The sequence below is a fragment of the Enoplosus armatus genome, chromosome 4 (assembly GCF_043641665.1).
Source record: "Enoplosus armatus isolate fEnoArm2 chromosome 4, fEnoArm2.hap1, whole genome shotgun sequence".
Taxonomy (NCBI): domain Eukaryota; kingdom Metazoa; phylum Chordata; class Actinopteri; order Centrarchiformes; family Enoplosidae; genus Enoplosus; species Enoplosus armatus.
This window is the reverse complement of record NC_092183.1, coordinates 17,381,836-17,450,254: the sequence shown is the minus strand read 5'-3', so window position 1 is coordinate 17,450,254 and position 68,419 is coordinate 17,381,836. Positions and strand designations below refer to the sequence as shown.

At 41.2% G+C, this 68,419-nt stretch overlaps 7 protein-coding genes across 12 annotated transcripts in view; 5 read left to right on the top strand and 2 right to left on the bottom strand.

Moving 5' to 3' along the window:
- arrdc3a (arrestin domain containing 3a) overlaps positions 1-6,793 on the bottom strand; it is a 7,731-nt gene extending 938 nt beyond the window's left edge. Inside the window, exons 1-8 of one of the 2 annotated variants that reach the window (XM_070904182.1) lie at positions 6,385-6,793; positions 4,310-4,391; positions 4,055-4,202; positions 3,669-3,771; positions 3,224-3,480; positions 2,444-2,600; positions 2,206-2,348; positions 1-2,083 (exon numbers count right to left, since the gene is read on the bottom strand). The exon at positions 1-2,083 is cut by the window's left edge and continues 938 nt beyond it. In XM_070904182.1, the coding sequence (XP_070760283.1) occupies positions 2,015-2,083; positions 2,206-2,348; positions 2,444-2,600; positions 3,224-3,480; positions 3,669-3,771; positions 4,055-4,202; positions 4,310-4,391; positions 6,385-6,664 (1,239 nt within the window). In that variant the 5' untranslated portion in view covers positions 6,665-6,793 and the 3' untranslated portion in view covers positions 1-2,014. The remainder of the gene's footprint in view (positions 2,084-2,205; positions 2,349-2,443; positions 2,601-3,223; positions 3,481-3,668; positions 3,772-4,054; positions 4,203-4,309; positions 4,392-6,384) is intronic. The other variant, XM_070904183.1, reaches the window with a different exon arrangement.
- Positions 6,794-8,459: 1,666 nt separating this feature from the next.
- Positions 8,460-13,189, top strand: arsk (arylsulfatase family, member K). The gene is made up of 8 exons (XM_070904647.1): positions 8,460-8,667; positions 8,876-9,005; positions 9,134-9,293; positions 9,602-9,884; positions 9,997-10,168; positions 10,960-11,184; positions 11,397-11,612; positions 11,732-13,189. The coding sequence occupies exons 1-8, from the start codon at positions 8,560-8,562 to the stop codon at positions 12,004-12,006; spliced, it is 1,569 nt and encodes a 522-aa protein (XP_070760748.1). The 5' UTR covers positions 8,460-8,559; the 3' UTR covers positions 12,007-13,189.
- Positions 13,190-16,642: 3,453 nt separating this feature from the next.
- Positions 16,643-36,426, top strand: LOC139283965 (AP2-associated protein kinase 1-like). Its single transcript, XM_070904079.1, has 21 exons — positions 16,643-16,802; positions 20,510-20,628; positions 21,255-21,363; positions 21,857-21,999; positions 22,159-22,280; positions 22,362-22,443; positions 22,599-22,731; positions 22,862-22,965; positions 23,406-23,485; positions 23,570-23,733; positions 24,537-24,721; positions 25,600-25,818; positions 26,400-26,587; positions 26,892-27,085; positions 27,178-27,246; positions 27,537-27,626; positions 29,311-29,415; positions 29,657-29,758; positions 30,306-30,479; positions 30,848-30,937; positions 35,579-36,426. Exons 1-21 carry the CDS (start codon positions 16,643-16,645, stop codon positions 36,424-36,426), a joined length of 3,480 nt encoding a protein of 1,159 aa, XP_070760180.1.
- Positions 36,427-38,939: 2,513 nt separating this feature from the next.
- Positions 38,940-41,902, top strand: med22 (mediator complex subunit 22). Its single transcript, XM_070904563.1, has 4 exons — positions 38,940-39,013; positions 39,245-39,401; positions 39,588-39,668; positions 40,496-41,902. The coding sequence occupies exons 2-4, from the start codon at positions 39,279-39,281 to the stop codon at positions 40,712-40,714; spliced, it is 423 nt and encodes a 140-aa protein (XP_070760664.1). The 5' UTR covers positions 38,940-39,013; positions 39,245-39,278; the 3' UTR covers positions 40,715-41,902.
- A 1,176-nt stretch (positions 41,903-43,078) lies between these two features.
- Positions 43,079-45,905, bottom strand: c4h9orf78 (chromosome 4 C9orf78 homolog). Its single transcript, XM_070904480.1, has 9 exons — positions 45,760-45,905; positions 45,504-45,563; positions 45,334-45,385; positions 45,156-45,226; positions 44,953-45,030; positions 44,271-44,468; positions 44,018-44,154; positions 43,817-43,921; positions 43,079-43,600 (listed from the first exon to the last, which is right to left on the bottom strand). The coding sequence occupies exons 1-9, from the start codon at positions 45,834-45,836 to the stop codon at positions 43,503-43,505; spliced, it is 876 nt and encodes a 291-aa protein (XP_070760581.1). The 5' UTR covers positions 45,837-45,905; the 3' UTR covers positions 43,079-43,502.
- A 90-nt stretch (positions 45,906-45,995) lies between these two features.
- nfu1 (NFU1 iron-sulfur cluster scaffold homolog (S. cerevisiae)) lies at positions 45,996-49,535 on the top strand. Of its 3 annotated transcripts, XM_070904456.1 has the most exons (8): positions 45,996-46,059; positions 46,731-46,831; positions 46,934-47,069; positions 47,671-47,737; positions 47,824-47,941; positions 48,043-48,106; positions 48,209-48,383; positions 49,130-49,535. In XM_070904456.1, exons 1-8 carry the CDS (start codon positions 46,001-46,003, stop codon positions 49,166-49,168), a joined length of 759 nt encoding a protein of 252 aa, XP_070760557.1. In that variant the 5' UTR covers positions 45,996-46,000; the 3' UTR covers positions 49,169-49,535. The 3 variants fall into 3 exon arrangements, 2 of the variants coding, with proteins under 2 accessions (XP_070760557.1, XP_070760556.1); XM_070904455.1 differs by having other exon boundaries at positions 46,731-47,069; XR_011597337.1 differs by lacking the exon at positions 48,043-48,106 and having other exon boundaries at positions 46,731-47,069.
- Positions 49,536-50,562: 1,027 nt separating this feature from the next.
- LOC139283631 (glutamine--fructose-6-phosphate aminotransferase [isomerizing] 1) lies at positions 50,563-65,129 on the top strand. 3 transcript variants are annotated; one of them, XM_070903639.1, is made up of 19 exons: positions 50,563-50,598; positions 52,600-52,707; positions 53,250-53,357; positions 53,498-53,623; positions 53,755-53,813; positions 53,912-54,046; positions 54,135-54,196; positions 54,280-54,359; positions 54,445-54,553; positions 54,710-54,873; positions 57,102-57,197; positions 57,504-57,601; positions 57,819-57,939; positions 58,304-58,461; positions 60,288-60,402; positions 60,831-60,958; positions 61,327-61,494; positions 61,993-62,154; positions 63,216-65,129. In XM_070903639.1, exons 1-19 carry the CDS (start codon positions 50,592-50,594, stop codon positions 63,258-63,260), a joined length of 2,049 nt encoding a protein of 682 aa, XP_070759740.1. In that variant the 5' UTR covers positions 50,563-50,591; the 3' UTR covers positions 63,261-65,129. The 3 variants fall into 3 exon arrangements, with proteins under 3 accessions (XP_070759740.1, XP_070759739.1, XP_070759741.1); XM_070903638.1 differs by having other exon boundaries at positions 54,280-54,374; positions 54,421-54,553; XM_070903640.1 differs by having other exon boundaries at positions 54,280-54,393; positions 54,470-54,553.
- The last annotated feature ends 3,290 nt before the right edge of the window (positions 65,130-68,419 follow it).

Sequence of the window (68,419 nt, the reverse complement as noted above, 5' to 3'; positions counted from 1 at the left end):
GGATTTCGATAAGAGCGTGCACACACACACACACACACACACACACACACAAACTGGTGTCAGCTACGTTTAAAATGTAAACTTTAAAGAAAGTCACTAATCTTAAAAAAAAATTAAATAATGCATTAACGTCCTACACAACACTGCTTTACTGAAAAATCCTCTAGTATAACACGGTTAGTACCAAATGGTTTTTCCTCCAGACCTTCACCATTGAATGCTTTTTTTTTTCTTATCAAAAAAAGTGCTGCTTTCCTTTTTTCCTGACTATGTCAAGCCTCTGTTGCAGCTGGTCTTTTGTGTTGAATGAGTTAGAAAACCAATGTATTACTCATGTCAACCTACTACTACTTGTTCTGAACAGTCTCAACAGAGGTTTAGCAACGTCCCCAGCTTTTCATTTGTGCTGGGTTTGCTCCTTTTAACGCAGAAGCAGTGTCTTTCCTTCTTTTTTTTTTATAGCTAGCATTCTGGCTTCACTGGTCTGGTAAAATCTAACTGTTGGTTGGATGAACTGGGGAAGTGCAGCAGGACAAAAAGGGAATGTGATTCATCTCAGAAAGCTGCCTTGCTTCTCTGCAGGTCTATCTCTCGTTTTGGTAGTTAAAAAAAACCGCTTCATTATTTTTAACAGTGCAATTTAAAAGAAAACCTATAACATTTTTTCTCTTTTTTTCCCAACCGTTTGGCAAGTGAGAAGACCACCTGAGACAGTGCTTTTTGGGCAGTTACGCAAGCCTAGTTTGCCCTGAGATTAGGAGTAGAGGGGCTGCAGGCAATTAGGGTGAGGCGAGTCCCTCCACAATGTACCACCCTCTCTGTTTCACACGTACACACACACACACGCACAGACTCACACAGACTCACACTTTTCTCTTCAGCTACAATTTGAGTGGCAAAAGCAGGTCTGCAACCCTCCTAGTCCAAATCCAGAGCAACCTCAACACAAAAAAGGCTAAAAGCGATTCTATGATTGGAGCTAAATACAAAAACAGAATAACAGAACTAGACTAAAAGAGGAGGGAAGCCACACTTGGATCCAAGCTGAGGAGGCAACGTCTTAAAGAGCTTCCAAGATGGAGATAGTGTGCTGCAGTTATTGTAAATGTCCAGTCTAGTTGTTATAAGTCACTGAGGAAATGTCATTAGGAGGAAAAAGAAAATTCTTAAAACAGCTTAAACAAATTCAGTGCATTGTTCTTGTCCTTTTCAGTCTTTTTTTTTCTCCAAAAATCAAATGTTGCTCAAAGTTATGCAGATGAAAGTCTTAAAAGTTAAGCCTGCAGTCTCATATTCTTAGTCTGGCGCACTACAAGGCTGAAACCAAACTATTAGTGATTTTTTTTTTCAATTCTCATTAAACAGAGCCACACAACTCAAGTAAAGAATAAAATGTGCAAAACAAAATCCCAAATGAGGCAGGAGGACCTAGTCTTTGCTCTGTTGTTGACTGCTGAATACTTTCATTCATACAGACTACGGTGGTTAGACAATGTCGTTGTTATTTTTCTCTCTTCGTCCCGTTTTCTTTAAGTGATTCTGCTGAAGTCTGGACATGATTAGTCCTGCCCTTTGTGTGAGGAGCCATGTCCTTATGTGCCATGAGTACAGAAGAATCAAGGATTAAAGAGGAGCGTGGCAGGAAGAGCCTTGCTGATTTTTCCTCGTCATTGTCAATAGTATCACCAGGGCTCTCGCTACAAGTGGGGATTTTCATACAGACTGAATATGTGTTCATCTGTACATATCCCACCCTCAGCAGGCCGACACAGGAAGGAAGTGATACCCCAAACTAGTGACTCCTGTTTCTCTCGCTGAGGGAAGGCAGGAACAGATTTGTCCAACCCAACTCAACTGTGGGTTTTTGTCCAAGTCTTTGTTGGTTGGTTGGATACTTTGTTTTTCTCTTGACGTCAACAGCGTTGTGTGAACGTTGTTGTTGGAGAAAAATAAACAAAGCTGAGCCTTGCAAAGGGGTTTTTTGAGCTCCCAGAGGGAATTTCAGGAATACCCTTCAGCGTGATGGACAGGCGTTGAGCCTGCGCTCTTCTGTACGGCTGGCATGATGTGGGTTAGGATCGATCTGGAGTGGAGAAGAAAACAGAAAAATAGGGTTTATTTATTGAAACACAGAGCTGATTTAATTCAGTCCGTAAAATAAAAATAAATGGACAAATGCTTTGCTCTATGTTATTTGGTGCTTACCTCAGAGTACAGAGGGGGAGGCTGGAAGCGGAACTCGTGAATGTAGGCGAAGAGAGGCCCGTCCAGCTCCTCACGGGCTGCTGGGACGTCCAGACTGCTCTGCCTCTGCTCTTCTGTCACAATTTCTGCATAGCTTGGAGGAGCTGCAGAGGAAGAGCAAGCCACATGTTAGCATTCTAGGGAATTATACTCAGAATAGAGTTATAAATCTGAATCATGACCATGAGACCCAAACTACCTTCAGGCCTCTCAGGCAGACCCATGCCCAGCCAGCTCATGCTGCACTGGCTGCTGACACTGGAGGTACGGGAGCCGAAGGGGTGGAGAGGGATGGTTCCGATGACCAGGGGCAGGTTCAGGGACAGGTTTATCGCCCCAGGTATGTCCACGTATACCTGTGCACAGACATGAGGACATCACAGCAGGTGAGAATAGGCAAGTCATTCTGAGGTATAATAAATGCGCTGCATTGAAATAAATAAAAGGGATTTGGAGCTGAGCATTCAGCGTGAAATGAAACACCTATGTAATCCCCTACAAGATAAAACCATGCTAGTCTGGGCTAAATGGGCTGTGCAACCGCTCAACAATATGTGGGTCAATGTCTTTTGAGGTTGGTTACTTGGGCAAGGTAGAGCCCTCGCCTGACGCCTGTCTGTTCGCAAGGTAAAGAGGTTATAAGCACCCTCAAGGCAGGTGTTACCAAAGATATTCTGGGCTAATGCTCTTAGCAGCATGTGGAGAGAACACCTGGTGCAATCCAAGATCCAGATTTGGCACTGTGAGCTGAGTCAGCGAGGTCCTTTACCAGAAGAGTTATTGGCTTACGAGGAAATATTGATTCTGTGCTGAGTAATGGTGATAATAAGGACAAGAGGAGACTAAAATGAAGGCAGGAACACCTATGTAACTATGCCAATGATCTCTGGCTAGAGTGGCAAACAAAAAGAATGGGCAGTTATGCTAAATGTTTCGAAATGGGTGCAAGAGTGGCTCTGATACAGTAAGACTGTCTCACCATGAGGGAATATTCCACTCTGATAATGCTGCAGTCTAGGATGGAGGGTGAGACGGGTGGGATCTTCAGCATTTTGCCACTCCAGGTCTCCGTTTTGCCCGAGGACAGAGACTCTCCCCGCAGGTTAGCCACCAGCTGCTTGACCTCCTTCATCTTCCCTTTGGCATAGAAGGTCTGGGTCTGGTAGATGGCCGCCTTTGGCACCACCATGCGGGATGAGCAGTTCTCAATCTCGGCAAAGATCTGGATCGACTCTCCTACAGAGTTAGAGAGGGTAGAGGAGAGGTTAACTGATGTTTCTCTACATTTCTGTAAAAGCTAATCATCTTTTTATCCTGTGTGTAATGACTAATCAATGTGAGTATGATACTTCCATTAACTTATCTGGTTAATAAATGACTAACAAAATTATCAGTAGCATTATTAATCATTAACTTATTCTCACCTGGGGTGTATCCCTTCCTTTCAATTTTGGCACTTAAGGAAATAGGACCTGAGGTGCAGAACCAACAGCAAAGTGTCTTGTCTTTTGTGCCGGCCTGTGGTGACTGAAGAAGAAAGAAAATAGATGCATTAGCACATATATAGTGAATGTTTCTTCATATTCCCCACCACAAAAAATGGGGAAAAAAAGAGTTAATAATAACATACGGGCTACTCTGTTCCTGTCCGGCAACAAGAGATTAAAATGTCACCTTCTTTCCAAAGTTGCCCCATAATTAGGAAAATGATGTTTAGACTGAGTCTCATCAAAGTCTCATTCCCTTTGTGCAATGTCTTAGCCATTTAAAAGACATATTCAAAACTTAGGGCTGCTTCAAAAGAACTTACCAGCAATAATGGAGTGTTGATGTCAATGTGCTCAAAGACTGTAAATTCCTTCTTGGTCTTCATGGGCAGGAGCCATGGCCTGTGGAGTTCTGCCTTTACCCAATAGCGCACACTGCCATGCTTCCCTTCAAAAGAGGTAGCCAGAGGTCTACAGGAAGGAAGGAGGGAGGAAAAAGAAAAGGGTTGTATTAACTGTCAAAAGCTCAAATTGGCTACAGCTAATCTCTGACTCAAGTGTAGTATAAAGACACTTACGTCTGTGGAAGCTCGAGGCTGAATGCATACTCATGTCTTCCTGAATGAATAGTGGTGAGTCCTTCCTCAGAGTTGTCATCGTCTGAAAAACAAGGAGGATAATATTCCAAACACATGTATACCATACCTGGGTAAAATGTTCTACGAAGGCATCTGAAAGTCATACCAAAAACACAGGGTGGGGGAGACAAAAGAGAATAAAAGGGATTTTACTATCATATCTGTCTGTAAAAAAAAAAAATGTATTGAGAGATAAGCAGCAGACCAGTATTTAGAGGACACCAAAGAAGTTGATTGTTTCAGGGGCCAGAAACTGAGCGTGCAAGCTTGTGCTATGAACAAAGGACACCAGAGATCCCATTGTGGCATGTATGATGGTAATACAGCGGCTATGGTGGGGAAAACTGGGCTATGTGGGGCAACAATAAAATCCTAATCGGAAGATAAATCTGTCTCACTAACAAGGACTGGTTTGTTTTCTATTCATCTCTGTAATAAAATAAAATAAAAGATGGAGGAGAGGACACTGTCGCATCGTCAAACTACTCGTAAGATGTTGTAAATGATTTTTTTTTTTTTTTTAATGATGTTTGCATTTAAAACATCAAGAAGAGTTGGGTCGACAGGCCGGGTGTGCTTCTGCCAGCTCAGCACTCCCTCCCCCTAGCAGCAGCAGCAGCCGTGTGGTAAACAAGTGCGGAGCTGTCAGTCAAACGGCAGACTCCAGCAGGAGGAGACCGGCCTAAACCGGTGTGAGCAGCCTCCCACAGCCGCTCTGCTCTCATTACGCATTCACTGTGCGACACCGCAGTCACTACTACAACCCTGTTCCGACCACCAACCACCGCAGTTTTCCACCGTTTTATCCACTTCAGCATCACAGGAAATACCTCACAGCGACCTTAAATCTAGTTTTGGTCGAAGTATCATTCTTGGTGAACGACGGAGGATTATACATCCCTTTAATTTAAACCTAAACCCTGCTAATAGTGAACAATTTGCCTTAAAATGACTATACGCCTATGAGAATGACAGCTCGCCAAACCCAGTTTAGAGTGGATCAGAAACGACTGTCCATTCAATGATAAGAGTAGAAGATCTTACAAATGGACCAAAAACACCAAGCTAAACCCAAACCGTTAAAAATGCAGTCTTATGCAAATACAGACGCTCACAATGGGTGCTTTTTACTGTAAAAAAAAAACAGCAACAATTCTGTGGATGAAGTGACACCATTTGTGTTGGGACATAGGCCTATGTCTCAAGCACAAAGCTGCTTACAATAAAGCCCAATTTAACGTCATATTATATTCCAGAAAAACACGTATGTGCAGATTAGGGATATACTCGGTGAAACAAAGTATCGGCTTTGCAGCTCTGTCGCAGCTTTTAATTCATTTTAAAACAAACCACAGGTACTTCCATCTACTCTCTGTTTTGCAGGTGTTTTCTTCATGAAAAAGTTGCAGAATTTTCTGTCACTCTCTGCAAGAGCGTGACGTCATTGGCCACACATGAGCACCTCAGCCAATGACACACGGTCGAGGGCGCTCTGCTCCGCCCCCTCCCGGTCCAGTTTTCTGAACAGGATTGAACCGCTTTGAACAATGGGTGGAAACTTGAGAAAAGCTACAAAGAAACACCCAATATGATGCATTTCTGCATTGAAAATATCTAACAAAGCTGCACATACATCACAGCATGTTATTACTCTATCGCCATGAGTCTAAAAAATGGGTATAGTCCTCATTTTATACTTGAAATACTATGAAAGCACAGTTGCCTGAGCTGCTGTCATCTATCCTGACACCTTGACACAAACAAGTAATGATGGAGCTGTATGTGGCCAATGTCAAGAACCATATTTCTACCAACACCACAACAGAAAGAGGCCATGATATGAAAAGTTATCAGTTTCTCTGGGTATATTGTGTTATTATCACTGTTTCTGACATTCAAGATAACAGCATCATCCAGTGAACCTGATCCTCAACCAGCACAAAGAGCATCTCCCAGTCAGTTTCTCTAAAACTTTCGCTAAAAAAAATAAAAAAAATAAAATCACACTCTCTTACCTCTCTCGTGCCCAATTAAAATATCTTTGTGATTTAGATATTCCACTTCTTCGGTGTAGTTTTGCGTGTAGGCAGTGTTGGATCCAGCATTTCTCGATTCAGTCCAACGAACTTTTGCAAATCCTTTTGCGTGGATTTTGAGAGATTTCACACGGATTTCTCCCGTGACTTCGATGATCACCCTCCCTGAGACACAGTCCCCGCTGGAGAAAACGGGAACATTACTGTCATTGAGACAGTCGTAGCTTACTGTGAAGCTCTTTACCTTTCCTAGCACCATGGTGGAAAGAGATAGGCTACAGAGACCTTGAAATAAAAAAGAGTCTATGAAAAAATAATCTCATAAGAAAATTGGATGCAGTTTTTAGACACTGATCAGTATCTGCCCTGCAAAAAGCAGTAGGCACGATCAGTGGCTTCTTTGCGAGCAGTTCATTGAGATGTGCGATGGCTGAATAACAGCAAAGGATGCTGTTATCATCCGCCTCTCTGCTAGATGGTCTCCAGTCAAAGACAAGGAAACCCCCGTAGCTCAGCTCACTTTAAGCGACAGGCTGTGTGAAAAACAACCTTCAGCGCATGTGCAGGGCTTCGCTGCCCCCTCCTTCCGTCTTCTGGAACAAGGCAGAGAGGGAAGTGGCACTACTAAGCCAGATGACAAGTTTGGTCAAACAGCTGAAAGACTGCACAAAGAAATGTTCACCACAGTAGTTTTAAAGGTGAACCTTAACAGGTAATCTGTTATATATTACATGTATTTAAAATACATGAATACATCTACCCCAAAAAGTCTCATCCCAACTTGTTTCCAGACTTTTTTAATTTAGAGATGGATATAAGGAATATGTTTGCTGACTAACTAGAAACAAATGAAAACACTCGTTATAATATTCATATCAACAGTACATCAACTCAGAATATCTGAGCCTACAGTTCCCAGCCTTATGTCTAGGCATACAGCTTAAGTGTCTGCACATTTATCTGTGATATAATAGATACACATATGTCCAGGCTCACTACAACCTCTCCATCCATGTGCAATCAACAGAAAATAATAGCTGAATCTTTCATCATGCCTGCAGCACGGACCATGTAGAATTGCTGGATACTATGTTTGCCTACGATTCAAAGGGGAAAAGGGTGAGCAGACTTCTAGAAAAAGCATCCTAGATATCCATCCATCACATATGTTGTTTCTGTGTTTAGATTAAAAAGATCCGTGCACATATGGGGGGGGGGGGGGGGGGGGGGTCACGGTTTACAGAAAAACAACTCTGAGGCTCAAAACGCTACCTGGTGGCCACATAAGCTTCTACAATGATCTGCAGTATCACCTGTTGAACAGCACTCATGTACAGTACATTGCCTTCAACAAACAATTCATGACTGCAAAACAACCCTTTCAATTCTATTTCATTGGGATTATTTACAAGGTGCCACATCAATTCAGCAATACAATTTGCCCACAATGAGAGTTACAGGAAGAGGGAGAATAATATCTGGGTCTGTGGCGGTCCAAGCTTGCAAGATCCGTGGCAAACATCGGCGCTATTGGATGACATCGGATTAAAATTGGATGGCGTTTAATTAAAAACCCAATAATTAAAACAGTTTAAAACCAAATAACGATTAATCATATTTCATGCTACCTCGTCTAATTTTAAAAAGTACATCAATTCACTGTTCACATCACACCAGTCATACGAGGTACTATTTGGTTTCATCAATTATTAGCCTAACTAAATATTTGGTTTCTCACAGTTGAGATCGTGACGGTGCCAACATAGATGTTTTGTTAAAAGATGAATGCTGCCCTCTAGAGTTAATACTTTGTCATTACATGTTAAAATCGGATGTAACCCCCTACTAACCATTATTAATTTGTGTCGTGATTGGTGTCAGTGATAATGTGTGTTAAATAGTTATATTTAAAAGAAAACGATATTCAATTCGGACAGCTGACTCCTTCAATTTTAATTGTATAAGAAAACTCTTATTTTGAAAGCTTAACCGGGATGTTAATATCAAGTCCCTCAGACGCGGAAGTAACCATCACTTGCAGTCACAGAGGAGCACTTGTTGAATGTCTTCTCTGATGAATCTCATCCGGTCCGCACAAATTTCTTCTTTTACGACAGCAAATCATCACATTTGTGAAGGAGGTGAAACGCTGTCATGAATATAGAAGTGTTGGCTTTGATTTTCCTCTTTCAACTTTATGGTCAAAGTTTGTGTCAAAATGGAACCAGACCCGACATTGTGATGGTGATGAGTGATGCATTTGTAAGTATGAATTAAGTTACAGTACAGAGCTTTTCTACTGTATACAACAGTATATTTTGGTTGTTTGTTTGTAGGCTAAAGCACAACGAGATGACATGATTAAACACCATACAGAGATGCTTTATTTTTCACATTTTCACGTCTTTGTTTGACTTTGTTAGTATCTCAGTGGCTTTGGGTTTCAATGCCAGTTTTCCTCTTGCTGCAGGATGGGCGATTGACCTTTGATCCTGGCAGGAAAGTTGTGCAGCTGCCATATATAAACTACCTCAGGGAGCTTGGTACCACATTCCTCAATGCTTACACCAACTCACCCATCTGCTGCCCCTCCAGAGCAGGTAAGTTACCCACTAAAAGGCTCTGGGAATTTCCCTTTAAATTGCAACTAGAGAGATATTGCAGTGTTCAAGATGGTAATAAAGGTGCAATGATAAATGTATTTCAATGGTTTAATCTTTTTTCTCAGCAATGTGGAGTGGCCAGTTTGTTCACCTCACTCAGTCATGGAACAACTACAAGTGCCTCGATGCTAATGCAACGACATGGATGGATTTGCTGGAGGCGAACGGATATCTTACCAAGATGATTGGCAAGCTGGACTACACCTCAGGGAGTCACTCTGTCAGGTAGGCAGACACTGTCAGGATTGTGGACAAGAGTGTCTGTAAAGTTGAGCCTGTATCTCAGATAAGAAAACACTAACTTTCTTATTCCTATTCACCAAAACTAAGAGCTATAACACATGCACACCCATATACACAGAAGAATTGTTAATGCATGAGTAAGAAGCAACAACATACTCTGTATGTGGGCAGCTATCTTCAAGGACAATGTGAATCATCTCTTATGGATGCTTGTCCACACGTGTTTCTTTCCACTTCCCATTTTTTGTGTCTCTGCCTGCATCTTGTTGGTATTTCTGCCACTTCTGCAGTAATCGAGTTGAGGCCTGGACACGAGATGCTCAGCTGCTCCTGAGCCAAGAGGGCCGGCCTGTTACACAACTTGTTGGGAACATGTCAACAGTAAGGATCATGAGAACAGACTGGAAAAACACAGACACGGCTACACAGTGGATCAACCAGAGAGCGGCATCCTCACACCAGCCCTTCGCTCTTTATCTTGGCCTCAATTTACCGCACCCCTATAAAACTGAATCCCTGGGCCCCACTGGAGGAGGATCCACCTTCCTTACCTCACCATACTGGCTGAAAAAGGCAAGCTTTTGCTTTCCGTGTTTATTGAGTGTTTTCTCTCTATTACTGCAGAATCACATCGTATGTTTTTTTTATAGAGATCATGATAAAAGTTCTTACTTTACACACACAGGTGTCTTCTGAGCTCATCACTGTTCCTAAATGGCTGCCCACTGCTGCCATGCACCCTGTTGACGTCTACTCTACCTTCACCAAAAACTGCAGTGGTGTTTTCACTGAGGAGGAAGTCAAAAGCATAAGGGCCTTCTATTATGCCATGTGTGCTGAAGCAGATGCTATGCTGGGTAAGTTGATAGCAGTAATTCTCCAGTGGGCAATCTCTCTAAGCAGGAAGTGGTGGGTTTGACAGCTAACTTTGAGCTTAACCTTTGTCTTTGGGACTCACAAAGATGGTTCAAGTTTAAACCAAACTCTGTTGCCAAGATGACTGATGAATCAGACGAAACCTGAGGAGCAGTTTCTTTGTACAGGATCACAGATCCCAAACATGTACTTTAGAAAAGAAACAGCATCACAGTAGTGGGAACTGGCTATAAAACAAGGCGTAGCATACCAGGCAACAACAAGTAAATAGATTTGAGGCTTATCAGTAATACTATTATATCAAATTTACAGTGCAAATTGCACTGAATTTCTTTAGCAGTATTACTGTTGATTCAGTGCTGCCTGTTAGAACATTTGGCTACTTTGACTTGAATTACTCTCAGTGAAACTTCCCTGAATATATAAAGTGACAGTGATCAGCCTTTTATTTAAAAAAGCAAGAAAATCCATAAACTCCTCTGCATCAGCAAGAGATACATTTCTGTTAAATGCTCTGTATTGGTTTAATATTTTAACATGTTAAGCAACTTTGAGTGGGAAAGTGAATGATGAAAAAAATATTACAAGGCATATTAAAGCCTATACAATCTTTTCCCTTTAGAGCACATATAGTGAGATCCTGTTTACCACCACTTTATCCTGCTGCTAGTGTTTGAATAATGTCTTTCAACTGCTGGATTTTTACCCAATTTAGTTGAATTAGTCAAAATCCAGCAGCAGCTCAATGCTTACCATCTGTCTCCCACACCAGGCCAGGTGATTTCAGCTCTGAGAGAGAATGGCCTGCTTAACAACACTGTTGTGATCTTTACGGCCGACCATGGAGAGCTGGCCATGGAGCACCGGCAGTTCTACAAGATGTCAATGTTTGAAGGCAGTTCCCATGTTCCCCTGCTGGTCATGGGTCCTGGGCTGATGTCTGGCCTGCAGGTCAACCAGCTTGTGTCTTTGGTGGATCTCTATCCCACTTTGCTGGGTAAGGAAGTAGACAGAAAACATAGGATTCAAACGTCTAAGATCAAAGATTATAAATCATCAAAATGTCTGTTGAAAGGTAGAATAAATGCGCTATAGTAATCATGATGTGGAGGGATTTGAACTGTCTGCATACTGTCTGTAAAGGAAACAGAATAAAAGGACTAGTTTAGATTTTAGTATTTTAACTGGATGTAACACCCTATTTTGCAGACATTGCTGGTATTTCAGCAGTTGGTGTTCTCAGTGGCCACTCGCTCCTTCCTCTGCTGTCCACGGCCAGCACTTTTTCCAAGAAGCAACATCCAGACTGGGTTCTGAGTGAATATCATGGTTGTAATGCCAACGCCTCTACATACATGCTGAGAAGTGGCCGGTGGAAATATATTGCCTATGCAGATGGCCTGAGTGTCCCCCCACAGCTTTTTGGTGAGTTCCTAGCTTCAGAAACCAAACTTCAACCACTCGATCCTCATATGCTTTCAAGAAGTAAAAAACAATCATAAAAGTCTTGCTCCCTTTGATTTTCTGTGCTCTGTGTTTTGCAGACGTAACACTGGACAAGGAAGAACTTCATAATGTTGTTCTCAAATTCCCAGACGTGCGGGCACATCTGGACAAGATACTGCGTAGCATTGTAGACTATCCAAACGTCTCTACAAGTGTCCATCTCTACAATAAAAAAGCATTTGGTGCCTGGCGCCAGAGTTTGGGGGAAAACTATAGCCAGGCCATTGCTAACCTTCGGTGGCATGTGGATTGGCAAAAAGATGCGTTAGCCAATGAAAGAGCTATTGACAAGTGGCTCTATGGCTCTGTGTGATATTTGTTCTTGTTATAATAATGGTTAAGTTTTTGGTTAACTTCATGTCTGTTTTTTAATGAGCTGGACTCTTACTACCACATCTTTGACAATGAGAGAGCCACTGATGGGAGCCTCTATGGCTCTTAATGATGTGTATACTGTAACACTTATAATGATGGATTATCTCAGAGTATCCTGTCTAATGCCCTAGACTCACACACTCATATGTAACATCTCTGACACATCACCACACAGACTTTCAGTGGGGCTCAAATGTAATATGACCATAACATGACGGATGTTAAATTCCTTCCATGATTCATTTCTCCATTCATTTGCTATCAGATAAATACATATTGTGTTCCCTTTTGTATTGTTTTGTTATTTTCGCTTGTATCTGCACACACTCAAGTGGACCAAACTGCAAGTAATTTTATTTTGAAAGTTCTTCTCTTTCACTTCCATGTCACCCAAAAGCAGCAGAGCAAGTTGTCAGAAAATGGTCCAACTCATGGATGTGTTATAAGAGAAGGCATGAGTTATACTTTCTGTTTCACTCTTCTTTCTAATGCGCCTATTTTATTTTTTGTCATTAATGATACAGTAATTGCAATACTGAGAAAGAAAGACAATTGTATCTTTATCGGAATTTTATTGTATGACAATAATTGTGAGGCAAAACTATGATCCACATTCCTATGGTTCCACATTCATTCTGTACTCTCTGTCTTGATGAGGCCCTGCAGGAGTGCTGTCAGCTGTTGCATCTGTGTGGCTTCTCGCCTAGAGGAGTTGCTGATGCTCTTTCTCGACATACAGAGTCACACTGTTCAACACACAGATGTAAATGTTACAAAAAGCAAAGCTGTGAGATTCGACAGATAGAGCTATAAATGGGTAGAAGGAATACTGTGTATCAATTAAAGAACAAACTGTAAATCCCTGACAAATGTGAGATGTTTTGTATATAACGCATGTATATACAAATACAATCACTGAACTTCTTACAGTGTCTCTCAGCCCAACAAGCTCAGAGGTCACTTCAAAAAGGACCTGCCAACAGTAGGACATAGCCTGTTTAAGTGTGTGCCAGAGGGTGAGAGGACCCCCAGGCCCAGAGGAGGGAGTCCCCCTCACAACAGGGCACACAGCTTTGTTGAGTTATTTGTGTATTTATTCTTATTCATTCATTTTTATTTATTTTATTATTACTATCTTTTACCATCATTTTTTTGCTTTTACTCCTGCCCCTCCCTCTTGAGGATGTGAGGGCAGCACTTGCCAAACTGAAAGGTCTCTCCAAATATGAAATGATGGGCAAGTCTGGGGGAGGAACAAATAGATGAGAAAGAAAAGCCACCGTCATGTAACTGTCATGTATGTGTATGGTGTATATGTGTGATGTCAGATTACAAATTGGTAGGGATCACGATGTATGCGTAATAGCAGATATGTGTGTGTGTGCATGTTTATTGTGGATGGAATGTGGTGGTGCTTACCTGACATAGTGCTTTTGATCCCTTTTCCTTTTTTTGTGTTCTTAGTTTTGCAGGTGAAGATTTTGGCGAGGAACCAGCAGATATTGCAACAGAAGTTCAAGATGAAATACGCTCAGGACAGAATCAAAATAACTCGACGAAGGGGCTGCAATCCACTTGGAAGGCTATTTTGATTGGGATTTCGGTGGTGATTGTTGGTGGTGTGACCGGTGTTCTGACAGCAGACTTACAGCGTATGGCAGCGTTTTCCTCTTCCACCCTTGTGGAAGATGAGAGCAGACAAGTGAACTTACTTCTGAACAGATTGTTAAAGAGCCTCACCCTGGTGTCTGCAGAAAACCAACAGTCGCACCTGCTGTTAAACAAACAACAGCAAACCTTCATGCAGCTGGAAGCAAAAAAATCAACACCAGCGTGACCAGTTGTCCTTCCTCTGGAGATTCTGTTCACGCTTCCTGCCTAGCTGGACCAAGCACGCTTCACGCTGCTTCTTCTTGTCCCAAGAAGCGAAGAAGTGGGAAGATGCTCGAAGGGAGTGTCTTGACATGGGGCTGACCTGGCTGTTGTTCTGAATGCCGAAGACCAGCATGACTTTTCAGTTTGTAGAGCAGCAGCCTCAACAAAACTTCCATTCAGCGTGGATTGGGTTGAATGACATGGTGAAGGAATGTTTGTACTGTTTACACCAGCAGCTTCTTCTCTGCTGCAGCTGCTGATTTAACATCTTTCTTTTGTTCCATCTTCACACAGTTTATCATGAATTTGTCATGTGACTTTTGTTTTTACTCTGTAACGGATGCACTTGAAATGTAGCCAAGTAAAATACATAAATAAAGATAAAAATTATTTATGTACAAGTAAAATGACTGATTCTTAAAACAACTAAAATGTAATGGTACTACTTTGTTACAACAAGAGTAAACGTAACTTGTTACTTCGTAATAGACTTGTATGACCATTTGAACACTGCACTCCCGAGCTCATGTTGCTGAACACGCTTTCAATTTGTTTTCATGTGATGTTAGCAACTTTTAGGCCTCTACCAGGGGCCCGGAGCATAACCCTGGTTTAAATCGCCAGGTTAGACTAATCTAATCAAGCCTGTCTGTTGCATGAATATTAAGACTGACTTAATTTGAAGTAGGAAAGTTAAATAAACGTTGTGTGCAACCCCACTGAAATGTGCAACTGTAAGTTTTTCCATTCTTTTGCTGACCTGCTTCAACACTGACTCTGTTGGTCTCCCAGTATGTTTTTAATAAAAATGTAGCAAACAAATTCAGAATATCACTTTAACAGACTATGTGGATGTGCAGTGAGCAAGTTCTGCAAAAAAAAACAGAAATATAAAATAGAAACATTTACTATATAAAATAGGGGAAAATATGCAAAGTATACCTGTTTTAAATTTTTTGTTGCATCAATAGTCAAAATTTTTAAAAATAGTTATGTTTAATTTATAAGATGAAACATTACACAATTTCTGAGAACGCTTTAAAATTGGTCTATTGACAGTGTGAGAGCTTCTCCTGCAGGGGTCCCTGTTTCATCGCTAAATAAATGTGGCTTCAGCAGGCCCTGTTTTTCTTTCACTTCCCACCAACTTTACAAAGTTTGACTCAATAAACCTTTCATGTTATAATGTGATACTGATCCGTGGCAGCAATACTTAACAAAGGAAATGAAGAGAAAGAAAACAAAAAGCAACAGTAATAACAGTAAGATAGAAGAACAGAAGGAACCTCATAATTCAGTACTTTAACTACAAGATGACAGAAACTGAATTTTAATAATGTCAGTGAATCTCAGGACAGAAAACAAGAAAGCACAAAGAAAAAGAAAAGACAACAACAGACATTTTGCCTTGCAACTACCCACAATGGGTTGTTATCAACTCTCAAGTCATATTTGACTCTGATGAGATGCTATAAAACCAATAGGCTGATTATGAGCATCTACACACTGTAATCATCACTTTCCACAACAGACAATCAGCTGGAATCCCATTGCAGTTTTTCTCATTCTTATCAGTAGGGCTATTATGAGGACCTGCAAGTCCAAGCCTTTTTAGTGATAATAATATAACATAAAATGATATAATCTCCTATATCATTTGATATCATTTAATTGATCATTTAATCTCCTATATCATTTGATATAGGAGATTAGAATTTGCACCTCACTAGGCTACACAATGCATAAACCTTAACACTCTTAGCCAACAAAATGATTGCACTGCTAAAATATGCTTATAATTACTGTGTCTATAATTACAGTTAATCCGTGCAGCACTGAGCTGTTCAAGTTGTTACTTTTGAAGAGTGGGGAACATAGTTTATGGTGGGGACTTGTTTGGTTTTTGTATTGGGGACCAGAGCCAAGGGACTGGAGTAGACTGACAGGAAGTCGTTGTTCATTTGACCAATCGCATCAAGAGAAGTCCAGCAGGACGGAGTCCGCAGAGAGGAGCTGGAGAGGACTCTTCCCACTAGCATCTACTCTGTTTGTAGCTACGTTAGCTCTGGCAGTAAGTTATTTGACCAGCCTTCTTACAGCTGGCTGGACGCACGAAAGCAGTGGAGGTCTGTCATTTTTACTACGATATAGACGAGTAAAGCAGCAGGTGAACTAATTAACATTTCGGGTGGAAGATATCGGTGGAGATGTGTAATAAGCTGCATTGGACACTAAGGACATACCTGGCTGCCAGTCTATCAACTGACAGCTGTCACCGTACCTAGCTGCTTAGCTAGCTGGCTAGGTGAGCTAACGGCTAACAAGTGTGTTTTTTTGGGCTCACAGCCTGGCTAATTTAGCCAGCCAGTGCTGCTCTCGGTTCACAGTGGAAAGCGGCGACTTCCGCATGAACGTTGTGTCTTATTCTTTTCATAACAATATTTGACCCCGCCTGCTGTTCAAAGTATGACTTAGAAAAGGAGCGTCGGACAGCGGTGTTTGGAATATTGGAATATTTTGAGGTCCAGCTAGTTAGCTAGCATTTAGCTTGAAGATAGCTGGCTGCATTCATTCAATTATTGAAAAACTGCTAAAGCGACACCTCAACGAACGGAGACTGGTTACATCCAATCATAATTGTTGATACGATACTAACACATTTTGGACTTGGCCGTGCTTTGGATAACCTCGGGGGGGAAATGAAGAAATTTTTTGATTCTCGTCGGGAGTTGGTGAGCTCTGGGCCTGGCTCTGGAGTCGGTGGAGGAGGCGCTGGTTCCGGCGGCGGTGGCAGCTTCATCGGACGGGTCTTTACCATTGGACGATATCAAGTGACCGTCGAGGAAATTGTCGCCGAAGGTGAATTATGTGGCTTTCTGTTGTTTTAATTACACACATGTCACACAAACACTTTTCACTAGATCCACAATCTGAAGTGAACCACATTGTTGTGAGGATGGCCAGTTAAGGATCGTTAGTTGAATGAGTGGGCCTGTTTTTGTTGGGCTATGGCCCAGCTAGAGCACCAACGTAATGATACACCACCACCTTTAGTATTGATGGGAAAGGCAGTGGTCATGCTTATTGGCACAAAGATAACAGTGTCAGTTGTGACCACCACAGGCAGCTCTTTAGATGTTCCTTTACTGGCCAGGTAGCCTTGCTCTAATCAGCCTTTTCCTCTGTGGCCTGAGCTTGCTTGCTTCTGTGAAATGATCACTAGAGTGAGGAACAAAATAAGATTTCAATGCTGAAATTTCAAATGTGGGAGAGGGTGTGGTAAACAGTTGTTCAGATTGACTTCTCTTTACATTACAGCACTTTTTACCTCAAGGCAGGGAGGAACATTGTATAACTGGATTTTGTACTGTGTTGTTAAGGACCAATGCCATGCTGAGTCATGTATCTTGATATTTACAGAGGGAGTGACAAATCCCAAATGTAGATTTTAGATGATTGGATGAACAATTTTCTTGTTGGTTAGAAGGGAGTAAAGGTTATTAGGATGTACAGCCACATAAAACATGACCTCTTGACAAGGTGGGTCTTAAATACCAAATTCCATAACACACTGGGGACCGGCACTTTTCCATGTTAAAACAATCTTGCATGTTGATTAGCTTTAGTAGGTGAACTGGTCTTGACTTTAAAGGTAGTCTTTACCAGAACATGGTTAAACAGGTTTCGCGATAGAGTTTTACAGGTTTCCCATGGTCATTTGTCTTTGCAATGAGAGTCTGCCATGCTCTGTTAGCTAAGAGCGCCTGTTACTAAATAATAGATGAAAGAAGACTGATTAATTCATCAGTACTATAGATGGGCCCCATCTGTTTGGCCACACCGTGGCTTTATGAATGGGTTAGACATCTAACCTAAGCCCTACCCTGCACTGAGATGTTAGTGGAAACTTTTTGTGAAATTTGTTCATTTCTGTCCTCTGAGTGAGGACTTATTGTAGTTTTGTTATTAGTTCTGGAAAAACTTTGGACTTGATGCACTCACTTGAGAGAGGCAACATTGAGATTTGTGATTCTTGGGCCCCATTACCAGGATTTTGTATAGATGGTAAAAATGAATAATTTCCTCAGTATTATAAATCTTTAGCGAAATATTAGTTGGAATGTTTTTCTGCAGATCATATTTTTTCTTGCTCCGGCAGTGGACCTGCTGCTTGCAATGAGACTCCCCCCAGTGTCACTAGACCTAGCTGGCTTAGCTGGCTGCTTCATTTGGAAATTGTGTTTTTTTTTACCCTCTGTCTGCTGCTGTCATTGTTGAAGTCTGTTGCCTTTAGCTGAAATAAACACACTTTTCACAATATACAGACAAAAGCAGTCAGAGGGACATATACTGGCTTCTTTAGCGTCAGGGCCAGAGGTACATGCTTGGAATCATGTCATTATTGTAGTTTTTATTTGATGCTATTTTAGTTATTACTTCAAGCAGATGTCTGTGATTTGTTCTCAATTAGTTGTGTGAGGATTTTCTGAGACACAGCTCTCTGTCTTTACTATCAACACGATATGTTTTCTTCTGTCTATATAGAGTTACTGCTGGTAACATTAGCCCTGTTCTGGAGATGTATGTGTAACGTGTTGCATTGTAACAGAGACTGTGTACCCAGTTTCTGCTGTTAGACTACACAACAAGGAGCTTCAGTGAGTCATTCCCTCATTTGTAAACCAAAAGCATCCAGTTTTCTATGCAAAAACTTTCATTAACTAAGTCATAGTTATAGTCCATAATCCATACTACTTTTGTCTCCAGTAGGGGAGAGTGCTTTTTCTTGTTGTCATTGCAGTGTCACGTAACCTTGCAGCAAGCGTGTTTGTAAACAGTATAGTAGTTGTGTAGACATGTGTAGTAGTCCTAAGCCTAGAGGGTAGTTATGCAAGTCCCATTACACTGATGACAAATTGTGACCGAACACTATTACCATTCAGTGTGCTTTTCATAGCACTGCCTAAAGGTGTATTTTTGTGTGCATTTTCTTGAGCGTGTATGTATAAGTTACAGTGGTATAATCCTAACAGTCAGTTACGTCAAGAGGCAGTAGCTATTTGTAGCTGTACTTACAATTATTTGTCTACTGAGATTGTAGACCACTGCTAAATGGTGTTTAAGAAGGCTGCTAATCCCTCTCATTCCTTAGAGGCATCTCAGATTAGACTGTGTAAAACAGCGGGGGTTCAACTGTCTGAACTCTGACACACACACACTTAAGCCCTGTGTTTCATGTGCTCATGAAGTGTCCTTCCCTCTCTTTATTATGATTCAGGATAGGGTCTCAATTAGTTTTATGTTGTTTTCATTGAAACTCACTCAAGCACATCACTTCTCTGTGTCTTAATGACACTAATTGCTCAGCCAAGTGCTCTGCCAGCCAGTACCATTGTTTGTTGGTGCAGCACTGTGTTGCAGATTTTTGCACTTCATGAAATGAAATTTCCGGTATTGAATTTATAGCTGATGATATCAGTGAAATTGTGATGTGTTATCATCCATGGTGACCCAGCGCCACCCTGCCGCATACAGGACAGAGCACTGAAACTGAAACACACATGATTTCATAGTAGTCTGAGGGTTATTGTATTTATTGAACCATTTAGACAAGCCTGTTGAGAAATTATTCAATTTTGCTGATTCTCATGGTCTTTTGTACTCCATTCATTTCTTACAGCACACAGTAATCTTGCCCAAGGCAGTCTTTATCAAACATCACCCAGACAAGTCACGTGGAGCTGTCCTTGGCTTAGTGATGCCAGCTGGATGAGTCAGCCCTGTGCATGGCATTAACACAAGCTGTGAGAGGAGAAAAAAAGAGCTGCAGTAACAAAATTCAGACCTTTACAGTGAAAACTGTTACATGCTGTCAACATACAATCAAGAGAGAACCAAATGCCAGCTGAGGCCTGTTTATATCTAGAAAAAAGACAATAGACTATCGCACAGTTTAGTGCAATTTTCCAATACTGGATTTTTATGGCACAATTTATGGAATTTTGAAAATCGCAAGATTTGTGAGTTTCATGTGTAAATGCTATCTCACAGTGGCTTGACTGAGGTATATTTAGTCTCATCTGTTGAAAGAAATATGTTTTATTCATCTCTGTGGAGGGATACAGCCATCTCGTGGTTTTACCCATGTGTCAGCATCACTGCGACCAAAGTGGGATGATGAATTCTCTCACTTTATGTGTCTTTTGTCAGTGTTGTCTGCTTCTTGTATCCTTCCCCTCAGCACAACTGCTGACTCACACAGTGCTGTTTCAAGCTCCTCTTACCAGTGAGCTAGCCCGCCAACCATGCACTCATCATCACATACAGTATTCCTTTTAAGCACTCCTTTCCTTACCTCATCATCACTGTGATAACATGAAATACACACATGTATACATATATTAGTTTAGAAGAAGACGTTTCCATTATTAAAAGTCCAAAAATTCAGTGGAACAGGATGTTTTGAGATTATCGTTCTGGATTACAGCGTTTTTAGTCTGTGTTGTACTTTTGAAATTTGATTGTGCTCATTCTCTTACTCCTTGTCTATTTCTGCTCATTTGCAGGAGGTTTTGCCATAGTTTTTTTGGTGCGGACTCATCAAGGCCTACGTTGTGCGCTAAAAAGGATGTATGTCAACAACGAACATGATCTGCAGGTCTGCAAACTTGAGATACAGATTATGGTGAGTAAGACAGTCCTGTAACTGACTGCTGAGTGCAGCAAACTACACTGTCTTTTCAACACTACTCGGATATGGTCTTGTTGGAAAATGTAGCTTGTGTAACATAACTTACCACATACAGAGAAATATGGAATTGACATTGAAATACTTGCTTTGATTTTCTGAACATTGTGGTCTTAACTTGACTAATCCTGAATGCTTGAAGTTCTATTTACAAATGTTCAGTGTACAAACACTGAAAATTATCTGAAAATACTCTTTGGCCCAGGAATAGTGATGGTAACAGAAGTAATTAACACATGGGATTCTTTTGAAAATGTTGAATTAGCACTTTGCAATCTAAGCTCCCTTGTCCGTCCATTTTCTAACTAGAGTCCTTACTGTAAGTGAAACTAAACAGTTCCTGTAGCCACACCCTGGGTGGCATGACTATCACTGGATGGTTATCGTCAATACTTTCAGACCTTTGGAAGAGAATCAGCATCACTCTACAGATAAAAATGTGTAGTTACAAACATGGATGTGTTTTGTGATTTACTAAGCCAAATGTTTTAGGACTGTAAAATCTATAAAAGCTTTATTTCCATTGTTTGTCACTGTTGCTTTATCTGTGTTTGTTTACACAGAGGGACCTAGTGGGCAACAAAAACATAGTTGGTTTCCTGGACTCCAGCATAACTGCAGTTGGAGCCGGCGACGTGTGGGAAGTCCTAATCTTAATGGACTTCTGTCGAGGTAAATTGGCCCACCCCCCATCCCTCTCTGTCCCTGCTGAATTCAAAGCTCCATTACCCTCGGCTCCTCATAGCATCCTGTTCAGTTCGAAGGCAAATGTTCAACTGATAGCTGTTCTGGTCAATAGAACTTCTGTTTCACTCAATATATAAGTGAGTGGTGTTATTTATAGGAAGTTCAACTATTAACATTACTGTCTAGTTGTTGAAGCCTCTGTAGAGTAGAGTTTTTTTGTGTAATTTAACTTTAACTTATTTAGTAGTTTACTTTGAAGTATTTGAAGCTATCTTATGCTACATGCAAGATACAAGCACCAATGTTAATGACGTGTTAGAGAAACTAATTAGAGGTTTAAAACAATTCTTCAAGTAGTTAACTTTTCAATATAAAGTCTTTCATAAAAGATAAGTAATGATAGCCATTTAGGGACAGTGTTAACCTGGCATCAGCTGACATTTCATAGACTCTTAGTTGAACTATTTGTTTTACGCAGGTGGGCAGGTGGTTAACCTAATGAACCAGCGGCTACAGACAGGCTTCACTGAGGCCGAGGTGTTACAGATCTTCTGTGACACGTGCGAGGCACTCGCTCGGCTTCATCAGTGCAAGAGTCCAATCATCCATCGAGATCTCAAGGCAAGTCTAATTAATTTCCCAATATGCACGTACTACCCACTGCATAAGGCTAGCTAATTACTGGCCATACTAATAAATTCTCAGTCATTTATTGTGACAGTGTTGTTTACTTCATGTACTATCAGTTCTGACTGGTCTCATCCTGTCTCCCTCACGTAGGTGGAAAATATTCTTCTGCACGACCGGGGACACTACGTACTCTGTGATTTTGGAAGTGCCACTAACCGCTTCCAAAACCCTCAGACAGAAGGGGTGCCAGTTGTGGAGGAGGAAATCAAAAAGTGAGTTTTCTGAGCTCTTTATACCTTCTATCCTTTCTCTCAGTAAAATTCAGAAGCTCATTGGTCTGCTCTTAAAACCAGGTACACTACTCTGTCATACCGCGCTCCAGAGATGGTCAACCTCTATGGTGGAAAGATCATCACAACAAAGGCAGATATTTGGGTGAGAAGGACTGCGTTCATTTGCACTATGCTACATTATGATGACTGTATGATCGTATTAATTCACCTTGATTATAACATGTGTGTAAGTACTGACAAGCTAGACACAGACTCACATTTACCTGAAATGTGTTTATTATTCTCTTGTCTGTACAGGCCATGGGTTGTCTACTGTATAAGCTGTGCTACTTCACGCTTCCCTTTGGGGAGAGCCAAGTGGCTATCTGTGATGGAAGTTTCACTATACCAGACAACTCCCGCTACTCCCAGGACATGCATTGTCTCATCAGTGAGTAACCCTGTTCCTCAGAATATACACATATGCGCATCCTGTGTATGTGCAGTTATTGTAAGTTTGAATGTGAGTTTTCATGTGTGGCCGACACAAACTAAACATCCTTTGTTTGTTGATTTCTCAGGATACATGCTGGAACCTGACCCAGATATGAGACCAGACATCTACCAAATATCCTACTTTGCCTTTAAACTGGCTCGACGAGAGTGTCCAGTCCCAAATGTACATGTAAGTCACCATGGCAATGGGAATGGCAGGAGTTTGGGATGAGAACATGTTGTAGAATTTGTAATAAATATTAACAGTTGGGTCAGCTCTTTCTTTTTAATCATTTTGGCCTTTTTATGTATCTCATGTACAGTGGTTTCAGTTGTCTTGTTGCTGTCTAAGGAAAGTAATCTAGGACGTAATGATATTGGAGAGAAGCTATGCTTTATAGCTTTTGTGAGTTGGCTGCCCTCCATTCATCGTGCCCTTTTCTAATGCATTTACAAAGTAGCTCAGCACTTGGTCTTCTGATTCAGCCAAGTTCCTGACCTCAACCCTTTAAGTATTATTAGTGCGCAATAATGGTGCATTCATGGAAGCTGCAAATCTATACTGGAGTGAATGTTTAAGAAATTTAAACTCAAATAAAAATTGCAAATCCCCTGTTTCCCCTGTTTTAGAATTCACCTATTCCTGCAAAACTTCCTGAGCCTATCAGAGCCAGCGAAGCGGTGGCCAAAAAGAGTCAAACCAAAGCCAGGTGAGTGAAAAGCAAAGCATTTGAGTATTATCATTGTAAGAAACCTCGACATTACTAGTCAGTTTTCTCTTTTCCTTCCATCAGACTCACAGATCCCATTCCTACCATGGAAACCTCAATTGCACCTCGGCAACGGCCCAAGGCTGGCCAGGCTCAACCCCAGCCGATATCAGGCATCCTTCCCATCCAGCCAGCTCTCACCCCACGCAAGAGACCCAATGTGGCTGCTGGAGCACCCCAGGCCATAGGTATAAGAAGCTCTGTGATACCTCTGTGTGTCAAGGTTAAGACCATTCTTACTAGGTAATAGGGGCATGCTTTACTCAAAGTGACATCTTGTATTGATTCAGCATAGTGAACTGCTCAAGAATTTGACTCTAAAGCCTATGAAGGGCTTGTTTTCCCAGTGGATCGATTATCCCATTCTTAAAAGGCTTTTAATTGTCTTTTTATGATGACTTTGACAAGGCCATCCATCTGTGTGGCCTAAAGACAGAATAGATGGTGGTGGGATGTCACATTAATTACAGCAGCGTATGCTCATGTTTTATTATGCAGTTCTAACTCACTCATTCGCTGGGTCTCCAACTAAGCAGTGTTTGTCGTTGAAAATGTACGTGTTTGAATAAAGCAAAAAAACACTATAGAGAAAATACCAAAAATATTTATTTATTTAGCTATGCTAAATGCTTTATGCTAAATGAATGCCTTGATATATTAGAATATTTCCTAGTTTTTGTCTTCTGATGAAAGTGGATATTAGGCCCAAAGCATCAGCTTGCCCAAATAGTACCACTCATTGAAAGAGTCTTTCCATTTTTCTAATTGGAAGGTCCTTTTTGACAGTCCAGGAGGCCTACAATTATGCAAATACTTGCACACAGACACAAATGCACAAACTCTTAATTCACCTTTCATCTTTACAACGTGTAAAGAGTTTGTGTACTTGACAGTTTGATGAAAACAAGAATCTGACCAATTGTTGCATTCCTCAGGTCACCAGAAAAGTTTGATGTGATAAATGATAGGTCTATGTTTTTCTCCCTTCCAGGTGTTGGTATCAGTGTCCCACCTACAGCTGCAGCTGCTGTCCAACCTGCTCAACAGGCTCCTGCTGCACAGGCTGCACTGCAACCAGCTCAGACAGCCAACATGCAGCCACAGGCTACACCACAGCATCAGCAGCTCCTCATGAAGCAGCAGCAAGCCTTCTTAAGCCCACAGAGTAACCAGCAGGTAGGCATCCTGGCAGAACAAGAATGAAAATACATTTTGGCCTAATTGAGTGTGTTTAAATCTCACTCAGGGATGCTGATGGATGATATGTGACAATCCTCTCTACACGTGGTTACACATTTTCAGCTGTGCCATGTCTAATTTTCAAACCAAAAAACAGCATCGAAGCTTTTCGAGCAAATATTTTCAGGATGTTTGGAACTAACGTGAGGAATAAATGTTCCTTTATTCATTGAATATTCATACATTCTTTAGCCGAGTAATGCTTTATTTTCTACCACGTCTCAACCAAGTAGCTGTGATTGACAACAATACAGACACAGTTTGGATTATCAGTTTGTTTAGCTGCTCCTGCTTCAATAAACAATATCACTATCCATGCAGAAGGGTTAGGGTTTCACATTATGCGATACCACACACAAATTGCTGTGATGAGCCATAATCTTCAACAAACAAACACTGCTTGTTTGTTTGACCATGCAATCAGTTTATCTTGTGGTTCGGACTGTAAAATGCAACCACTATGATTTCTTATTCATGCTTTCATTTGAATTTAAGTATGCATAAATCGTCTGTGACACACCTGATCATTCCCTCTGCTAAGTTGTTGTTCAGTGTAGTTAAAATATTACATACTTACAATACTGTTCATCGCTGGTGTATTCTGCAGATGGAATCTGTGCTTTAAGGGACAAAATACTTTTATTATAACCTAAAATGATGTAAAGAAATCTCTTCTCACCCGTGTTCCATTGTGTACTGTCAAAAAGGAAAATAAACCCTGAAAAGTATGCTATAAAAGGCTGCTGCACTTGTCAAAGTGTCATAATGACAAACTGGGCCTTCCTCATGCTTGGCTGTGTGGTATTTCTATGTAGCATCAACTGGTACAGAGCCTCCACCAGCAGCAACAACAGACAGCATCTCAGGCGTCTTCCCTGCTGCAGTCCAAAGCTAAGCCTGTTCCTCCAGGTGTTACCCTGCAACTGCAACACCAGCAGCAGCATGTAGCCCCTGTCCATGAAACAGCAGCTTCTCATCTGACCCCCATCCCTGAGTCTGCAGTCGTTGGTCCTGCAGCTGACCCAGAGGTTGTGGTAACATCGTACTCCTGCTGCCATCTGCTGCTTTTTTGGGCCAGGGAGTTGATTACCAGCTGGTCTCCAACCAATCACATCTGAATTTTAACTTTTCCTCTTCTGGGGCACAGGGAAGGCAGGGATGTTCTCACAGAATATATTAAATGTGACAATGTGAATGTCATGTAGCTAGAAATGCTTAATTTGATGATGTCGCCATTAGAAAGAGATCACTGTATAAATCACCAAATCAGCGTCTTTCAACTCAAAATTATTTTTTTTATACTTTGTTGACCCTACGTTTGCCAAAAAGCTGAGGCTTAGCAGTTTGTCAGTTAACTCTCGATTCTTGAGCTGTATCTGTTGCTGTGGAATCTCTTTACTCCGAACACTTTCTCTCTTTTTTTTGTGGTTGTGGTTTAATCTGGTCTTCTTTTTCAGATTTTCTTCTCCAGTGGATCTTGCTTGCTTGGTTTTTTAATATTTGGGGTTCTGATTTGTTTGTTTTCCTTCATGCACTACACAAAAATTATTTCTGTTGGCAACAAGGACATTTCCTGTCATTTTTACCCCTCTGTATCTTCTTCTTCTCCTTATAGACACCCGGCCGAGGGATTCACAAAGTTGGCTCTTTGACACCCCCCTCGTCGCCAAAGATGGCCCCCAAGAGTGGTCACAGACGCATCCTGAGCGATGTCACTCACAGTGCCGTGTTTGGGGTTCCAGTCAGCAAGTCCACCCTGCTACTCCAGGCAGCTGCAGCTGAGGCCAGCCTCAACAAGTCCAAGTGAGCAGAATTAACTCCCTTCAGTGATCTGAGGATGAACTGTCTTTTCATGGCACTGAATGAGCTGAGAAGGGCAATAGACAGACCATTCATATGACAGAACCCCGAAGGAGGATAAATGGCCCATTTACATCCCAGAGAATCCAGCTTAAGAAGAATCGCTCGATTCAGTCTTTAAATAACTCTGTTCGCTCTCTCTTATTTGCATACATCAGTAGGCCAGTGTCCACAGACTTAACACCCATGATCAAATTTCACTGTGCACTCTTACTGTTGTTAATGTTTACACCTCTGTGTACTGCAGATCAGCCAGCACTACTCCTTCTGGCTCCCCTTGCTCGTCCCAGCAGAGTGTGTATCATCCAGGTGATGCTGACGCCCAAGCCGCCTTTACTGCACCCAACACTCAGCCCAGCTGGAACCCCTTTGGGGATGATAACTTCTCTAAGCTAACAGCAGAGGAACTGCTCAACAAAGACTTTGCAAAGCTAGCTGAGAGTAAGTTCAACCTGTTCACTGCATACTTACACCTGCAGCATTGGAAAATAGTTGTGTGATCTCAAAATGATTGTTACTTTGTTTGTGCACAGCTGCTGCACCAGGAGAGAAGGTCACAGGCTCCAGTGAAAATCTCATTCCAGGGCTCAATGCTTTTCCAGGTAAGGCTTTGCCTCATTTTTCCCTGTATGCCTTCTTATTTCTTTTCATACTTTGTTTCTCAGGAGCCTACTCTTTGAGTGATATATCAGTCACAAAATGGACATTTCTCTCAATATCTACATGCAACAATTCCATATTAACAAAGGTGGAATTCAACCATTTAGCTTTGTGTGTTGTTAGCTTATGTCTTCTCTATCCCCTAGTCGCACCCAATCTCTTCTTCTGTTGTTTATGCTCTTACGTCCCTTCATTTGTTCTCTTCTATTTTTATTCACTGTGCAATGTTAAGCTGAAAGATCCGCAGACATCATGAGTGCAGGTTCAGCGTTGTTGACTGTCCCGGACCCTTTTAATACCCTGTCCCTCTCTGACACCACAGGTAATTTTCTTGTCACAACATGACGCAGAACAAGCCGTGTCTTTGATTCTCTCAGGCCTTGCGCTCTTGAGCAAATATATTCTTAGGGCTTGTGAGTCACTTTTCTTTGCTGAAATAGTTTCCTGGATATCACACTTCCCAGTGGTTAGTTTAGTTTTTTGGTTTGGATTTGTACACGGCCTTATCTTGTTGACATAGCAAGCAGCCTCACAGTGGCTCCTTGTCAGCTTCCGTGAGCAGAGACCGTAGCTACAACTAGATTGCATCTCATTTGCGGATCTGTGCTTTCGCTGTTGCCTGGCAACGCAAAGGACAAATTCTCCTTTGTTAATTGGATTGCCTTACTGCTGGAGGAGCCTACTTACCAGTGTCTCTAAGAACAAGGGAAAGTTAAGCAGGCTGCCTTGTTAAAATGATGACCCAGCCCTTTATGTTGTCCTCAGTTCAGCCTTTAGCCCTTTTGGAAGTACATGGCTTTTAGCTGTGCAACCTCTTTTATGTAGTTGCTGTTTAAGGCCTGAACTGAGAGGATAAAAATGTTGAGGCTATTACGTAATCAGGGTGTGGTTAATCGTCTCTACCCAGCATAAGCTGTCTCTTTGACACGCTCTGTATCACTCACTCAAACAGGATGCACACACAACACAGTCTGACTTTTGCTGATGGAGCACAGAGCTCCATCTGAGCAGCAGCCTCTTTATAGCGTACTGTATAGCATTTTCAGCATTACATATGTTCTCTATTGACTTTACTGGGAAAAGTAGCTTTTTGACATTTAGGATTTGTGGAAAGCTTTTCATCAGTGTTGGCCTCTTTCCTATAGTGAAGGAGGCAAAAGGTCATATCTGCTGTGCCATATTCTGAGCCAACATATTCCTTGTCTAAGACCCCATTTTGCCCCATAGCAGTTTCTTGTAAGTATGAGTTGCAATGAAAAGTCGTTTGTTGTTTCATGCATGGACTGTATTTCAGCTTAATCAAACCAGTAATGTTTTATAATAATAGAGGTGCATCATTTTAAGAAAATAATAAAGTTTTTTGTCTGGTCCTAAAATGAGTTATGAGGGTTGGCATGTGGACAGTGACAGCGCATTGGGACAATCTGTTATGAGCACTGTGAAGAAACTCACTGATTGCCGTGGCTTGTATTGTACAATTAAATGTTTGGTGTTTGTACTTCAAGAGTGTGGATAATCCTCATTGTTTTCTGCAGTGACTATTTGGTACCATAATTCTACTGGTAAAGGATAGTTTTGTCCTTTGAATGCATGGATTTCATTGATTTCATGGATTCACGTAGCTTACTGGTCTTGGAGTGTGTGGTTGTGGTGGGAAGAACTAAATAAACTAACAAATCGTCCAATAACTCTATCATTGCATTATGGTTTTGTTGACGTTGCGAGCAACCTCATTTTCGAGTCAGTGAATGTAAAATTACCTTGAAATGTTCACATGATGGTGTTCATGTAACTTTTAGTTTACTGTATTATAAATATTACTAAACTATAAATATCCTCATTGATTTTGTCCATATTTAATATTTTCCACATTTCTAGATCACATCTCTTTAGTTTTTCTGCTCCTTTTTTTATTTGTATGCAAAATCCTCCCTCATAGCCTTTTTCTCTCTCTTGCCCATCTGTCCATTACTTCTCTCCATCTTCTCTCTCTGGCTCGCTCACAGAGAAGCTGATTGAGGGACTGAAGTCCCCTGAAAATTCTCTGCTGCTCCCCGACCTCTTAACCCTGGCTGACCCCTTCAATAGTTCTGCAGAGAGCACCATCAATGGTACTAGCTCTGTTTTTGTCCCCTGCCTTGCCCTAAAATCCCCCGTCTGCTCTGCATGCGTCTTCCTTGCCTTTCTTCTCCTGTTTCACTCACATCGTCATGAAGTTGGAAAGACCCACTGGGGGAAGGAGTAAAGAGGGCCTTCATCAATGTTGTCCCCACTAAGGCAATCTATTTTCTTTTACGTTGCTAATTATTTCTTTGTATTACTGTTTTTTTTCCACTTGCTGTCTCCATGTAGCAAAGGCAGACGTGTGTGTGGATGCACTGATTCCTGGTTTGGAAGCCCCCCAGGCCCAGCGACATTCTGGCCAGCCAGAGCTCATCCCTGCCAGCATGCCAGGTTAGCATCCTGGACCACAGAGTAGGAAGTCTTAACCTGATTCTTTGCAGCATTTTCAACAAGGAATAATTGTTTCCAATTGTGCTCACGATCCCATTTTCACACAACAAGGTTTTTATTGAGGGATTTTTACTACAGTAGCCACAAATAAAATGTATCATTGACAATCCCCATTGTGCCAGATCACACTGTCCTGGCAACAACACTGCAACAACAAAGTCATTTTGGCCTGTTGCTCTTTCAAAATGGCAGCTAACTTCAGAGACTGTAACAGTTGCAGTAGTGTAGCGCAGTGATGTGTACCATCACTCATGAGGTTTTCTAGGGTGTGACGTAGTCTATGCAATGACAGCATTTAACAGATTTTACATTATCGATGTTAATCTATAATCAAATCTAAAATTTGATGTTGATGATTATATGCTTTCAGAGATAAAACGGTAAACTGTCTTTACTAACAAATAGCTTTTTCCTCTGCTCCTGAACCGAACAATCTTATTTTTGCTGTAACCCCTTGTCCCTCTGGCTTTGCTTCATCCTGTCTCAGACTCTCTCACTGGGGAGGACTCTCTGCTGGGTTGCGATCTGTTATCTCATACTTCTCCTCATGGAAACCAGTCTGTTTCTGGTCTCCCTTCCTCCTCCTCCTCCTCCTGCTCCTCTGCTCCTCCTGGCTCTGGATCCTGTCTGGAGGAGCTTCCGCCTGGTCAGACAGCTTCTGGTAAGACCTCCCCTTTGCAGCACCTCTCAGCTAGCCTTATATCTGCTGGGTGTTTCGGCCCTTGAAAACCATCTCCACTACAAATCCTTCCAAAACGGGAGGGCCCGTTCAAACAGAGAAAACGAGAAAGTGACACATGTGATATGGAAATGGACTTAGACAAGTTCAATGACAGCTTCACAGACCCTTGACTCATTTGTAGAAGAGCCAAAAGCCACCTAAAATGCATGGCTTTTAAATACTGTGACTGCCCTGACGCCATCTATTTTTAATATACTTGCATCCTCCTTTCTTTTTGCCCTTTTCTTTGGCTGAGTTAACTTCTTTCCCCCTCCATCATTCCTCCACTTCCTCTTCCTTCACCGCAGACTCTGCTTTCCTCATGTCGTGTGGGGAGAAGGGCAATGACGACGAGTTTGACCCTATTCCTGTGCTCATCTCCAAAAACTCAAATCAAGGTAAGGTTAACAGAAACCCGAGATGAGCACTCACACCTGCTGAAGCCGAGACTATGAGCCACAAAGATGAATGACCCCTAATTCAGATACCAAAGCTGTTTCCTGTGACTGCTGATGTGAGAAGTCTTGTATGGGATGTGCTTGTCACATTAAGGCTTTTTTATCCCATCAAGCTCTCACATTAGTCTCTCTTTTGTTTCTAATGTTACACTGCCAATGATTCTCCGCCTTGCAGGTGTATGGCTCTTTTGTAGTTTATCTTGAAAGTCTCCTCATGTTAGAAAGGCATTCCCTTACTCTCCCCCTGTAATGATTCAGCTGTATAAAGATTATCTCAGCTCACTCTCTGCCTGTTTCTCTTTCTCTTTCTGCCCTCCCGTTCATGCATCATTTTCCCTTCAACTCCATCAACTCCTCGCTCTTAATTTCACCATACAATCTCTATTAATATTACTTATTCTTTTGCTTGTTTTTTCACAATCTCCCTCGGCTCTTCCATGTCCATTTCTGTCTCTCTCTCTCTATTTCTGGCACGTTTCAGGTGGTCACTCGCGCAGCAACAGTGGCAGTTCAGAGTCCAGCATCCCCAACTTGGCCCGCTCCCTTCTGCTGGTGGATCAGCTCATCGACCTCTAGAGGGGGTGGGAGAGGTCGAAGGGGCAGTGTGCAATCCTAACAAAGGGAGGGAGGGTGGGGGATAGAGATGGGGAAGCAGAGGCACTTAATGTAGCACCTTATGAAGTGAAACAGAGGAGCCAGCATAGATTGGTTCAGTGGAACCTTTCTTTTTATGTGCCTCCTTGGCCTCAGCTCCATCTCTAGTTGCCTGATAAGCTGGTTTCATATATCTCTGCTGGCCGTTGACATTCCCACGCTGGTAAAAATCTTTTCATTAACGCCCAAGCATATCGTTTGCTTCTGTCCCAGCTACGCCATGGTCTTCCTCATGCTTTCCTCATACTTGCATTAATGTCCCTCATAGAGTGCACTGCCATGGTGTTTGACTTTCATCGTACTCACATGTTAAAACTGCTTGATCACAGCTGCATCGTGTTCACTTTGTGTACTCGTTCAGGGTTGAAGCTTTATTTAAACAAGCCACCTTCAGGCATGCTCATTTGTGTCAGGGGTCTGACGAAAGAGTGAGGAGTCAAAATGCTGTAGACCTCCAGGATAATGTGATGCACTTTCCTGTGAACGCTTAACTATTTACCAAACAAAGATGCACCCTGAGGGAACCACTGAGAGCTGTTTGCACTGATTGAACCAGTTTGTAAAGAGAAAAACAAGTCAACTTTGGGCAGTCTTTACATTTCCCAAACTGTCGTGGTTTACTGTACTGTGCATGGAGAATAAGGCTGCCTTTTTCAAGCATTTTGTTTGGATTTGATCTCAGTGCACACATACTGTATAGTGCCATCTTGGGAAGTCAAATCTGTTCAATTCTGTGCTACTATTCCCATATAGACCATTAACTATGTTTTTACAGATGTTTATCTAAGTGGACCTAGAACACATTATTAAGAGCTGCAGCTGTAGCATAAATGTATATTGTCACCTCTTCCTGGGTGTTAATCAGGGCATTATTTCTCCTGAGTCTACACATTAATCTGTCGCTTGTGATGATGTCTTGAAATCCTGAAACTGGTGAAGTCAGTGTTAACATGGCTGACTCGTTCGGCTCCATTACCATGGCAGGATATTTTCACTGTCAGCATTATCTACAACATTTTGGAAGACCATTAATGGTATGTGTGCATTTGTTTTTATGTGAAGGGTCATGAACTCACTGTCTTTGACCCATTGTCAAGATAAGCACAGCAGGAACAAAAGGGAAATTATTTGACCTGTAGCCATGCCAAAGCTAAAGGAAAGACTTTATTATTATGCTACGTTTGCCACGTGTCAGTCTGCTGTCAGGGTCAGTGAAGATGAGCAGATTTTTAGCAGCACACCATTATCACAGAGAGGGAGGTACAATGTAGAGTTAGTTTGTGTAGGTACTTTGCTAACAAATAACCATCAGCTGTCCTACCTACCCAATCTATTTCTACCACATACATAGAGGTCACTTGGCCAATGTGACATTCATCTCAGACAGAGGAGAAATTCAGAAAAAACTCCTTTATATGTACATAAAATCACTATTATTTTTTTCCTAATTTTTGCTCTTGTCAGCATTGGTAAAAGTAGTTTTTAGTGTGTAAATTATATTTAAAGGCATTTCATCTATCATGGTATGAATACATGTGACTATTATTGATAGTGCTTTGGAATGAATGTATGAACTGAGTACAATTATGAAATATGTAAAAAAAAAATTAAGGATATATAGATTAAAAAAAATTGTGTATGAAGCTGTATTTAAGAGTGCAAAGATGTTGACCCTCTCCTGTCCAGAGTCCCTCTGTCTTTTCTCTCCATTCACATCAAGCATTCAGCTTGTGCGTTTGTCTTAGATGTCATCATTGTTACATGAAACAAAGTGCTTATGACTTAGCTGACTGGGTAGTATTTTAACTCTCCACCGCAGTTCTTTACATAACTATGGTACTTGTAAGTTACTGTATATTACTGGGATAGATTTTATCTAATGGGCAACAAAACAGAGCTAATGGTGGAATTTGTTTCCTAATATCTCTGTAGCACCTCTCATCTGATCACAATCACTACAACTGACTTTGCATTACATCTTTAATGTCAACATCCCACCAAGTATTACCTTTCATTTAGGCTTTTCTCTAGCCAGGAAAGGTCCATTGCCTAGGTGATATGCCATCAATGGTGTATAGCTTTCTCCTCCTCCTCCCAGTATGATATTGTAAAGGTCATAGACATCAACAATACTCTAAGAATTGGCATGGGTAAATAAAACTATGCTTTTTTCTTTTTTTTCTTATGTTCGGTTAAGTCATTTGCATTTTTGTGGCTAATCTATGCAATCCTACAATAATGCTTCATGTTCTTATCAGACACTACAGTGCTGTGTCCTGTAGAGTTCTAGCCTCGGCTGTAGAGTTTTACTTGTGTTGCTATGTGAAACCAATGTACTTGTTGTGCTGGTTGGGTTGATATGGTGGCAAGTATAAAAATTTGGTTATATCAAAATGTTTGACATGATTTGGCAGATGTCTATATGTCAAAGCAGGACCATTATGGAGTGTGTACTTCTATTTTTATGAATTAAGGTTCAAAAAGAGAGACACTGAATAAAACTCATTAATGTGAATGTAAATTAAGTCTCTTTGGGTCACGTTATTTGATTTTTACTCAGAAGAGCAAAAGAGCCGGCTGACTTTATTGACGGTCTGAAGGTTCATTCTTCCATTTTCATTGTTTTAATTAGCACACAGATCGTTTTACCTTCTGGGAACCAAATTAGATTGCAGACACTCTAATTTGATTGTATCCACTAAGCCCTTTTCTGCTCAGGTTTCAGTATTGAACCATTATTTAGTGTGTACCTTGCACTACGGAATTATGTTTGCACCTCTTAGTACAAGTATCATCCAACACCTGTTTGTCTGACAACTTGTGCGATTGTCCTTTTGAGCTTTAAAAGACTATTCCAGTGTTTTTTAGTTTTTTTCCCCTATTCCTCTTTCTTGTTATCCCTTCATATCTGTTTCCTGTATGTTGGTAGACATGTATTTTAAAATCACATTACTGTTGTGATTCCAGGCCAGGGACTTTGGGTCCGTGAATTGTGTTCCTTTTTGCTAGATTGCACCATAGATAGACTGTAGAGTCTATGAGCTGTATTGTGAGAAATTGATATCTGTTATTCCACATGATTACATTAGTCTACAGTGAGTGAACAGTCTCAGCGTTTGTTGTTTTGGTAGTCAGCTCTGATCGGTGAGATGATCTGTAGATAATTTTTCAGTGTGATTAACTCACTCCGATCATGTAGGAAAGTGTATGCAATGTGAAATGGGTTGTGGACAGTTTAAAACAAGTGGAGAAGGACGTGACCCAAGAAGTAAAACAAAAACTGGTGTTTTCCTCTTATGGCTGCAACTAACATCTTCCCAAGAGCTGCCTGTTAACAGCTGCTGTCTACACTGCTGAGGTAAGACTGATCTGTCTCTGCTCATCTTTGCAAACCTGTCTGTCCCTAACTACCTCCACTTTTGCTGTGAAGGCTCTTTGTCCTTGTTTCCACAGACCTACTGACTCCCTCTGAGCTCCCTCTACCTCAACACAATCAGTTCTAACTTAAAGCATAACTGCCGTCACCATTTCACCTAACACAAGGCACTGCTTTTGGAGGTTGAGGATACTGTAGCTGTGCTGAAACTAATTTGTGGAAACAAGATTATTTGATGTTGTAATGGTAGAGCAGGCGAGTCTTGTCTGTATTATGTGACTTGTTCAGAGTAGAATATGTCTGTATTGTCGTAGTCTTGTGCTGGTTTCTCACTGTTGGGCCGTTCTCCTTGATTCTTCAGTGGTTACAGATGTTACAGATGGTCCATCGGTCATATAGTATGTTGTGTGTGTGGCTGAGGTTTGATGGTCTGGTAGATAAATGGGCAGCTGGACCTGAGATGGTAACATTTCTTGTTACAATATTTATACTGTCTAACATTTTTTGTTCACCTCTGATATGTTTTTCTCTATCTCTGCTCTCTAATACAGATGTGCAAGGGGAGAGTAATGGCTACTCTGTGCTTGGTGAGGGACAAGAGACTGAACCTCCAGAAGGAGATCCTCAAACAAACGAGGGATGTGTGCACTCCAGCGACGAAGATGAGGAGAAGGAAGCCCATACAGAAGAGCAGCAGGATGAGGGAGCTATTGAGAGTCATGTAGCAGCCCATGACTGCAGCGGCTCCAGACCTCTGCTGCTGGACTCTGAAGATGAAGAAGAACAAGGACCTCAGTTAGCCCTCCACTCATCACCGCACTCCAGCGCAGCACCAACACAACCATCTACTACCTTCCATCAACCTACTCTAAGCACCTTTGCTCAGAATCATTCCCAGCATGTACATGAGCCGGCAAAGGGGGCAGAAGTTGCTGCAGATGTTTTCGCAGAAGCCCCCTTTCGGATTGGGCAAGAAGAGGCAAGTGATGTGTTTGCAAATGCTCCGTTTCCACGTGCCCTCCTTTCAGCTCAGCAGCAGCTCGATGTATTCTCTCAGGCTCCTTTCGGAAAAAGAAAAGAGACGGCAGGAGCTCAGCCCAAGACCTCATATCCTCACGCAGCTGGAGTTCATGCTGTAACCCCCGATCAAGGTGTGTTGGGACAAGTTGCCCAACAACCGTTCCGCCCACAAGCTCTGGCCAAATATTCCCGACACTTTGAGGGACCCATGCCCCAGCAGCCAGTAGCAGCTCATAGAGTCGTGTCTAACGTGAGCAGGCAAGCCGCTGTGGCGTCGGTCCCCGTTGGACCTCTTCACTCATGGACCTCGGAAGTGAGCGCTATAGACCCTTTCGTCTCTGCACCCTTTCACCTCAAGGCCCCGCAAGAAAAGCCCTGAACGCACACTCAGAGGTCAGGGCAGTGGGTATCAGCGCCACTGAATTATGCAAACTATAACAGGCGTACTGCATGCTGTCACCAGCGCTGCAGCTGGACTGCAGGCCTGCATGGATCTCATCCTTAACTGGCTCCGATTAGTTCTGATAGTGCAAGATCATCTTCACACTTGAATGCTTCGTTAGAGTAAGAAAACTGACATCATTCTCAGACTCCAAGTCGCTTTTTATTTTTCTTGGCACATCCTTTTACCTTTTGAATTGTCCTTAACCCTTTTGGTACGTACATCTACTACACAAAGACAATATGGTGGTCAAGCATTTGATTGTTTTCTTGCCTACCTCAGTTACATTTTGTGTCAGCGCTACAATACCACACAGTGAGGGAGTTCGTAGATTGTCTGCAGCTTTGGCAGTTTCATTTCCTGTATGTTTGAGCTTTACTGTGAAACTATGATCGGATGACGCCTCATTCCTCCATTGTATTAGTTCTCAGAAAGGACAGATTCAGCTCGAGTCCCAAGATCATAACTTCACAGAAGCTTGGAAGAGGGAGGAAAAGACACTGTATAGCACAATGAGTGAGTGAAACACATCTGCAGTCTCTCAACACTATTGTGAGATTTTTGTGACAAGACGTTTCAGAGGAATTTATCTGTATCTGAAATTTTTAAGCAGCCTTACAATTATGCCATCAAAGTCAACCGTTTTGGGCCTTTGGGTCTTTATGCTTGACAGTTTGTTATGAAGCAGGTGCTGGATAACGATGCATAGACATGTCATGGATAACATTTGTTGATATGAAATGTAACTTTTGTTTTTTGTTTGGTTCCAAAATGTTTGCATTTTTGTTATGTGTATTATGTTTGTGGTCACCGTCCTGTCTGATGAAAGTGGAATATCGGTGTTAATTCCATGCAACGTACGAACCATATATAAATGTTAGAAAATACATTATCATAGTTCCTATGTTATATAAATGTTGAAGATTCACTTTTCTGTTACTCCATACTATACGACGATATCTCCGAAGCCTTACATTCTTACAGTACTTTCCTCCTACAGGACCCCATCAAAAACATAAATCACTTGAACTGCTGCATTCACATCATTTTATTGCACTGGCATTCACCACCAAATACTTCCTTTTGCTGTCTGCAGTATGCTAATACACCAAGATGTTCATCCAACTCTGTAATGCATCTCTATCGTAGACATCTCTATAAACTCCAAATGTGTACTAACTGTGACTCACACTTACGAACAACTGAAGTGAAAACTTTAAACTTTAACTTTAAAAAATGCTTTCCTGCAGACACACAAATATCTACAGCACTTACGCTTCGCAGTTCCAGTCAGGGATTGTAATAGTTGTATGTTGTAAGTGAGATCTTGAATGGTGATTGGTTGGTGACATTCTTTTTGAATTTATTTCCATTGCCATTTGGGAATATTTTATTGTCTTTGTGCTTTGTAAAATCATGGAACGCGTTTTGGTTCCCACCATGGCACTTTTAAGAAAGGGGATCTAATCTGTTTCAACCCAAAGTTTATATGTACTCCTCTGTTGCAATGTAAAATCCTCAGTTTTCTTTTCGTTTTGAAGTGTACAATCTTTTTTATAAATGCTCACTTTTCTCACCTGACTTGTAAACATGAAGGTTGCACATAGTCACTGACACAGAGTCAGGGTTCTCTAAGAATGTGTTTTGATTGTAACACAGCTGTAAAATGTATTTCGACCAGTGTTGTGGAGGAATTCTTTGGAGGATTCGACAGCTGAGGATGTTGGACAAAAAAAAGCACTCGAAATACTTGTTATGCTGCACAGCCTGCCTTTAAAAACTATGTTGTAAGTCATTAAAAAAAACTATTAAATGAATGTAAATCAAATTTTGCACAGTTTTTGCGCTTCATTATCACTATCATCACTGAAACATTGTTGTGGATGTAACTAAGTACACACATACTCAAGTACTGTACTTTAGTACTGTTTGAGGAACATTTACACAAACTATTCCACTACTTCTCAGTGTGAAACATTGTACTTTTTACTCCACTACATTTATCTGAAAGCTATTATTAACTACTATGCTTTGCACATTTAGATTTTACATACAAAACATGTTTAAGTTGTTAATAGCTTCACCTTGACCAACTACAACAATAAAATGCTGCTTATGTGTAAATGCAATCAACAATAATAATCTAATATTGTAATATAAAACACACTAACGGAGCACTTTGCTGCATTATGAGAACTTGATTCATACTTGGAATACATTGTTGCTAATAATAGTTTTCATACTTTTTTCAGTGGTTAATGCATTGATTCATGCTATAATTAAATGAATAAATGTAACTAAATCTGATCTGAAAAGGATTTTTAAAGTGTGTTGCCGTGGATGATACACACGTGTATACTGTATCTAAGGTGTTTTGTGGTGTGAGCTCAGTGGTGAACCGCGAGAGGGCGCTAACACACCGACAAACCGGATAATAGCTGCCATGAAATGTCAAGAAGAAGAAGAAGGAGCAAAGGCAGTGGTTATCGGTTTTACAATAACGACGTTGTTAACAAAGTATGCGGTAAGAAATAAGTGATAACCATTACAGAACCTGTAATAATATATATGTATGCAGTAGTACAGATATGAAAACCACTTATGGTACACGTGTTTTCCTCATCCGTTTGTGTAATGAAAGCACGCGCCTTTTCATGCTAGCTAGTTGCTCGTTCGTTTTGCCTTCATTGTTTTTTTTATTATTATAAACCTCGTCCGCTGAATGGATTTCTGTGTGTTAACTTAACGTGAACAGGTAACGTACGCTGTGTTGCCTTTTCCTGAGCGCGATGGCTACTCAGAGAGTGCTCCCTCAAAGCAAAGAGACTCTGCTACAGAACTACAACAAGAGACTGAAAGATGACATCAGGTCCGTCCTGGACAACTTCACAGAAATTATCAAAACAGCAAAGGTAACGTTACATAGAGACAGTGGACTCTCTCCTTCTCTGCTACGTTCGATTTGTTGCATTACTTCTAGTGGAAAGTCATGAAATATTACAACATGTGCTTCTTACTGTTATCATCACCCTCATTTCTTGTCACTCACTTTCATGAGTACATATATGTATTATTCTCACACGGTTTTCTCTCTCCAGATAGAGGATGAGACACAGGTTGCCCGAGCAACCCAAGCAGAGCAGGACCATTATGAGATGCATGTCAGAGCAGCCAACATTGTGAGTATGAGTACAGTTGTCCAGAATATACAACATTGTCTGCTGTTTTTACTTTTTCCTGCTACATATTTAGGCACCCTGTATTGTATCTTGTAGGGAGAGGGAAAGATGAGAGAGCAGCACAGGAAGAGCCTGGTACATCTGCTCCCAAAGCAGCTTACATTTTCATGTTACTTTAAGTGAATTAAAAGTGTAGGCATTCACTAATTCTGCTGTCTTGCTACTTTCCGAAGTAAGTACATTCAGAAGCAAGCACACAAGATCCCTCACAGACAACATTTCACTGCAGCCCTCTTTGGGGGTATGCTGGTTTCTGAATGAATGTGATCAACATCATTATACTTGGAGCTGTAGCTGCACTGTCAGTATCATGGTATCATGTGGAACTTGTGTACGGACTTGTTCCAGCTCTTCATATATCATGTTTATAAACCCTGCTTTATGGTTGTACCGTTCCTTTAAATGGAAATGTTGTAGGTGTGCATACTTTCTACAAATTTCCCCAGACTTGCCTGATATGTTTGGTATCTTTCTAAAGTTTGGGATTTCCACTAGATTAAAATCAAGTTATCTTGGTTTGAGTTAAATATGGCAGCACAGCATTCATTTGTACTTGCTGACCAACTGGTAGGACTCTGGGGTTTGAGAGGTTAAAGATAAAGTGAAATGCATCACAACCCTGTGACTGACACTGTTTCCAGACTTTTAGGATTAATTTGAGTCGCAGATACTTTGAAAATGCCGTCAGTCCAGAAGCAGGACCAGGAAAATCATCATAATTCATTTCTAGCCCCTATAATTTCCCCTCTCCTGTGATGTTGTATCAGGTACGAGCTGGTGAGTCTTTGATGAAGCTGGTGTCCGATCTGAAGCAGTTCCTGATTCTGAATGACTTTCCCTCCGTGAACGACGCCATCAGCCTCCAGAACCAGCAGCTCCGCTCGCTGCAGGACGAGTGTGACAAGAAGCTTACCTCACTCCGTGATGAGATCGCCATCGACCTGTATGAGTTAGAGGAAGAATATTACTCCTCCAGGTACAAGTAGGCTCATACTTGCCCCCATCCCATCGCCCCTCTGTTGCCCCATGCCTAGCACCATGTACTGTCTCACCTTTACCATTCACTGCTGAGCCCAAGGAAGGGTTTAGTCTTGCCAACATCTAAACATGACACCTTTTGGGTTGAACTTATCTCATCGTCACTTCCAAACAGCACCATTCATCAACACAAATCATTGCTGAGGGTCGTTGCGATGGAGCTCATCTCACTGAGTGACTTTACATTGTTATTGATTAGTAAGTGCCTTTACGTCTATTCTGCTCTTTGACGTGTTTCTTAACCGGTCAAACTAGAGCGAACTTCAGCATTAAAGGAGTACACGTGAAGTGAATATCAGCAGCGTAAATTGATCCAGCTACGACAGTTCAACATGTATTTTTTGGGCATTCGATGCAGTTTGAAATCCAGAAGGCTTTTCTGGTGACAAGGATACATTTCATAATTCAAGAGAGAAAGCATTGGCATTGATCTACCGCTGATTTTATTTCTAAATGGTGATCAGAGTTTCAGTTTCCTGGTCTGCAGCGTCCAATAGTCTTGAGAGAGGTATTAAGAAATTTTGTCAGGCACATGGGAGAGATGCATGGTTTTGTGGATTTTAAGTAATGAGGCCTTTGCTCCTAGTTAATTTACGACTAAAATATTTTAAATCGAAGTAATGACCAGAAAATCCATGAATTTAAAGCTTTTGCTATTTGATCCATGGATGAATTGTTAGATTGTTGTGAAAAGGCTTCTGCAACACAAAGCTTTGCGGGGAAAGTGAACTCTCTTTAGAAGAATTACACATCGAAAGAACTAAATCAGTATATAGATTTTATAGATGTATCGTTCATTCAACATTATTTATGTGTAATATATATAAAGTCCTAAATGTAACGGTGATGACCTGTATGGTAGATTTTAAGGATGAATGTTTGATATAGACTGTAAAATTAGACACGACTGTTTGTTGTTATTTATTCAGGTCAAATCTGAAGCTACTAAGAGTAGAGAGTTTTCTGTAAAAGCAGTTAGGTTATTTTTAATTGATTCCGTCCTTAAGACCACAACTGACTCAAGCTGTAACCATGCAAGCGGACCCATGGTGTGGCTGTACATGTGTACCAGTTTGTTCCAGCTGTCCCAATAGACCCAGAGTGATTCAGAAATAAAGTAGAGACAAAACACTGTAGTAGTTTGTCTTGTTTTCTGTGAGAAAGTATTAAGAAGTGTCTCTCAGTCCTGCTTGGAGCATGCTGGGTGTGGGCCTTCCTTCCTTGCTGCACTCGCTCTGCTTTCTCCTCCATCAGCAATTAATCGCAGCTTCAAATCAACAGTTATTAAGCCGCACCTCTGACTATAGTATCTAGTTAATAATCAGCTGTGTCATGCGTTGATCCGGTTTCCAGTGCTTCTGCATAACCTCCATGCTTCTATCGTATGTGTGCCCTTATGTGCTCCTCTGTGTATGAATGTGCTTATTCTGACCTGCCGCTCTCGTCTGCTCCTCTCTTTCTGTGCTGCGCTGATTCTTTGCCTCCTACTGGTTTCCGCTGCGCAAAGCTACAGTCAGTGGGACAGCACTGATCTGCCACTGTGTGAGGCCTACCGCCGACGAGACAGCTGGGCCTCCCCGGGCAGCAGCTGCAGCTCTACCCAGGGCGAACGAGAGGACGTGGAGGGACCTCCTTCACAGGAGACAAACCCTCAACACCACCTCAACGGGCACGGGACGTCCTCAATAGAGAAACCATGAGGAGAAAAGTGGACACTTATTGGAACACTTGTGCTCAGTTTGTACTGAAGTGGTTTGGCACATTTAGTTTCCATTGCACATTGTGAACTAGTGTCTGATTAGGTCTGCCACTGTCATGTGTTATGGACAAAAACTGCGGCATCGAGGATTTCTTTTGCATAAACAGGTATTACAGGAAGAGTAAAATAAAGAAACTGTATGAGTCAAGAAACACCTGGAAAAACTCTTAATAATCATAAGAATGAGGAATGACTGTAAAACGGATCACACGCAACATTCCCCTCAGTTTAAATTACTTTTTCAAAATGAATTAAAGCATTTGCAAACACTTGCTTATATATTGTATATACAATACTGAAGGAAAGTAAAAAATGCAGACAACTTTATGAATTTTTGGTGTACCTTTGCAGCATTGAAATACCACTACACATTTTTACAGTTAGGGTTTTTTTATATTCTTATGTTGGACTTGGCTACAGTATTGAATATGTGCGAGTGTTAGTTCTTAATGTTTATCTAGTAAGTTTGTTTTTGTAATGTTGTGTTTCAGCTTTTTTTTTTTTTTTTTTTTACTCCTTCAAGCACTGGTCGCATTAAAGAACAACTTAAATCTTGTGGTTTTATGTTTTTAATTGAGCCTTAAAAACACAATACTACAACTTAAAGTCAAGATTAAACAGTGGACTAAAACGCAAATCCCTCACAATCCAGAGCAGGAATATCACCCAATTCAACATTTCTTATGTTATTCCTGTATTCCTTAACAGACTCTGGTCTTACTTGGCTAATTCCTTGGTTATCAGACATTCATGAGCCACATGGTTTCTTCAATGACATGAAATTCTCCTTTAACATTACAAAGCAAAAAAAAAAAAAAACCAGGGAGCTATTTACAATCTTTACAAAGTACAACACTATCTTGGGAGTCCTCTGATTAATAGTCGTTTGAGAAAACCAGTCTGCCAATTATCTTCATGACTCATCTGGAGGCTTCAAAAGACTTTGAAAGAAAGGAAAAAAACAAACATCCAGCTCCTCAATACCGTCGGTTCATCTTCTTGAACTTCTCATAATGGTAGTCATCCGTGGCCTTTTCATTGTTTGGCCGTTTGCGGTAGTTGGGTGGTGATGATGCTGTGGAGTAACAAGAATGTATAAATGAGATCATAGGTTTCATCTGTATAAACCATGTTCCAAATAAAGTCACTAGTGCCAGAGAGTTTAGAGAAACAAGTGTATATGCCCTTCTGTTGCAGTGTGCTTAAACTGATTCCAACAGTATTCTGCAGTCTAGAGGTACTGAACAGTTTCACTATAGGGAACAGTATGTGGCTGTGTATTGTCTCTTACCTTCTGGACCTGGTTTTTCAGTGTCTCCCACACGCAGCGGCCTTGCTTTGGGCTCTTCTCTGTGTCTGTGGTGCCTCTGTGGTGCATTCACATCCTCATGATAGACTGAGAAAAGACAATTACATATTTAACCTTTAACCACCTCTCATTACCTTCTGGTGCCTTTTTCAACTCCAGTGTTTACAGATTGACAAAACTCACAGCGGTTGTGTTGGACGTAGTTGACAGCGATGTTGGTGGGTACAAATGATGTCCCGTGGTCTTTTTTCTTGTTCCTCTGTTCTGCCAGAAGCTTGGCTTTAGCCTCCTCTGTGAAGATGATATTCTTTATCTTCGCACTGGAAAAGAAATTACAGAAACAGGCTATCAGTAACAGAGATGCATCCTTTCTGTCAGCTAGTCTTGTCTCAATGCAGAATGTGTAAAGACAAAATTGAGAATCTTCTATACGTACTCAATGCCAAGATCGACTTCAGGGATCCCACTCAGCATCTGATTGGACAACATCTCCTCTGTCTTCTTGGCGGAATTGACTCGGATGCTCTCAGGCAGCTCATACAGGTGGTCCTCTGCATTCTTCACCTTAACTTTCTGTTCCTCTGCTTCTACCAACCCCTTCTTCTTTTTCAGCTCTGTCTCAATATATTTCATCCTGTGAGGATAGATTCATGAAAAAAAAGATTTTTAATTGTGTCCTTGATGTTGGGGATTGCAACCTTGTATCTTGAGTCATTTTAGATGTGCTATAACTATTGCAGGAAATTCACTTATCTTTCAAACTAAAATGGCAGATCTAAACCACTTGTCAATCTCAAGGTAACTAGTGATTGAGACCATAAACTCATTAGGAAAATGTTTACTGAGGTAATAAATCAAGTGAGAAATAGGGTAATTTTCTCATAGACGTCTACACAGTCTAACCTGTGGAGTCGCTGGCCCTTAGAATTAATGCAGGTTTAAGGCACTTTCGCATTAGCTTCACTTTTCAGACACGGAGGTTGGTGCTTGGGATGAAGAGACTAAACATGTTCACCTATGTCTGACCAGTGTGTGCCCACTAAGTCAACACATTCCGAATGCCAAAGAGAGTGAGGGTGTGTCTGTGTGTGTGTCACAAGTAAAAAAAAAAAACATACATGTCCGCATCTTCGTCTCTTCTATTAGTTTCAGCAGAAAAGGAGGTGCCCAGGTTGAGGTCCGTCTCATCTTCTGTCCTGCATGTGGAACAGAGGTCATCTTGGGTCAAATCATTTTCCATTTTGTAATGACATATCAGTACAAACACAACATGTTAATAGCACTGTGTCAAAATAATTAAAACAGTCTCAAATTTACTTACATGTCCCTATTCCTGTCTTTGACTTTCTTCATGTCTATAACTCCTCCAGTCTTCAGTTTGAAGGGGTCATTCTGTGTGAAACGTTTATTTTATTAGAGAAATATTTAACAAATAGCGAGTTAAATACACACAAATAGTAGTTAATCCAAATAAATTTTAAGTCAAAAAGATCACGTACATCAATTTCGGCCTCTGGTGGTAGTTTCTCTCCTACCAACAGGGCGGTCACACTAAACAAAAGGAAAATATGAATATGAATTTATATATCATATGTTTCTCATGTTACACTTAAGAGACGTCACCTTTTGAAACGTGCCAATTTTTTGAGAAGCGTTACGTTCACGTTACCTGACTCCGGTCTGTCGTTTCCGCAAACTCTGAAGCTCTTTTGCCTCTTCTACTTTTGATCTAGGGTAAAAAGAGAGAAATACGCGTACATTAAATGACATTAGCTAAAAATACAACTAAACCCTAATACACAAAGCGTATCAATAAATAGGTAGTTATCGTTTTTAACTTTGATGGAGCAGTTGGCTAAGCTAACGTTAGTTTGTTAGCTAACACAACGTTAAACTAGACCGTTTCAATAAAGTACTTTAGCTACCTGACTTCTTCAGTTGTCTCATCCTCCTCCACGTCTGACGAGTCCCTTCTCCTCCTAAAGTTTTTGCCGCACGGCATTTTTAGTGCAGCTTAATGTTATTTCAGTGCTTTAGCAAATGTGTGCTTGACGACAGCAGCTGGTTAGAAATTAAGGGACCACTTTAACGAACGTACAATAATATTGCGTCACTTCCGCAAATAGGACGAACCTCTTCCGGTCTTATTAGACAACCAAAACAAACATGGCGACTTACAGACAGGTCGGCAGGTTGTTGAGTATTTCAGCAAGACTTTCGCGTCCGTAAGTTAACCTGTTTGTGAGTTGTGAAAGTGCGATGTCATCTAATTGTGCATTTTTAGAGCTTGTATGAATGTATCGACCTCTTAAGTACCAGTCCGACTGACGTCAACTATTAGCGGATAGCTTGCTAGCTAGCCAACGTTAAGTGACGCAGACTGGTTATTACTTCTCAGCGAAGCGTGACGTGATGAATGTGTCTGTTATTGTATAAACTCTTTATATCAGAGTCAGTTATTAAAGCTTTTTTGACACTGTTCAACAACAGTCTCTATTGTCATACAGTTAACAATTATTTACAAATGTATCAAGTCAAGTCAAAATGTATTTGTGACCTTTGTCAGCAGTTAACTACAGAGTTCGTATGCGTGTCTTGACATTGCTAGTTATTGTCGCAAAACTGCTAAAACTCTGTCATGTTTCATGGGGACTGTGAGTGAATAGCAAGCCACAGATTTTAGAGTGAATTAAGGTCTTGACTCGGACTGGACTCTCCTGTGTAGCTTTGATTTTATGAACAGAAATACTTTACAGAACCTAACCACTGTGCCGCCTAATCTCTTACTGTCACATCCTCAAGTGGGAGGAAGGAAATGAAACGGGCTTGCACAGGCACTGATTATACAGATTTTAGCTGTAGTAACCTTTTTAATCTCTCTTATTTGTTGTCTCAGTCTTGCTAGCATTGGATATCAGAGCGCAGGATTACACTGGCCTTCACATAACACAGGAGTCTCGAACAGATGGCCACAAAACCCCCATTGGGTTGTTCCTGGTTTGTATACCTGCAGCATCCCTGTGGCTCTCTTAACTTGGAGAAAACACTATGTAATGACTGACATTACATTCTTGTTCTTTTTGTTTTGTCTCTCACCAGGAAGGACCATGTTTGTGCAGACGCAGGACACACCAAATCCAAATAGTCTAAAGTTTCTGCCCGGTCGCACAGTTCTTGAATCAGGAACTATGAATTTTGCTGGCCCTCGTGACGCTCACTGCTCACCCTTAGCCAGGTATATGAATTCTTAAATACAAGGTTACTGAACGGAGAGTAATGCATAATGTTCACAGCATGCTTTTTTTATGGCGTAGCAGGAAAAGCACAGGTTTAGAAAATCGCATTGATGCTGGCTATGTTCCATCGTTTCACACCTTGTGTTTGACAAGTCACCTGTCAAGATTTATTCACCTGCCGTACCAGTAGCATGAGAACCAAAGCAATGTCTATACTTTCTTGTTACGCACAGAAATAGCAGTAAGACATCTGTGTGCTCCTCAGGGTGTCCTTGAGTCTGCAGCCAGTGTCCTCAAAGCTGAGCACACTGTTTCTCTATCTGTCCAATCCAAAACTTATAAATGTGTGACACAGTGTGTCTTCTAATGCCTGAATAGTTTATGTTAAATAAATAATAGATTAGAAGTGTAATATATATGTAATACACATGTGTACATAGATATTGTATATGTACAATATTTCTTTTTTTTAAGCATAATCTCTATTATTGGTTTGGTTTGTTTAGACTAATTTTTTAATATTTTAAAACATTGTCAAAATAAATTCGTAAATCGTCCCAAATGTAACAAAACCTCAGTAACGTCCTGTGTTGTCTTCAGACAGCTGTTCAGGATTGATGGAGTCACGAGTGTGTTCTTCGGCCCCGACTTCATCACCATATCAAAGGTAAAACCAGGTCCAAGTTATATATAACTCATAGTGTTGTAATGTCATTGCTTGGAATATATTGTTTCCTTTATCTCTCCATTTAGTCTGATGCAAATATGGAATGGAAAGTAATCAAGCCTGATGTATTTGCTGCCATTATGGACTTTTTCACTTCTGGACTTCCTGTTGTTAATGAGGACAGCCAACCGAGTGCAGATACAGGTAAGAATGTCAGCCAGCCCTGAGCAGGGCAAAACACTGAAATAGACTGAACTGATAGGGCAAGTTGTGAATGCCAAGGAATCTCCACTTGTTTTTTTCAGCACCATCAGATGATGATGATGAAGTAGTTGCTATGATCAAAGAACTGCTGGATACACGAATAAGGTAGCTGATTGTGAATATTCACTCTAATATCAGCGCCTGTTTCCCTGTTACCACGATTTTCTGTGCATTTTTTCCACACATGCTGATGTTCTTCTTCCCCAGGCCAACAGTGCAGGAGGATGGAGGTGATGTTCTGTATCGGGGGTTTGAGGACGGCATTGTTAAACTGAAGCTGCAGGGCTCCTGCACCAGTTGTCCCAGTTCCATTATTACTTTGAAGAGTGGAATCCAAAACATGCTGCAGTTTTACGTCCCTGAAGTTGAATCAGTTGAACAGGTTTGTTCTCCTGCCTGAGGATACGTTGTAAACATGCTGCTTTATTTAGTTACAGTAATTCACACTTCTTCTTTCTGACTTCCTCATCAATATTTTGTATTCTGCCTTGTTTTGGGACACGGTAAGAGCTGGGATAATAATTGATGTATAATTGATAACTATATATCTTGATAGAAAAAAACATTAACAGTTATCGTATTGCAGCAGGTTTAATGTTATCACAATGATCAATTTTATTGTAAAAAGCACCTGTTGCCACCTCTTTATTCTCTGCCATCCACTCAGAGATATAGGACAATCAACATCAAACTGCTTGATTTATTATTATTTTAGTGCCAAACAAATTATATCATCCTCTATTGTGGAATATATTTGTTTTTTTTAAACTTCACATTGTCTTTTAGAAATTACTTTTTAAATTACTTTTCAAATAATGGGATTAAATGCTTAACTTTAGTGCTGAATATACTATAGGCCAACAGTAATTTGTTGAAATTACATTTTAGAGTGACCAAGACTTTGAAAACAGATGTTTCATGTTGTAAGTTGTATAGGCACTTTAAATTACTCTTTATGACTGGCTAACTGTTTATATTGACACATACCTTGTCATTACTCATAATTGCCAACTAAAATCAGCACACATAATATAATAGGGCAACCAAACTCTTGCATTATGCATTAAAGAAAATGCACAGTGGAAAAAGTCTGTCCTACTTGAAAACGTGTTCATTTTTTTCCCACAGGTGAAGGATGAAGATGAGGAGGAGGCTGCTCAAGTTTGAACTACACTGAAACCAGAACCACATTTACACATTCCTCGCTCCCCCGGCCACCTCCTTAAATGCAAGCCATAGTTGCAATAAAATGAGCTGGTGTATAGCATAGCTGTGTGACCACTCATCATCAGCAGCAGCAGCATTCATCCAGATGTTATTATTGATTCTCATAGCTATTTCCTGTACAATGACAGTATTTTAAAATATTGGGACATAAGAGCTCAGTCATAGAAAGTGATGACTGTAGAGCTGAAATCAATCGTATTTATTATTTCACATTGTTACACCTTTTCTGAGTCAGTCGCTTGTCAAAAACAGTCTTTAGGGCTAAATACACATACTGTATGTTTATAAATAAAGTTTATTGAAATATTTTATGACTCCTGTGCCTCATAATGTAACATTTTGTTGTGTACGTGGCTTGAATAATTTAATGTGCTTAATATTACAGAATCCATCTTTTTATACAAGCCTTTTCCAGTGTAAACATACAAGATCACAGTTGCTAGATGTCACTGTCATAATCACACTATTTTATGAACAATTTTTTATGCAATTGTCATTTACCATGTTGAAATGCTTTTGACAAATGCAAAGAGTTGCATTTCATTACAAATATTTTTGTTAGACTAGTTTTAGAGAGATAGGGCTATAACTAAGATAATTTACCCTAATGTTTCTGGGAGTTTGGGGGTTTTAATGACATGAAGAGGCCTTTATATTCTGGTAACAACATTACACGGGTGATTCTGATATTTTTCTTTGACCAGCTTTGAATTTGATCAAATTTACTTTATTTTATTTTATTTAAACAAAATGGATTTGGTATTCTCCACTAGTATTACATGCCTGGTAGCATAAAGATGGCTTTGACATACAGAGATAAAATGTACAGAATTTAAAAGTTAATAAGTAAACGGTTTAATACACATTTTTGGTGACTTGTTAAATAATTCAAAAAGGTGTGTGGGTGGTGCTGGAGGACTTTGGACTCAAGACTTTAAGTAGTATTTCTAAAATCCTGGCTATGGCCGTGCGCTGACGGCTTTATATGCATTTGTCATTTTATTGGCAAATTATTGGTCAATTAATCTAAACAGTAATCTACAATTAGTTATAGTGCTGCGTGGTTTTACGAGATTTAACATTCATTTGCAGCTGGCAGAGAGCACAGTCCTTTCATTGTGCAGTGATGTTGATTTTAGCAGTGCTGAATGGGGCTGTCCTGCCCACGGATCTGCATCCTGATGCCACGTCAGGAGTGCCTGCGTCGGTAGGTGCAACCTGACTGACAGGCTGCTCAGCCAATTAGAGGCCGCCATGGCAGAAGGCGGTTGGCTCTGATTCAGTGAAATCAGAGGGGGCGAACCTTATCTGACAGGCGTTCCTAGCTACCCGAGTAGCCTTAACTGGCAGGCGAACTGCAGACATGTGTGGTGAGTAGTGAATAAATTCTACATTTATGCTATTCAGTGGGAAATGTATCTTATTCCCCATTTAACAGAACAGCAAATAAATAAAATCTGAAATACTGCTAGTATCGTTAGTTTAGGCTAAAGGTGCAAGTCAGTGGAAATAAGCTAACGTTAACTGTTAGGGGTGGCTAACCTGAATTAGCGAATATGAGCTGGTGCTGCTGATGCTGTTAGCTAGCCAAATATAAAGCAACCAATGTTTAGTTTTACTGTACATGCTGTGTGATATGAAGTTAAGATTGTTCAATGGCGAGTCGGCGAGTGTGAGTAATTTAGCGTTAAAATAATGTCCTGCTATCGCCAGACAGCTAACGTTAACGTTTTTTGCGGTGACATTAACGTACGACCATCGCGTAACTTTCCACTAGCATAAACCATAAATACTGTGGTTTGTTGGTCTAGCGTTAAATTCTTAGGTCTTTATGTTGTAACTGGACTCGTCCAGTTCTTAAAAATGAAAGCGTGAGTAGGAGTGCCCACTGGTTGGATGTAACACTCGTGTATCGCTGTCATACTGCACTAACATTAAACTTTTATTAAGAAAGTAACGTTACCCGCAATATGATGCATTTGGTTATGACCAGTTTTGGAATTGCAGTTGAGATGGTTTGCTAGTATCTGTCACTGTCCCATGTCTGTCTCCTTCTCACACACTGACTGATAACCTCTCTATCAGTCAACTCTGCCACTACAGAGTACGTCAATCGGACCAGATAGACAAGTTGGTATTCTTAGCATACCAACAACAAATGCTTCTCTATTAATATCTGCTATCACAGTAAGGTGTCACTGCTCTGGTTATTTTTTTTTAACTCTTGTTAAACCTATTTCTTCAGCAAAGGTGGGTCTTATGATTTTTGCCCACTTGCCCATTTGGCTCTCACTGCCCTCCTCGATCTGAATGAATGTTCTGTTGAACCAGGCAGCCCTCTGGCTTTCATTTGCATTTATCTGTCTGTGCTCAGCTGTGTAACAGGGCTGTATTTCATGCCTCCTCTTGGTCAAATTAAGGCGACACTCCTGGCAGTGTGAGTTACTCGCTGGATAAAAACTGGACTGGCTGTGGATGCCAAATATTAGCAGGAATGACTGATGATGAAATTGTACACAAACAACTCTCAGTCTGATTTACAGAGTCACACTGTAAAATGATATGTAGATCTTTGCCAAGATGGTTTTAAAGTGCAGTCATAGTTATATGTAAGTATCTTGAACCAAAACCAAAACTTCTTGATTTAGATTTCTTGTTTGTGTCACTGTGACACAACCCCCCCCCCCCCCCCCCCAGGCAGGGGCTATCAGCTATCAGGTCTATAGATACACTCCATTGTCTCTAAGCAGGTCTTAATGCCGAGACAGAAAACATCGTTTTTTCCAGTGCAGTAACACCTCCTGTAAGACTGGTTTAGGGTTAGGCATTACTGACACATCACATCACATTCTTCTTTGATTCAGCTGCTGCCTTGACATGTATTCTTTGTGACAGTACGATTATAGCATGTTTTTGTCTTTTAGGAAAAAAGTTAAATTAAATTGTCCAAATTAACGATTCCAAGCAAATGTATGTTCTCACAAAGTGAGTAAAGACTTTTGTTTTACATGTGTCTGATGTAATGAATAACAGTAGAACACATATATTCTATGATTTTGCACAAATTTGCCAAATCATGATATATATTATATCCACAAATATTGTTATTAGTATTGTGATATTGATGTCGGTCATATCATGCAGTGGTACACACTCATTTCGGTGATACTAGGGGTGCAGAGCTGCAAACAGCATTAGGCTTTAAGCATTGAGAGTCAGCTGCAAAACGGTGCTGAATTAACAGCTAATGAACACTGTCACATGGATGTACCACTCTGACAGGCATTTCAATCAATCTGTGCTTTCAGCTGCGCTCCTAAGCAGACTTTTAAAGGTAGAACTGAATCTTGACATTTTGTTCTTCTCCCCAGGAATCTTTGCCTATCTCAACTACCATGTGCCAAGGACTCGCCGTGAGATCCTTGAGATCCTCCTCAAAGGACTGCAACGTCTGGAGTACAGAGGCTACGACTCAGCCGGTGAGAGAGATGGGAAAAGGCTCATATCATCAGCACACACTTTTTTCTTTTTCTTTTTTTAATCAGGCCTCTTTACTTCACTGTCCCTTCACTGTCTGCCTGCAGAACAGTTATTCTGACAATGCCACCAAGTTGCTGATCGCATTTACAGTTTGTCCAATATAACGCTAATGCAGCATTAGAATCGTCTTATCAATCACACTTGTGTTTTGTTTAGTTGTTCTAATGAGTTTGGAGCACGAAGCAAGACTGATGTTCGCTGTGAATTATTGAACAGCATTATCATGTTGCTGGGTTAGACTTACTGCACCACTAATGGACCAAATTTACTCTATGTATTCCACGCAGGGAAGGTTTTTTTCCATGCATTAGTTGAGTGTCGCAGCATGTTATTTTGCAGTTCTTTTCTGAAATTAGACAATAGAACAGAACATTACTTGCCAAGTGGTAATAGTACCAAAATACATTTTAATCAGATGACAAGGATTTGTGATCACTGTCATCACTCATGCTGTTTCTTTTATTTTTTTAAATTTTGTCAGGTGTGGGAATTGATGCCGGCAATGGCAAGGAGTGGGAGTCAAATGCCAAGTCTATCCAACTGATCAAGCAACGTGGAAAAGTGAAGGCTCTTGATGAGGAGATCCACAGTAAGCTGAGAGGAAGTTGTTCACTTGACAAGAAACCATTAACAAATGAAGACTTGATTGGTCATCTTGTATACTGTGGTACAGTTTGGATACTTAATATTGTCTGTGCTGGGGTGTGTTTTGTTTTTTTTTACCTTTAGAACAGCAGGATATCGACCTGGACGTGGAGTTTGATGTTCACCTCGGCATTGCTCACACCCGCTGGGCCACCCACGGTGTACCAAGCCCAGTTAACAGCCACCCACATAGATCTGACAAGACAAACGGTCAGTTGTGTTAAAAATGGAAAGCTGGAATACGTTTTACCTTGTATTCCACGACAGCTCAGTCAGTGTTTTGATCTTGGCGCAGGTATCTTGATATCTTTAAAGTTTATGATAATCTTTCTGGTCTGCAGAGTTCATCGTCATTCACAATGGAATTATCACCAACTACAAAGACCTGAGGAAATTCTTGGTGAGCAAATATCTGTCAGAAACTATTCCAGATGTCTTTTTTTTCATCACTCTGACAGGAGACTAACTCTCTCTCTCTCTCTCTCTCCATCTCTGCAGGAGAGCAAAGGCTACGAGTTTGAATCGGAGACTGACACAGAGACCATTGCCAAGCTGGTGAAGTACATGTACGACAACCGGGAGAGTGACGACATCAATTTTTCTACACTGGTGGAACGGGTGACCCAACAGCTGGTAAGGACCTGCTCACGCGCACTGCTGCCCCTGAAGTGATCAGCAGGTAAAAGAGCCTGTCTGATGTGTTTGTTCTTCCACCTGGCAGGAGGGAGCTTTTGCCCTGGTCTTCAAGAGTGTCCACTACCCCGGAGAGGCAGTTGGCACAAGGTACACTCCCTCTGATGCTGTCAAACTGTTTTTAGTTATTGCAGATGAAGGTGGTGTTGGCTCATTAATGTGTTGCTGTGCAGGAGGGGAAGTCCCTTGCTGATGGGAGTGAGGAGTGATCACAAGCTGTCCACAGATCATATTCCTGTGCTGTACCGCTCCTGTAAGTTTAAATTTAATTTTTTTTTGTGTAGTTTGTCCACATGTGATTGCATAAGTGTGACCGAGGCCCAGTTTTTTTCTCTCAGCTGCTAAAGACAAGAAGAGCTGCAGTGCCCTACCCAGGACAGACCAGGACACCTGCCTGTTCCCTGTGGATGAGAAAGCAGTGGAGTACTACTTTGCCTCTGATGCAAGGTAAGCAGATACCTGTGTCTTTGCATCCACCTTTTTACAGCGTCCAAAGATTCTCCCTGAAATGTGCTTGCAGTTCCATTCGTCTCTTTGTCTGTGGAGTGTAAATTCAATGTTTGATGACGTTGTTTTTGGTCCGTCTATCTCTCGTCACGACAGCGCAGTGATCGAGCATACAAACCGGGTGATCTTCCTGGAGGATGACGACGTGGCTGCCGTGGTGGACGGCCGTCTGTCCATCCATAGGATAAAGCGTAGGGCAGGAGACTATCCAGCTCGCGCCATCCAGACCCTGCAGATGGAGCTACAGCAGATCATGAAGGGTGAGTAGAAGGTCAGCCTTTGTTCTGTTCACCCCCCCCCCCCCCCACATTTCTCCTGGCTGTATTTGCAAATATATCATTGCTGCGCAGCCTTGTAATTTTCGCCTGAACCCTGTTATTTCTGTCTTAATGGGAGACTGGCTGCTTATTAAGCTGAACTGGCTTTTAACAACTAGCCCTTAGGCCATCCTTGATATCATCCAGGTAGTTACAACCCTGCTGGATTAGTTGCACCCCAGGGAAGCAACTGTCATTAAAATAATTTTTTAGTTGCCGGACTTTGTCAGTCTCACCTTCTGTCTTTGTGTCTGAATTAACGTGTAGTGCAGTCGGTGTATAATAGGACAGTGAAGCTTTTTTTGTTGTTGTTTTTAAGCTTTGTACTCCAGCACACAGGATCTGAAATTAAACAAAGGCTAATGAGGTTAAAATGGAAATTTCAGCTTTAATTTGAGGGTATTAACATTTACATCAGATGAACAATGTATTAATTGTAGCTCTTTTTATACTGCATCTCCCAATCTAAAGGACTGGTTTGACATTTTGGGAAATATGCTTAATTGCCTTCTTGTCAAGAGTTAGATGAGAAAATTGATTCTCATGTCCCATGGGCCTTTACTCGTTATGTTGAGCTTGGGGGCAGGTTGTTGAGGAGTCTGACTGTCTGGGGGAAGAAAAGAAGCTGTTGCTGAGTCGAGAGGATCTTACCCAGATGCTCCAGTATATTCCCCCCCCCCCCCATGTTTTGCAGTATTTAACGTAATGGTCATGGATGGAGGGGAGAGAGGTCCTAATGATGGACTCGAATTACTTCACTATCCTCTATCCTCTTGGTCAGGGAGAGGTGCAGTTGCAAGACCAGTTGAGGTCATCAGCAATGTGCACAACAAGAAACTTGGTGCTCCTGACTTGCTCCATGCAGGAGGTTATGGGCCAGTGTATATTAACTCCCATGTAAAACGGTGAATTGTTGATTTTAGACTTTGTTTCTTTGTACAGATTAAACAAGTGAGATATAATGTGTTAACTAGTGCTTTAGAGGCGCTAGAAGGTGGGTTTTGTTACCTTCCGTGGGAGCCAGGCTATCAGATTCCTCCTATTTCCAGTCTTTATGCTAAGCTAAGTTAACCGGCTGTTGGCTAGCTTCATATTTACTGTACAGACATGAGAGGTTGATCTTGTCATCTAACTCTAGTCAAGAAAGCGAATAAACTTATTTCCCAAAATGTCAAACTGCTCCCTTAAGGCGACTAGGGCTGCATTTTCATTATTCCACTATTGATTATTGATTCATCTGCAGAATATTTTCTCGATTAATCAGTTAGTTTATGAAAAGTCAAAAAGTAGTGGAAAATGCCCATGACAACTTCCCAGAGCCCAAAGGGATGTTTTTAAAATGCTTGTCCAACAGTCCAAAACTTATTACTACCGTATATGACAAAAACAAGCAACTGCTGAACCAGAAAATATTTAGCATTTATGCTTGGAAAAATATCCAAATATTTGCAGATTCATTTTCTTACGATCAATTACTACTTACGGCTGTAGCTCTAAAGGGGATCAAAGTGTAAAATTAAAAATTGAATGCATTATCCTGCTGCTATGTCCTTAAATTAGGGAACTTAGTTTAAAAAGGGTGCCTTGCACAGTCACCCAATATGGATGTGAACACGCTCTTTTATTTTCTTCTTCTCCACTGCCTCTCCCTCAGTAATCCAGCAGAGGGCATAGGTAAACTGATGTTGGCTGGTCTCAACATTCCTTTGTGGTCCTGTCACTACTCGGCCTCTCTCCTCCGTTTTAGTTTCTGGAGCCTTTCTGCTGAATAACCTAATTTCGCATGACCCAAATTGCTGTCAGAGGCAGGCTGACAAACGCTCGCATATTTCTGTGCCACGCTTTAGTATTGATGGAAAAACACTATCTCCCCGATGTCTCATGTTTGTTTTCCTTCATTTAAGGGGTGACTTGCCCTATGTTAATAAAGCAACAAAGAGACAGTAACTCCCTGCATTAAAACATTGTAAAGATCTTTCTTACTCCTCCGAGAGGCTGTGGTTTGCGTTTTCAGGTACTTAATGTGTGTCAACATGACCCTAATCGGCCTCATGTGGGCTCACACTTTATAAAACGTCCATCACTGTGTTCTTAAGAGACATTTACCTTGTTATTTATTTTTTTTACTAGTGTTGGAAATGTTCCCCTGATTTCTGATCCTCCCACCACAGGCAACTACAGCGCCTTCATGCAGAAGGAGATCTTTGAGCAGCCAGAGTCTGTGGTCAACACCATGAGAGGGAGAGTCAACTTCGACAACAACACAGGTTAGAGTGGGGTCTGATTTAGTTTTCCCAGTGGAGCATTGATGTAATAACACCCTTATTAATGCACTATTTTCCATTCTGTCCCTTCATGCATTTTGCTCAAACAGAGGTTCAAATTACAGATTAACAGAGCTACATACTGTATATGTAAAAATGCAAAATATGTAGTAAGTTAGGTTACTTACTACATATTTTGTTAAAATATTCTTTCTCGACACTCTCACGGGCTCTTTGTGGCTTTTTTTTGTAATAAGGTGGAAAATAATGGAGCAGAATGATGAATTAGCTGTTCGGTTTGGTTTTCAGTGATCCTGGGTGGACTGAAGGACCACATCAAAGAGATCCAGAGGTGTCGGCGACTTATCCTTATAGCTTGCGGCACCAGTTACCATGCTGGGGTGGCGGTGAGTAGCCACTGAGCGAATGCTTTTTCTTCTTTAGTGTAAATGCACATAATGGAAACATGTCTGTATTGCCATCCACACTAAATCCATCAGAGTAGTGGGAAATGTGATGTCTGTATTGTGGACACAGGTGTGAGGTTTGTGTGCTGGCACATTCTCTGCTCGACTGGCTTATGTTAACAGAATGATGCTGAGCAGTGCCGTGTTGCTTTCCCAGACACGCCAGGTCCTGGAGGAGCTAACCGAGCTGCCTGTCATGGTGGAGCTGGCCAGCGACTTCCTGGACAGGAACACTCCCGTCTTCCGTGACGACGTCTGCTTCTTTATCAGCCAGTCAGGTGGGGAGGCTGGTGCCATCTGGACATGATCTAGTGCACATTCCCCCATGTCCTCCACTTTCCATCCGTGGGAGCCACTCTGGTTCTTCCTGATTTATCTTGTCTTGTGCTCAGCTTGTCTTAGCAAACTTTTCAGTCAGACTTGTGCAGCACAGTGGAGTTTTCTGAATGTGTGGGGTTTATTTTTTACAAGATATGTGTGATATTTCTGTGGTGGTTCTTCTCTGAAGTTATTTCAAACCGGAGTCTTGTATGGTGCAAAAGCTATTTCCAAATAATAAACTAATAAATCTGCATCATTTTATTGTCAGAATTGTTACATTTCTTAAACTGTTTGTTTTTTCCATTCCTGTCAATCCTCCAGGAGAGACCGCTGACAGCCTCATGGCCCTGCGCTACTGTAAGGAGAGAGGAGCTCTGACTGTGGGCATCACCAACACAGTGGGCAGCTCCATCTCCAGGGAGACCGACTGCGGAGTCCACATCAACGCTGGGCCTGAGATTGGAGTGGCCAGCACCAAGGTGAGTCTATAATGTTTTTACTGGAAGATATATTTATCATACACTGTCTCTTTTTGTATTTTGGGTGAACTGACCCTTTTATACTGAGCTTGAAGAAACTTTACACCAATTTGTTGCATCATCTCATAAATGAACTCAACGCCCACTGACACTGAATGAAACCCAGATGAAAACTCCATTGTGAGTCTGGCTTCACCTCTTGGAAGCTGACATTTTCCTCCACTCTGATCCCACAGGGAGTCGAAGAAGCCTGATATTCTCATCTCAACTCATGTAAAGCTAGGATCCTTGGTTTTTTGCCTCCCCCCCACCCCCTTCTTGAAACCAAAAGGATTTGCCAGTTTAGAGCAGAGAACTAGTGGAGCACCGGCACCAGCTAGTGAGGAGAGGGAGAGAGAGGGAGAGAGAGGCAGGTCCCACCCTGGCCCGGCCTTTGGGCTTGGCTCAGCAACTCTTGCGCTCCTCCAAAGCCCCAGAGCACGCCTCAGAGACGCCATCATTTACTGCTTGGCTGGCTGGGCCACACACCCACACCCAGCTCAACCAAAAATCCTGCACAACCTAGCTCATCAAATCACTGGAGAACATGTATCGCACCCAATTGCTAAATGACTCCAAATTCATCTACTTGGCCTCTATTTTCTCTTTTTCATGCTAACTGGAAAAGAGGAAAGAAAGGAAAAGAGCTTTTTCCAATTCCTATGATCACATTCAAGATTTATGAAATAAGTTGAGACTTGAGACAAAATGCTTTGATGCTATCAAAAGGCAAATCCTTCTGGCAGGTCAACTGACGGGGAATGGAGAAGCCTTTATGAATTACGTAACGGTATCCTTTGGGAATTTACAGGGTTACAAAGTTTGTTTTCTCATCCACAACAGTTTCTGCATGAGAGAAATCTGTTCATGTCTCAGCTGTATGTAAGGTTGGTCACCTTTGCGAGGTAACAGTTCAGGCATGTTCTGCATGAAAAACACTAGAGAGTTGATGACAGGAACACAGAAAAACACCACAGTTTACTATGTGGATTAAATATGTTTCCACATCTGACCAAACAGCGCAGACTGTCAGAGTTCTGAGGGACTGTGGTTAGCGTGCTGTCAGGGGGGAAAAAAACGGCATAAAGGTTTTACTGCTATTTTCTTGGCTCTAGACACTGGTATTTCTGAGTCTAGAGGGTCCCGTGAAATGACTTAGCTTCACCCGAGCACTGATTAATTCTCCCAAATGGGCATGGAAGGCCTCCAAACGTGCTCTCAGATGAAGGAACGGAGAGAGAGAGAGAGAGAGAGAGAGAGAGAGAGAGAGAGAGGGCGGTGATGACGGCAGGCATCGAGTCTCAGATGTGCCGGGGTTGTGAGCTGTGCTCTCTGATGTGATGTTGCGTGTTCACCAAGTTTTCCAGGATGAGCAGCACTAGCTTGACTGAGCTCTACTGCATGCATTTTAATGCTGCTTGGCGTGGACTGAAACCCACCTCTCCTTCCATTTCTCATCTGGTGCAGATTATTAGATGGAGACAAGAGTTCACTATCAAAACAGGGAGACAAGGAGCACAGATTGCAAGGACTCTACTGAAAGAGAGGCTGAAGCCAGGATCCGGTGGTTGTTCTTTGTGTTCAGTATTGTGCTAAAAATTTACCTTTTTAGTAATTGGGTCACAACTAGCAATATTGCAGTGTCCAGTGATATTTTTGTGACCATTTCAATGTGCGTGCACACATCATCGGATCGCTGCTGTCTTTTATAAAGCGGTGGATAAGAAAACCAATGACATAGTGCTAAGATTAATAACACTCTGCTTTCCTGACTTTTTGCTCTGCAGGCCTACACCAGCCAGTTTGTGGCCCTGATCATGTTTGCACTCTTGATGTGCGATGACAGGATCTCCATGCAGCCCAGACGCCGTGAGATAATCCAGGGCCTGAGAGTGCTTCCAGGTAAATCAAGCCACGAGTATTCTGGTTCAGCCAGGGAAATCCTGATCACATGTGAGATTAAAATGTATAGGGATGGAAAACCAGCTCTCAGAGCAAAGATCAAGTACATCCAAAGTTGTTTGATTTTTGTTGTTTGTTCAAACAATCCTCTTGGAAGATGAAGCTAAGTGATGAGAGAGAGAGAGAGAGAGGACTAGCTGTTGGCTGTAGGCCCTCGCATGCTTCCCTAGATCTAAAGCATATGATGGCATGTCCCTAATGGTAAACTAATGAGGAATGTCTGGGCACTCTGCTCCCTGCCCAACATTATGAGTCTGAGTCCGTGTGACAGCAGCAGCATGTTGACACAGTATTTTACTCAAGATTATGCACATGATTTTTTTTCTTAAGTTTCAACCATATCTGTTTTTCTGTTATGTCTGTGTTAGATCTGATTAAGGAGGTCCTCGGTTTGGATGATGAGATCCAGAAGTTGGCGACAGAGCTGTACCAACAGAAGAGTGTGCTGATCATGGGCAGAGGCTACCATTACGCTACCTGCCTGGAAGGAGCACTGGTGAGCAAGTGCAAGCTTCTTTTCAGCAAGCTTGGTCTGAATTTTTTTTTTTTTTTTTCTCATGTGAGCACTATTAAAACTGCTCTTATTTTATTCTCAGTAGTGAGGGTCTCTGGAGGGCTTTATGAAGATAATCCCAGACTGCAATAAATATTTTACCTGTGTTACTCTCAGAAACCAAAAGGGTGGGATTTCTGTAGTGAGTTATATAATAGATAATTGTCTCTGACAGTACATCTCACTCCTTTTGAGTAATAAAATATTGATCCTATGTCTTAGAACAGTAGTGTTGGTGCAGACACTGACTTTAATTTCTACAGCATAAGCTTAGATTTTCTTAACCAGTGGGTGTTTTTCATCCTGTGTAGAAAATCAAGGAAATCACATACATGCATTCAGAGGGCATCCTGGCCGGAGAGCTGAAACACGGCCCACTGGCCCTGGTGGATAAACTCATGCCGGTCATCATGATCATCATGAGAGACCACACCTACAACAAATGTCAGAACGCCCTGCAGCAAGTTGTTGCCCGTCAGGTAAGATCTATATTGTTGACTATGTTGTTGATATATTTAGCTAAAATGCTCTGGAAACTCTAACACATCAAAAACTAATCTGGGATGCTTTACAATTGTACAATATTACATTATGGAACCTGACTTAAAAAAACAACTTGTAAAATGAAAATTCAAATGAGTTAACGTAATTTTTTTTTAGTGCTATGACTGAACCATCTACAATTCAGTATTTGAATGTTCAATTTTAAACTTCCTGAACATTAAATGACTACAGCACGTTTTGCTTGTTTGGCTAATTTTCACAGTCCAGTCTATGCCACACCTCTGATCCTTGACCTCAATGAACTCAAGGGAGGGGTCGGTTCAGCGTGACATCATTGCTGTTAGTGGATTTTCACACCTATTAAAGCCACATGTGCTGCAGATTACTGAGAGAGAGGGGAGGGCGATTCAGCTTTTCGCGTATCCAGGTTTAGGATCACGTTGACAGCTGATTTGCTTTGTTTAATTTTACAGGGCCGCCCAATTGTGATCTGTGACAGAGACGATTACGAGACCATCAAGAACTCCAGCCGCAATATCAAAGTGCCTCACTGTGTGGACTGCCTGCAGGGCGTCCTGAGCGTCATCCCACTGCAGCTGCTGTCCTTCCACTTGGCTGTCCTCCGAGGCTACGACGTAAGTGCTCTCCCTTCAGGCTCGGCGGGAACTCATCCTGACCATTTAGCCAGATGAGAGTTAATACCTTATCTGTCACTTAAGACACAAAACTCCCACATCTCCATTTGCATCTGCAGTTGTCATTCTAACTAAAAACTTTCAGCATCACCAACTTGCCAGAGTTTACATATACTGGCCACTGTGGAAAATAGAGTTGTTGTGTTTTTTGTTTTTTATTCTAAGCTCAGTGTCCCTGATGAACTGGCAGTGTACCCCTTGACTGCTCTGAAGGCCAGAAGTAAACAACATGCAGTGTTTATATGTGTAGATCATAGTGTTCCTAACTCACTTAAACAAGGAAACTCATTTTGAGTCGAAGCATGTAAACTTCCTTATTTTGGAACACTTTGGTGAAGGTGATAGTGAGTTTAGCTGCCACATTGGAAGGATTACAATTGCATGTAAACACCTCAATCTGTGCACAAATTAAACAGACTTGTCATTGGTTTATTTTTAATGGCAACAAAAGACACCAACTATCACTATTATTAGGGTTATTGACATTATTGCTGCTTTCTCCATTTTTAGATGTTGTTCACTATTTAAAGAGGACTGGACTGGCTGTTGTGCCTTTTTTGTATACTTCACTGGCTTTGCTGTATTACAGGATGTCAAAGGTCAAAGTAAACGGCTTAACTGAAGTACAGCATGTAAATACAGCCAGTGTTGATGCTGGTTTTGGAGCACTTCACTTCAGATAGATGTCCTGACAGCGCTTCCCAGTTAGCTGTCTTTAAGTCAATAATTATTCACAACACTGCCAAATTACGCACACAGCTCTGTTGCACGCCCACCCTAACGTTTTCTTTTTTGTTTTTTACATCCAAGTATCTGAAGTCTCAGGGATGAGAAGCACTCTGGCTGAGGATTTGGGAATTATAAAAGCTGTCAAGTTGTCACATCGCTGGCTCGCACATTAAAGTTTTTGTTATGATTTTGGTAAATCATATTGGTCGTCTTCCATTATATGGCTGCTGTTTGTTATGTAGTAAATGACCTCTTCTTCTATTTGAATACAGGTGGACTGCCCAAGAAACCTGGCCAAGTCTGTGACAGTAGAGTGAACCGCACCATTCATCACCTAGCAACAAAAGCCTGGCAGGGTGTCTGTATGCAGAAACCAAGACAAGATCATGTCCTGTTAATGTGTCTTGTGTCATGGCTCTTTTTAATGCAATCTTTTACTCAACAGTTGTGTATCTCACTGTTGCATATTATCTGTATCTCACTGTCTATTTTTCTCAGAAAACCTTTGGCATGATTGTCGTATTATTGTTAGAGAAGTTGTTTAGTTTGTGGTGGCAGGGTCTGGGCTGACACTGACATATCTCCTTTACTGTCTGGGTTTGTGAAGCTGTAGCAACTGACTGCGACCATTTGGGTTTATTCACTTTCACGCTCAGAACTTGTCAGCAAGCCTCCTTGTTTATTTGTGCTGATTAGTCTCACTGGGAGCATCCTGGAGCTGATGTTAAAACTGTAGACTGACAGAAGTTAGGTTTTAAGGACCTTACTGGCTCTTTTTTGTTTTTCTTTAGTGCAATGATTTGCAGTTTAGTTGGGATATTTTTCTTTGGCAGCTAATTATTTGAAGCGTCTTTACTCCACAGTTGAAGTAAACGACATTCTTAAATCATTCCAAGCCACAGGTCACCGCTTCATAATTGCAGCGCAGTTTGCCAGGTTTCACTCAGTTTCTCTCTTGGACTTTTGTCTGAGAACGCACAACTGATCACTGAAAAGCTGATGAATACACTACTGTGTAAAATCTTCTTGGGTTGGTTACAAAAGTTTGTTCTTGTGTATAAACCTAGTGTTTCAGATTTCAAACTTTGTACTCTGCCGACTCAGTTAACAAGAACAATCCTCGTTTACTGATCCACCTACGCCGGAGTGTGGAATTTATTTTTTTGCCATACACTGTTTCTGCTTTTACTGGTCTCTGTACATTATACTTTAAAGCTACTTGTGCACAATTTAGTGTTTGATTCTCATGTTTAACTCTGTTGCCTCACTGCTCAAAAGAGAGACCTTATTGCTGATTTCAGGTCTCAAGTTTACATTGAAACTATAAATTGAAGTAATGCAAGCGAGATGAAGTTACTAACCTAAAGTAGAAGTTGCACCCAGTTGCCGGCCCACGCTCTGCCACCATGACTGCTGCAATATTGGGACCATTTGTTTTGGGCTTTTTTTCTTTAAAAAAATGAATTTTATATTATTGAAGTTACTCTTTGATTTGAAATGTGAATATTACTGTCACTTGAAATGTCCTGTCAAACCAAAAATCTCTTCAATGGCGTTGGCAGTTGTAAACCAAAACATATATATATTTTATATGTTCATCCTATATTGTTTTTTGTAGCCAAACATTTACTGCTGCTCGTAGATTGTGTGCTATGAAGATGCTTCAAAGCCTAAAAAGGGGCATATACACAGTTTTATGGCAGTATGTTAGACTGTAGATGTTAATTTAGATAGAAAGTCAGATACCAGCTGTGTGTGATCCCAAATGTCTTTGTTTTGAAGGCCAAGGAACAAGTGATGTTGTCCACACAACATTGTGTAGTGAAGAAATAGGAGCTTCTTGTTTTCTTTTAGTTTTAGTTATTCCCTCACATATTTTAGGTTTAAAGATATTTATCTTGCTTTTGCAATCAAGCCTTAACTCTGTTTTGTTTTTTTGCATTTCTTTCCCCCTGCAACATTGAGCTTCTCCCAAGCCAGTGAAAAGTTTGAAAACTGGACAATGTTGTTACAAGTACTTTTGTAACCCACATACATGAGCAGATTTAGATTTCTTGACTGGAGGCATTTACATGGGACGCTGCACTGAATCCTAGCAACATCTGTTGGAAGCTGTTGGGTTACTGAGGGAGTGGGGCACTATTTATTAGTGGAACTGATGCAATAAAGTGTCAAGTACTTCCCTTTTTAAGTGTCAGCGCTCATTCAATGAAAAGGTGCAGTCGTTCAACACATGCATGCTTGTCATAGTCCCACACATCCTGAAATATTGACAGTGAAGCCAAATTATTGTGCTTGATTAGACTGGTCAGCAAATATTTCACAATTATTTAATTAAAACCAGCAATAGAAATCCAGTTATATATGTACATTTGGAATAATATTAAAAGTTTATAAGTGATTTTTGGTCAGATTCATGCATTATATACAAAGAGTTCAGGTACAGGAGAGACTTTCAGGGGCTGCTCATGAGTGAGGACAGATCCCAAACGCTTCCAAGTAGCTGTGTGGAGTAACTAATCACAGTCTGAAAGGTGGACAGCAATGGTCTGATGCATCCACATAAAGTGATAATGGTGGAGACACTGGGCCTGAAGTTACAGCACAGAGTTGACCGGGCCGATAGTGCCACACGGATTAGGGTCAAGATGGTCGTGCAAACACACAGTGAACACCGGCAGAGTGCAGGCACGGCATGCAGCACTGACTGGACCAATGTTAACCCCTTCGCAGTTCTCCCCCCTCCACAGCACAGAGGAGAGCATCTGTTGCTTCTGAAGGTCTGTGATGAAGGCCAGGTGGAGCAGCTCCAGTGCCCATGTTGGTCCAGCTCGCCTGCCAGCGTTAGCCTGAGGAACGTATTCAGCCTCAGCATGGTTGAAAGGTAAAGAGCTAAACTGTTGGTGAAAGCAAGTGCGACGCTCAGAAGGATGTCATTGCACTGACTAACCACAACAATGGCTTCAAGTGCAGCTGTGGAGTAATCATAGAAGACGGCCACAGCTCTGAACAAAGACAGCCTCCATTCTCCAACCACAGGGAGCATTGTGGGTAGTTTGTCATCTAGAAAGCGCATCATCTGAAGCTTTTCAGGTAATATCGTCTGTGCTGCAGCCAAGTCCTTCCCCAGCATGAACAAACCAACCACAGCTGCTTTATGGCCTCTGAGTGGGATTGAATAACTATCTGCAGGTGTCACCACTGTGATTAATTGTTACATGGCTTGAATATAGTTTTTCCAGCTAAATCATGGCCTATTATGAAGTGATTCTGGATATTTTGAGGCTGTTTTAATCACAGACATTTTGATGTGTCACATTAGGAAAAGCACAGGTGTAGTGGAAAAAAAACAATGGCTCTATTGTATTTACTTGTCCTAGTAAGCAATGTCATCGAGCCACCACAGACAAAACCAGGAGCCTGAACTGGAACACTTAAAATGGATCACAGCCATTGTTTGTCATTAACTACACCTGCACTTTTCATCCCATGATGAGCCAAAATGTCAGCTGTGTCCATGGGAGGTGTGTTTTATTTCTTCCTCAATTTTGACATATTTTAGGATTTGCTCTCCATTTTGTCCAGCAAACCTAACACACCGGAAGGTTTCTCCGGACATAGTTTTATCAGGATCTTTTCTATAATCCCCTCCATCCCATGGAGTTTTTAATAAGGCACTTATTTTTAACTTATATTTGGCTCTGGTATTTCCAAGGTACGAAGCTGGTGAAATTAATGTATAGTTCTGTGTGGATCTCATTATTATATCATTATCTCATCATGTCATGAATTTAAACATCGGATATAATTAAACCTTCCACTGAATCGGACTCGCCACCTGTTCTTCACACATGGATAACTGCAGTAACTTAAAATTTGAGAGACATCTAATGAAAAAGACATTCATCTATGGACAATATAGATAAACACTGAAATAATTGACCAAGGTAATTACTGGCGCATCCTACTTCTTGAAGAAACATTTGCAAGTAGCAGATATAAATCTAACTTGAACAGTGGTCTAAAAGCCTATAGGAATTGCTACAGTTGTTTTCATGACGTTGACAGTTTTGGGTGATGTGTTTTTTTTCTCTTCCAAAGAGGTGTAGGCTGTCTGTGACATCGCCAGCCTCATTAATGCAATCAGCTGACACACCTGGTACTTATTAGACGTTTCCTGCCTGCTCCTGATGACGGTTTGAAAGTAAAACTGACAGCTTGAAACTTGCAATGATGCCTCTGATGTCCTTTTCATCTTCTTATGGTGAGTGAGTGGGATGCTTCTGAGGAGTGAAACCCAGTGTTTTTTGTTTTGTTTTTAAGGCTTGTATGATTCATGAAAAGGTCTCCCTGATTGTCAGCAGTTGATGAATAATGTTAAGACACACATATGCACATGGATTTCTGTTTGAATACTGAAAGATCTCAGTGCACAAGAACACACATGAGCTGTTTTTTTTGATAATCGTATCTACGCTGTATGTAGGCCAGACACCAGTGAATGTTGTTTTAACACAAAGCTGGACTCACTTATACTGCTGGAGAAAAAAATATTTTTCGATAAACTGTTGGTCACTGATTAAGGTCTACGGTTCATACTGATGAAGAACTCCACCCAAATTCTTCCCAGAAATTATTTAAAAGGAGACAGCACCCGGCATGACACTCGTGCTTATTGTTGTTGAATTTCTAACATATGGGAGAAGTTTGTGGAAAAGTCATAATCTGTGATGCAATGTTTATACATGTATATGCTAGACATCTGTGCTATAATGGTTTAGACAGAGTGGAAACAAAAGCTCGTAACAGACTCAAGACATCTTGCACTTTGAGTTTGTCTGACATGGAAAATTTGCTGAAAACAGCCCAATAAAAAATTCCCTTGCATATTGTCAACTTCAAATCTTAATCAAAGTCACTTTCTTTCAGACATTCAGAAGCTATAGCTCGTTATTGCACTCTGTCCCGCCCACTGTCCCTAAAATTATGCCTCTAACGATTAGCACCAGCACACCTTTCCTGCAGCCTGTCCGCATTTCCTGAGGATTAGATGGTGTCTAATATTTTCCAAGATAGCTCACTCCATTCGTGCATGTGACATAATGCAACATATGAACATCTGGAGTAAGTTAGCCATGCTCTGCATTCTCTTTTCTCTCCTTTTTTTCCATGACAGGGAGTGAGTGAGGTGCTCTGTGCTTTTTGCAAACAGCCACTCTGCACTGTGTGAACCCAGCCATCCCAGTGGCAATACCAGTGGTCTAACGTACTGTTACATGAAAGAAAATAGGATAAAAAGTTGTACATTCGATTGTTACAGAATAGTGTCATATCTTAACATGCTGTAGAATAAATGGCATGTGAGAGTGAGTAAATATGAGAGTAAAACCATTAAAGTCTTTACAGGCTTTTGAAGAATGGTTTACAGGTCCGTCATTGTATTTGAAGAAAAATACAGAAAGACAAGGAGACCAAT

Excerpts from the sequence above, each read along its gene's own strand:
- LOC139283965 (XM_070904079.1), top strand. The coding sequence starts at position 16,643 with ATGAAGAAATTTTTTGATTCTCGTCGGGAGTTGGTGAGCTCTGGGCCT. Across the intron at positions 22,732-22,861 it reads GGACATGCATTGTCTCATCA|GATACATGCTGGAACCTGAC; the intron begins GTGAGTAACCCT and ends TTGATTTCTCAG. Across the intron at positions 30,938-35,578 it reads CTCCAAAAACTCAAATCAAG|ATGTGCAAGGGGAGAGTAAT; the intron begins GTAAGGTTAACA and ends TCTCTAATACAG.
- LOC139283631 (XM_070903638.1), top strand. Across the intron at positions 57,198-57,503 it reads CAACTTCGACAACAACACAG|TGATCCTGGGTGGACTGAAG; the intron begins GTTAGAGTGGGG and ends TTTGGTTTTCAG. Across the intron at positions 58,462-60,287 it reads TTGGAGTGGCCAGCACCAAG|GCCTACACCAGCCAGTTTGT; the intron begins GTGAGTCTATAA and ends TTTGCTCTGCAG.
- nfu1 (XM_070904455.1), top strand. The coding sequence starts at position 46,001 with ATGGCGACTTACAGACAGGTCGGCAGGTTGTTGAGTATTTCAGCAAGA. Across the intron at positions 46,060-46,730 it reads TCAGCAAGACTTTCGCGTCC|TCTTGCTAGCATTGGATATC; the intron begins GTAAGTTAACCT and ends TTGTTGTCTCAG. Across the intron at positions 47,738-47,823 it reads ACTTCATCACCATATCAAAG|TCTGATGCAAATATGGAATG; the intron begins GTAAAACCAGGT and ends CTCTCCATTTAG.
- arsk (XM_070904647.1), top strand. The coding sequence starts at position 8,560 with ATGAATATAGAAGTGTTGGCTTTGATTTTCCTCTTTCAACTTTATGGT. Across the intron at positions 9,885-9,996 it reads CACCATACTGGCTGAAAAAG|GTGTCTTCTGAGCTCATCAC; the intron begins GCAAGCTTTTGC and ends TTACACACACAG. Across the intron at positions 11,185-11,396 it reads TCTCTATCCCACTTTGCTGG|ACATTGCTGGTATTTCAGCA; the intron begins GTAAGGAAGTAG and ends CCTATTTTGCAG.
- c4h9orf78 (XM_070904480.1), bottom strand. The coding sequence starts at position 45,836 with ATGCCGTGCGGCAAAAACTTTAGGAGGAGAAGGGACTCGTCAGACGTG. Across the intron at positions 45,386-45,503 it reads AAACGACAGACCGGAGTCAG|TGTGACCGCCCTGTTGGTAG; the intron begins GTAACGTGAACG and ends CCTTTTGTTTAG. Across the intron at positions 43,922-44,017 it reads CTACGTCCAACACAACCGCT|TCTATCATGAGGATGTGAAT; the intron begins GTGAGTTTTGTC and ends GTCTTTTCTCAG.
- med22 (XM_070904563.1), top strand. The coding sequence starts at position 39,279 with ATGGCTACTCAGAGAGTGCTCCCTCAAAGCAAAGAGACTCTGCTACAG. Across the intron at positions 39,402-39,587 it reads AAATTATCAAAACAGCAAAG|ATAGAGGATGAGACACAGGT; the intron begins GTAACGTTACAT and ends TTCTCTCTCCAG. Across the intron at positions 39,669-40,495 it reads ATGTCAGAGCAGCCAACATT|GTACGAGCTGGTGAGTCTTT; the intron begins GTGAGTATGAGT and ends ATGTTGTATCAG.